General features: G+C 37.0%; 2 protein-coding genes across 2 annotated transcripts; both read right to left on the bottom strand.

Annotated features, from left to right (window-relative positions):
* Window positions 1-3,221: 3,221 nt before the first annotated feature.
* LOC132121983 (kinesin-like protein KIF22) lies at window positions 3,222-20,440 on the bottom strand. The gene is made up of 13 exons (XM_059531762.1): window positions 20,288-20,440; window positions 19,872-20,067; window positions 18,365-18,492; window positions 17,651-17,805; window positions 17,155-17,364; window positions 15,794-16,187; window positions 15,553-15,673; window positions 13,843-13,963; window positions 9,248-9,431; window positions 4,174-4,262; window positions 3,595-3,816; window positions 3,441-3,500; window positions 3,222-3,321 (listed from the first exon to the last, which is right to left on the bottom strand). Exons 2-13 carry the CDS (start codon window positions 20,063-20,065, stop codon window positions 3,292-3,294), a joined length of 1,908 nt encoding a protein of 635 aa, XP_059387745.1. The 5' UTR covers window positions 20,066-20,067; window positions 20,288-20,440; the 3' UTR covers window positions 3,222-3,291.
* Window positions 20,441-20,895: 455 nt separating this feature from the next.
* On the bottom strand, window positions 20,896-52,209 carry LOC132121982 (rho GTPase-activating protein 27-like; the record flags this gene model as incomplete). The annotated part of the gene is made up of 16 exons (XM_059531761.1): window positions 20,896-21,929; window positions 22,011-22,116; window positions 22,919-23,047; window positions 23,325-23,402; window positions 23,890-23,988; window positions 24,087-24,212; window positions 25,699-25,816; window positions 25,911-26,009; window positions 26,095-26,196; window positions 26,278-26,362; window positions 26,779-26,846; window positions 28,099-28,206; window positions 29,013-29,093; window positions 29,248-29,457; window positions 30,778-31,242; window positions 51,373-52,209. Coding segments are annotated over 16 exons (2,886 nt in total), but the record flags the coding sequence as incomplete, so codon positions are not given.
* Window positions 52,210-52,489: the final 280 nt, after the last annotated feature.

Genomic DNA, 52,489 nt, shown 5'->3' with positions numbered 1-52,489 from the left:
GTTTATATATACAGTCGTGGCCAAAAGTTGAGAATTACATAAGTATTGGAAATTGGAAAAGTTGCTGCTTAAGTTTTTATTATAGCAATCTGCATATAATCCACAATGTTATGAAGAGTGATCAGATGAAATGCATAGTCCTTCTTTGTCATGAAAATTAACTTAATCCCAAAAAAACCCTTTCCACTGTATTTCATTGCTGTCATTAAAGGACCTGCTGAGATCATTTCAGTAATCGTCTTGTTAACTCAGGTGAGAATGTTGACGAGCACAAGGCTGGAGATCATTATGTCAGGCTGATTGGGTTAGAATGGCAGACTTGACATGTTAAAAGGAGGGTGATGCTTGAAATCATTGTTCTTCCATTGTTAACCATGGTGACCTGCAAAGAAACACGTGCAGCCATCATTGCGTTGTATAAAAATGGCTTCACAGGCAAGGATATTGTGGCTACTAAGATTGCACCTAAATCAACAATTTATAGGATCATCAAGAACTTCAAGGAAAGAGGTTCAATTCTTGTAAAGAAGGCTTCAGGGCGTCCAAGAAAGTCCAGCAAGCGCCAGGATCGTCTCCTAAAGAGGATTCAGCTGCGGGATCGGAGTGCCACCAGTGCAGAGCTTGCTCAGGAATGGCAGCAGGCAGGTGTGAGCACATCTGCACGCACAGTGAGGCCAAGACTTTTGGAAGATGGCCTGGTGTCAAGAAGGGCAGCAAAGAAGCCACTTCTCTCCAAAAAAAACATCAGGGACAGATTGATCTTCTGCAGAAAGCATAGTGAATGGACTGCTGAGGACTGGTGCAAAGTCATATTCTCAGATGAAGCCCCTTTCCGATTGTTTGGGGCATCTGGAAAAAGGCTTGTCCAGAGAAGAAAAGGTGAGCGCTACCATCAGTCCTGTGTCATGCCAACAGTAAAGCATCCTGACACCATTCATGTGTGGGGTTGCTTCTCATCCAAGGGAGTGGGCTCACTTACAATTCTGCCCAAAAACACAGCCATGAATAAAGAATGGTACCAAAACACCCTCCAACAGCAACTTCTTCCAACAATCCAACAACAGTTTGGTGAAGAAAAATGCATTTTCCAGCACGATGGAGCACCGTGCCATAAGGTAAAAGTGTTTTCTAAGTGGCTCGGGGACCAGAATGTTGAAATTTTGGGTCCATGGCCTGGAAACTCCCCAGATCTTAATCCCATTGAGAACTTGTGGTCAATCCTCAAGAGGCGGGTGGACAAACAAAAACCCACTAATTCTGACAAACTCCAAGAAGTGATTATGAAAGAATGGGTTGCTATCAGTCAGGATTTGGCCCAGAAGTTGATTGAGAGCATGCCCAGTCGAATTGCAGAGGTCCTGAAAAAGAAGGGCCAACACTGCAAATACTGACTCTTTGCATAAATGTCATGTAATTGTCGATAAAAGCCTTTGAAACATATGAAGTGCTTGTAATTATATTTCAGTACATCACAGAAACAACTGAAACAAAGATCTAAAAGCAGTTTAGCAGCAAACTTTTTGAAAACTAATATTTATGTAATTCTCAAAACCACGACTGTATATATATTTTCCCCTAAAATAATAAATTGTAACCCTATACTGTAAAAAATAAACTTTTATTTAACCAGATCTATACTCATAAAAATTGCACCTTTGGAACTAAAAAGCAAATAACTAAAGTTTTTTTTAATGGCATGCGATTTTACTAATTTGCAGTAATATCTCAGATATCACTTTTTTTCTGAACATTTTATTTCAGTTTACAGTGATCAGCATAAGGGAGGAAAAATCAATTCTTTCCATTAATTATTAAAGCAGTCATTATCGCCAAGTGTCACATTTATTTTGCCTGCTGAAAATGGTTCCCAACACTACTAAACAACAATGAAAATTCAAGTGAATGTAGTTCAGGTCTTGTTCATGCCCTGTGGTTCAGTGTGCCTGGCCGCTCTGGTCTGCTGCAGGGATGTCAGGCGTGTGAGTAATGAAGCGGTGATGACTGCAGGCCTTCAGCCGCTGCTGCTGCAGACACATCCACTCACCAACAACACATTTACATTCTCGTTCAGTTCAAAATGCAAATACTGAATGACAAGTCAAGGATATACAGAACCCTATATTGGCATTTAAGCCTTTGATAAAACACGTGACTAAACACCAAACCAAGGGGCTTCATTTGACAGACCCTTTTTGCAGAAATCGTTTAAAGGTTTTACGTTTTAAAAACAATTTAGTGGTAGATAAGATTATTTTTCACTGAAGAAACCAATAATATTGATAGAGGGCTCGCAGTTTAGCCAAAGCAACGGTTTGAAGTTAAACATCTTAATGGATTTATTTCTTCTAAATATGCAGGGTTTGCTTCACAAGACATTAACTGATGGACTGGTGTGGTTTGGATTGTGATGTTTTTATCAGCTGTTTGGACTCTCATTCTGATGGCACCCATTCACTGCAGAGGATGCATTGGTGAGCAACTGATGCAATGCTACATTTCTCCAAATCTGTTGCCATAAAGAAATAAACTTGTCTAGATCTTGAATGGCCTGAGGGTGAGAACATTTTCAGCAAATCAAAACTTTACGTTTAGTGATTGAGAGGTTTCTCTCTGTGGTCCTACAGAGAAACAGGATGCACCTGTGACCCAGATTCCCAGCGTGCTCAGGGTTCAGCCAATAGACAAGCCATTATCACAAAAAGCTGACATTTAAAAGGATATAATGATAGTACAGGCTAAAATGTTTTGTGCTTACAGTAATCTTTGAGCATAATTCTGAAATGTAATATTTTTGTTTTGTCTTTTGGAAGTTTAATTTCAAAATAGTCGAATGGATGCCTCTGAATGGTAAAATGGTAAATCTGGCTAGCAGCATGCACTGGCACAAACCATAATTTGGCATTAAGAAACTGTCAGGGTTTACTAAAGACACGCAATGAGTAACTCACAGCATCAGGCAGATCTCTGTAAAAGGATGTTAACAAATGATTTAGTTTGATTTATTAATCAACTATAAAATACAAAATAATCCTCAGAGAGCTTCTTTATGTGATGGTGGCATTTATTTAGTGCCGCGATAAATGATCAGTTCATTATAATAAAATAATAATTTAAAAAAAAGTTAAATACTAAAAAAGGCAAAAATAGTATGCCGAAATGATAGAAAACATGAAGCAGTCAAGTAAACAGAAGCTTGTACACAAAAAAAACCTGTACAAAATGTTACACTCAAAGTGTGTGTAAAAACATCTTAAAAACAAATGCTCCTCTTCAGACAGCGGCTCATGCGCTTCATTTTCCCATACTGCTGAGAATATTGGCCTGCGAGGGGAAGAAGAAAGAGTGTGACTCAAAGGAAATCTTCTAAATCACATTCTAGTCTGATTCTCTCCTGACACATTATTAAAGCTCCATATCAAGCGGACATTACTGACACAAACCTTTATGAAAGAGGAGAAACGTTTAGCTGTAATGCCTTCTATTTTCTTCAGGTCTTCCAACTACAAACAAAGAAAATAAAGAGAAAACTAAATATGAATTGAGGCTCTCTTGGTCAGAGTTTCACACTTCACAGGTGAAGAGCCAGACTTCTACCTGTGTGAAGTCCCCATGAATCTCTCTCCAGCCCATGATCAGTTTGGCTTTCTTGTCTCCGATCAGCTGCAGGCTCTTGAGATCCTTCAGAGAGCCGGAGTTGAGCGTCTGCAGGATCTTCTTCCTGGACTGCTCTAGTAATGCTGAATCCAGATGGGACTCCCAGTTGACCTCATCAGAAGGGGGACAATCCACACCTCCGTTCTCCTTCCCCTCACACACCTTACCAGCAGAAAAACCCATTTAATCTTCATGTCAAACAGCAAACTAACATCTCAGTTACTGTCAATAATTGGAAAATATACCATTGCTTGACAGCTTTTAATGAAACCTGAGAAATTTCCGTCAATCTTTTAAGTTCATTCACCCAAAACATGGTGCAAAACTTGCCAAACCATGCTTCAAAGTTCAAAGATAATAAATAAATGAATAAAAAAATTATGGTACTTTTGTTGGCTGTTACAGTCACAGCATGATTTTAAACGGACATGAATGGCAATTTCCCAAATCTCCTGGGCGGCACAATGTTAATTGTTGTACATTGTAAAACATGTAAAGAACAACCAGCAGCCCACTGACCTCGGTTTGGACACGTTTCTTCTTTTTATCCAAGAATTGTGAGGGTTTACACACCACAGCACACTGCTGCAAGGGCTGCACCTGAGAGACTGTTTGGACAGGAAAAAAGGGCCTTATTTACCAAATACTACAGTCTGAAATCTAGTGCTTAAAGAAATTCAACCAAAAAAATTAATAAAAATTGCTGAACATGTACTCAAACTTCAGCCCATCCAAAATGTGTTTATTTTTTTTAATCAGAACAGTTTTGGTGAAATTCCTTCACTTGCTCACCAGTGGATCCTCTTAAGTGAATGGGTGCCGTCAGAATGAGAGTAAAATGCATCACAATCCACAAGTTATCTACACAACTCCAGTCCATCGATTAACATCTTGAAGTGCAAAGATACAGTTTTGCAAGAAACAAATCCATCATTAGGGTGTTTTAACTATATACTGTTTCTTATGGACAAAATATGGTGTCCATAATACTGCCTTTTTTCAGTGAAAAAGTCCATCCCCTGTTGTCGTCGCACAACAAAATCTACGAACATATTGGTTTGAAACAGTTTTTGCTTGTAGACTGTGCTTTATCAACGTATACGGTTTATCACTCTCACTGTTTTTCCACTGTATTTTATTAAACTAAGCAACAACTTGATGTTAAAAACATTGTGATGGATCAGTTTCTTATAAACATGCAGCTTTTCACTTCACAAGATGTTAACTGATGTACTGAGTGGTGTGGATTACTTGTGATGTTTTTATCAGCTGTTTGGACTCATTCTGACGGCACCCATTCACTGCAGAGCATCCATTAGTGAGCAAGTGATGCCATGCTAATTTTCTCCAAATCTGTTCTAATGAACAAACAAACTGATCTATATCTTGAATGGCCTCAGGGTGGATACATTTTCAGGAATTCCAGACTAAGTTTAGATTTTCAGAAAATGCACTCTTTAAGGATTAGTTCACCCAAAAATGAAAATTACCATTTGTTTTACTCTCCCTTACACTAGTAAAAGTAACAGAGATGATCAGTTCACATGCACTGCTGCTTCACTTTATCTGAAGTGTCAACAGCGATCTATCACGCCACACACAAGAGTATGCGATTACTAGAAAAAAAATTGACAATTTTAAATCAGAGACTTTATTTCATATGAAAAGTAGCAAAGCTTAGCCTATGATTTTGATTTATTGGATGGGAGGCGCACTATATATATGGTTCATTCATCAACTGAAAACAGCATCAATTGGGATTTAAGAATCGATATTGGTTCATAAAAATGAGAATCTATTCAAATCGATTACTTTATTTTTTCCCCCTAGCCCTCGCATGTTTAGTTGTTTTTAGCGGACTTTGCCGTCACTGCGGGGTCCGTGTTGAGCACATTTCAGCCTTTAAACATTTTTAAGATGGATGAGTCAAAAGTATGAAGTATATTAATTTTAAACACTTATCAATATTATATTAAATAACATCAAAACATTTTACAGTTTAGATACATTTATAAAATTATTAATGAATTATCTTATCGATCCACTAGTTCATATTTACAGCTCTGTGTGTTTGCAGGGAAAAATCGTGGGTCGATTGAAAATGGTCCAGGTATCCATTTGAGTTTAAGTATTTGTTCAGCTGATTAAAAACTACCTTTTCTATAATTTTGCCTATAAAAGGAAGATTAGATATTGGTCTAAAATTGCTCAAAATGGTGTTATCAAGATTGCTCTTTTTCAGGAGGGGCTTAACAACTGCAGTTTTTAAGGAGTTTGGAAATGTCCCAGAAAGAAGTGAGGTGTTCACCACTTCTAAAAGAAAGAAGAGACCCGATTCAAACAACAAACAAACATATGCAAAGACTAGATAGTATGAGCTGCTAATACAAAAAATAATAATAAACTAAAAAAAAAAAACTATAGGGTCCTAGAAATGCAGTCCTGAAACTGTATAGTTTGCTGTATTGCAGACAGGAATACCCTACTCACAACAACAACCCCTAATGTCACATGGATTACTTCACTGATGTCCTTGCTACGTTTCTGGACATTGATCGTGTAAGGACACTTGCTGTCTATGGGAGGGTCTTATGAGGCATTCACACCAGATGTGACTTGGGCGAATATATCACACTATCCGCACGTAGTTGGACGCTTGAACATTGAGTTTACTTGCTTCATTCACACGTGAAATTAGCTTAATAACAGACGCGACTCCGCGTCATGGGAGGGGCTTCTGCCAGGTGAGTTCACGCAGCATTGTGATTTCAACCACCATGTATTCTGATAATTTTCTAATTATTACTGTTATCGCGTCATGAAATGTAGTTTTAAAATTTCAGACAAGAATCGAGATTCGCACGAATCGCAAGTCAAAATGCCCGAAACGCTCAATTCGCGCCGCAAGTTGTCTATTCGTGTCTTTGCATCAACTTAACATGTAAATCACTCGCGCTTAAAAGGACAGTTCACACAAAAATCTAAATTGTAATTAATAACTCACCCTCATGTCGTTCCAAACCAGTGAGAACCTCCGTTTATCTTCGGAAAACACAGTTTAAGATATTTTAGATTTAGTCCGAGAGCTCTCAGTCCCTCCATTGAAGCTGTGTGTACGGTATACGGTCCATGTCCAGAAAGGTAAGAAAAACATCAAAGTAGTCCATGTGACGTCAGTTAGAATTTTTTGAAGCATCGAAAATACTTTTTGGTCAAAAAATAGCAAAAACTAAGACTGTATTCATCATGGACTTCTCTTCCGTGTCTGTTGTGAGAGAGTTCAAAACAAAGCAGTTTGTCATATCCGGTTCGCAAACGAATCATTCGATGCAACCGGATCTTTTTATACCAGTTCACCAAATCGAACTGAATCGTTTTAAACGGTTCGCTACACCAATACAAATTAATCCACAAATGACTTAAGCTATTAACTTTTTTAATGTGGCTGACACTCCCTCTGAGTTAAAACAAACCAATATCCTGGAGTAATTCATGTACTCAAACAGTACACACAGTTTCAACGGAGGGACTGAGAGCTCTCAGACTAAATCTAAAATATCTTAAACTGTGTTCTGAAGATAAACAGAGGTCTCACTGGTTTGGAACGACATGAGGGTGAGTTATTAATGACAATTTAGATTTTTCGATGAACTAACCCTTTAACACTTAATTTGCGTCTGGTGTGAACTACAGATCGACCGATATGGGTTTTTCTATAGCCGACGTTTAGAGGTCAGGGTCAGCCGATGGCCGATATGTGCTGCCGATTTTTAGGGCAGATATCTTGATTTTTCCCCTTCATTTGCATGCTAAAATGTCACACTAATAATATATATACACATGTCAATCATTTACATAAGTTTTAGAGCTTTTATTATGCAGAATTTTTCAAGTTTGTTATGTTTGTTAATGTAAACTTAAATATACATTTAAATAAAAAATAAAATTGGATAAATAAAAATCAATTAAACTGAAAAGTATAATCTATAAAAAATAATTAATAGTAGTGCTGCAAACACACTAGAAACCAGCAACATTTGTGTTTGGTATAAATGACACAGAACATCTAAAGTGCATTCTAATTTCAAACTTACATAACAGTCTGTTCATTCATTATTAAAATAAATAAAGTACAGTCAACCAGACATATAAAAGGTTACACTGGTCAGTTTAAATAGACCGTAGTATACCAGTCCACTCTGCTGTTATGCCAAGGAGGTTTTTGCTCATGAGAAGAGGATGATCTTTTCCGTCTAGTTTACATTAAAAAAATAAAAAACATTATAGTTTAACATTCAGATACATTGTGAATATGGAAACCTTTGGATATGTGCAGAACGAGACGTGAGCAATAACCTCCAAATACATGTAGACAAACCCGCGCTCGCTCGTCCTCGTATGCAAGAACAAATAGGCTTAGCGGAACACAAATTCTAAATCGAACATTTTGCAGACCGGGATCAAACAAAAAAGTACTGGTCATAATACTTGCATAAAATGTTTGATGTGAAAAAAGCAGTTCACTGACTGCACAGCACAGCCACAAGCGCCACAGTTACATTTGCAGTTGTGTTTTAAAATACAACAACAAGCATAACAAAACCATTTAAAAAGGCGCATTCAGCGGTCTCCTTGATGGGAAACAATCAACAATTATCTCAAACATATTGCTCTCTCTTCATTTTATCAAATGATCATAATCACATCTATTCATTTTATAGTCCTGCTACTAGCATTTTATTCAGACTAAAACCCCTTTAATTCGGGTGAGAAAGCTTTTTTTCCCAAAGTGGCTTATGCACATTATAATAACACTGAAGACGCATTTTGCAGCATTAAGGTTATTAATTGATCGTTCATTTAAAAGAAGATCGATCATGGAAATTATCGAATATTGACATCGCTAAATGCAAATGAGTTGGATGGAAACCTGGCTATTGTCTGCATCAAATCATGCTTCCGAACAAATGTCATTCACCATTCTGGGCAGCTCCAGCACAGCTGTCTCTCCGAGCACGGTGCTGTCTGTGAGCGGCGGAGTAACGGAGCCCTCAATCACGCTGCAGTGTTTGTAAGAGCTGCCAACTTCTCCACCCCATTTACAGAGTGAGATTCTCGGACTACCTTTATCTCCCAGGACTGTTGTTGAATCTTCCAAATGTTTTGGCTTGGGGTGCTTCAAATGCGTCAGCAGCACTTTCCACCGCACCAATAACACGTTGGCTGCCCGCCAACGTGCCTGACTTTAAATTGGCGCTACCAAACATGGATATCTGCCGATATATTAAAAAAATGACAAATATCAGCCCGATATATCGGTCGACCCTTTAGTGTGAACGCACCATTACATGTTTGAAATGACATTAAGAGTGAGTAGTTAATGACTGAATTTTCATTTTTGGATTAACTTACCCTTGAAGAGCACAGCAACTGCATCACCACAGAAACAAAGCATACTAACAGCACAACTCAAGAGGCAGAGAAGAAATCTTCAAAGGATCATGAAACACTAAACCACTTCAATCAATACTGGGTTCTTCTGCATAAAGAGTGTCCCAGGAGGGCTGTAAGGATAAAATTAACCACATCCTACCCTGTAACGGTGTGACCACTGCCTGCTGTTTGCGTGGTTTGGCGGCTGTAGACTGTTTTCTGTGCAGTGGAGGCAGATCTGTTTTAAAGAGAAGCGCATCTTTGGACTCTCTCTCTGTGGTTTCATTCTGCTTGTTAAACAGGTTTGCTTTGTCCTCCAGCTCTTTCTGTTTCTCCTTCAACATCTATGAGAAGACAGCATAAGATATTTGAAATCACCCATTAATTGATGTTGAAGTGGTTTTCCAAACAGAGCACTCATGCCCAACTGAAAACTAGGTTTACATGGACTCTGCAACTGGTTTTAGCAATCCGGCCTAATTTGCTATCTGGCCTAAAATGATGAATTTACCACAAGTAAGAGGGACGTTTGTTTCACTGCTGCTTCTTTCCAGAGAAACTTGTTTTTTTTCACCCTATCGCAATGCATTGAAATTAGGCCTGTCGAATCGATCACGATTATTTATTCATTTACTTTTTAACGCCATGCCAGCATCAAGACTATTTTCCTGCCAATCTCTGCACAAGTTATACAAGGTATACAATTAACTATAGATTATAAAAGTCATTTCAGATGTACTCTACACAAATTCTAAAATACTTTTAGGTATTAATCATGATTAAAAGCATCCAAAATAAAAGCTTGTTTACATAATGTGCGTTTACTGTGTATGTATATATAAATGCACATATTTAAGAAATGTAATGTATATATTTACATATAAATATGGAAACACATACATACACTATTTCATATGTTTTATATACCGTATTTTTCGGACTATAAGTCGCACCTGATTACAAGTCGCATCAGTCCAAAAATACGTCATGAGGGAAAAAAACATAAGTCGCACTGGACTATAAGTCGCATTTATTTAGAACCAAGAGAAAACATTACAGTCTACAGCTGCGAGAGGGCGCTCCGTGTCTTCAGTGTAGACTACAGGAGAACTGAGCAGCATAGAGCGCCCTCTCGCGGCTGGAGACTGTAATGTTTTCTATTGGTTCATTTCTATTGGTTCATTTCTCTCGGTTCATGTCAAATTAATTGATAAATAAGTCGCACCTAACTATAGTCCGAAAAATACAGTACACACACACGTGTGTATTTATGCATGCATACTGTATTAACATGATAAATATACACAGTACACACTTAAGCCCTATTCTGGTGGTAAATGTTTATCAGGGGGACGAAAGTGACTTTCACCATTTACAGGGAGTAGTTTGATTTAATATTTCTCACCACTAGGGCTGGGATAAACGATTATTTTATAAACGATTAATCTAGCGATTAGTTTTTCGATGCATCGATTAATCTAACGATTAATTTTTCCGGACCGATTCGATTTCGATTATCTCCCCATTAATTGACTACTAACAATTTATACATGTTGATTTACATATCAGAATGAAAAAAAAACATGAATTCCTTAATATTGCAATATGTTTATTGCTCTTAAAATTACAAAATAAAAGACTGACTAAGAATGCATTACTTTGCACTTGTATAGAGATAGCATTCAATAAAACCTTGAAGCCTTGAAAACACATAGCTTACTGAAACAAGCTTACTGAACACATAGGGCCTAGCTTACTGAAAAAAGTTCTTCTTTCAGATGAAAATAACAACAACTAGCATTCAATAAAAAAGGTCACCCAAAATACTTGTTTAGAGCAATTAAAAGAATACAGTAACCAATGTAAACTTGAGGGCTTTAAGTTAATACAGATAGTGCTTTTCCAAAAAAAAAAAAAAAAAAAAAAAAAAAAAAAAAAAAAAAAATTAACAGTGGGAGCCAGCAGCCTGTCATGGAGAAAAAAAAAATCTCAGAATGCTCCACCTGAAACTTTGGCGTTCCGCCCTTTTTCTATTGTGTCTAATGATTTTGATTAATATGCACGAGAGAGAGAGAGAGAGAGAGAGAGAGAGAGAGAGAGAGAGAGAGAGAGAGAGAGAGAGAGAGAGAGAGAGAGCTCGTGTAGTTTGAAGACTGAGTGCGCGAGAAACTTTGGTGTTTGGCCCTTTTTCTATCGTGTTTAATGATTTTGATTAATATACACAAGGGAGAGAGAGAGCAAGAAGTGCTCGTGTTGTTTGAAGACTGAGTTTGCGCGCGCAGCCGGGGCTCTCTCTCGTACGCGCCCTGTCACTGTCACTCACCGATCAAATAAGGCTTTGACAGCCGCCAAAAAAAAAGATCAATGCAGAAAAACCCCTGGATTGGTTATATAACGTTGGACAGAATGTTGATCCGGCCATCGCGTATATTCAGCGCACATAAGGTAAACGTTTTGCAAACGTTTTTTAGAGAAATAAAAACAGGTCGACGAATCGATGCGCATATTTTGCGTCGACGTATTTTTTGCGTCGACGTCATCGATGACCTCGACGCGTTGTCCCAGCCCTACTCACCACCTTCATTAAAATCCCCAGCCTAATAACCTACTGTCTATTTGACACACACCAAGGTCGTGTGGTAATTTAATCGCCGTCAGAATCAGAGTTTACAAGAAATTGATTCAAAATTCAGTGCTTAAAACCTTTTTGAGCACTCCCAAACACTGAAAGATACGTTAACGGTTGTATTTCGGTGTAGTTTGCATAAATATTTATTTCTGAAACGCTGTAAAGTATTTTAAAGGACAATACTTCATAACTGCTCACAGCGACAGAGTAGAAAGAGAAGAATACAATACGGTTTTAAAACGTGTATTATAAACGGACATATACGCTACAGGGCTCGACATTAACACTTATCCGCTTGTCCGGGACAAGTGGATTTTGTGAAGGGCCAAGTGAAAATTTTACTTGCCCAACCGGACAAGTAACCTGATCAAAATTTTAATAACAAACAATAACTAGGGCAGCACTGAAAATTTGGTGAAAATTATCCTGATTTTATTACTTTCAGTGTAAACGACGACTATTAAAAGATAATGTATTGACAATATCAAGGTCTCGTCAGCTGAGGCACATGCAGCCAGTCTGACTCGGAGAAATCAACACTAGAAGCGCAGCAGCACACAAAAACAAAAATGAACGAACATGCATATAAATATTCTATATAATATATGCAATATCACATGACCAGGAGTGATGTTTTTCTGACTTTCAGCTCGATTGCAAATGTGATCTTGTTTTTTTTTTCAACTTTATTCAAATAAACAAGAAATATTAACGGACTTACATTTTAGACATATTATGGATCATTTTGCTCCAAAAGAATCATTGCATTTTTCCAACATTTCATATTTGTAGGTCAAAAAAGTAAAACATTAATCTAAAAACATTTTTTTTTGCATTTGGACAGATGGAGTTTGTTGATACTGATTTTATTTGAATAGTAACAACCATAATGTCTTATTATTCTAACTTAATATATTGATCACATGTAAGAATTCAACGTAAATGGAGACGTACATTTAATCAGTTTAGGAAAATATTGTTCTTCATAAAGTTAAAAAGAGTAACAGCAATCAATTTAAGGCAAATATAAAAAATATGCTGATTAAAGTAATACCCGATAAACCACTGATGAGACTGTTTCAGAATAAATTACATTTGTGCCAAAAAATAAAAAAATAAATAAAATAAAAATTCCCCCAAGGCAAGTAACTTTTTTTACTCTGACAAGTGAATGATTGATTTACTTGTCGAAAGGACAAGCTCATGTCAAAGCTTAATGTCGAGCCCTGGGCTTCATAACTATAACGCATATAATTATAATAGAACAATAGTGCATCTTTTTAAACAGATTTAAATAAAACAATAAATTGGATTTTATATACATAAAATATGCTTGGAATAATACATTTTACATAAGTATTTTTAAATGGAATTTACACAATAAGAATTAGGGATGGGCGTTTTCCACAAATATCACATTCGAATATTTGAGCTTACAAAAAACAAATATTCGAATATTTGTTTACTTATATTAAGTTTAATGAGACAGACGTTATTTTTCAACAACATTTATTGTTTCCATCATTTTGAACTTTTGATTACACATCGTGTTTTGTAGCTGAAAACCTTTAACAATGCGTGCAAACAAACAAAAGTACAGATTAAAAGCAAAAAAGAAAAAAAAAAGCCAACAAAGAAAAAAAAAGTGAACAAAAGAAAAAACAAAGGAAAAACGCTCATAATGGAAGCGACGCGGTCATGATGCAACGGCAGATGCCTCAGGAGCGCTTTGGAAAGGAGAAAGCTGCGTGCCTAGCGTTTTCCACGCGTTTTTAGGGGCAATATGTGAACGGCGACTTATTCATTCATTAATTTTTGCTTGCATACATCTTCAAATATGCCGTGGAGAATCACAGAAAGTGACCAAATTAGGTTTTGTGAACTTTTTTTTTTTTGCGAAATTCGAATATCATTTTTATCTATCGAATAATTAGAGCAGAACGAATATTCGAATTTTCGACTATCCGTGCACACCCCTAATAAGAATACATTTTGTAAATAAAAGAATTTATTTTTAAAGCAGACAATTTTGTGACTGTTACAATAAATCCATTTGACAGCCCTAATATAAATAGACATAGAAATGTTGTTCTGACCAAGCAATAGAATCAAATGCTCAACGATACCTGTATTTCCTTACGGGACTGTGCTACAGTTTTGAGCAAGTTGAGTCTCTCCCTTTCAGCCGAGCCCATCATCATCTTCTCCAGGGCCAGAAGTCTTTCCAGAACTGTAGAATCTGGTGAACTGAAAGACATTTTAACTTTTAGCACGTGTGTGTGTACGTATGTATGCATTTATGGTTGACCGACCGGTTGACCGGCCATAAATCGGAACCGGCCGGTTTTTGCTTAAAATACGCTATCGGCTGGTTTTTGGTCTTTTTTTCGGCCGATTTTTCCAGAAGTGTGCCTGCGTGCACAGACTACATTGCAATCATTCGCCATGTCATTTGCGTGGAAGTATTTCAAAATCTGTGCGCAGGACACTGGCAGTGCAGAGCTACATGTCTAAGGCACAGATAGCAGGACGCGAACAGCCGTTGTTGTACTTGCGCACAAAATATGAGTCCCTTTCCTGCACTCAATGAAGCTGCGCGAGCGTACTGTACCTGTCCGCGCCCTGCATAAGCGGAGACAGTGAAGGGATGTTCAGCTCAACTTTTTATGTGTTGGATGAGAAACTAAACAGACGAAACTGACAAAACTGAAAGTTTTTTTGTTTTGTTTTTTAAAGTAGAACTTGCATACATGTTTGAAAAGCCAGAAGTAAACATCAGTTCTGTATAGGAAGATTATTTTTATGTCACCTTAAAATTACATCGACTTAATTTGATTTAAAAATCACCTGCGGTAGCACAATGAAAAAAAGTGTTTCATTCATGCAATTTAAATTTTTTAGAGTAATGATTCACATCTATATTTTTTTTTTAACTTGAGACAACAGTTATTTATTTTTCATTGACAAGTAAAAAAATATGTGAATCATTACCCAATTTTCTTTTTTTTTAATTGGATGAATGAAACACTTTGCATCTTTGTTTTATTCGCACCAACATTATTTGATTTTAACATTTTGGAATAATGTATTTATATATCATACTTTTATTTAGTCTCACTGGTAAAGACCTTTTTTTTTTTTTTTTTACCAAAAAACAAAACAAAATACTGAAAAAACAAAAAAACTGAATGCTGATTAAGAAACCTCTTATTGAATGCGTGTTGATTGTGGTGTTTGGACTGTAGAACTATGCAGTTGTTGCCTTTAATTTCACACGGTTACAGTTAATCTTTTAATTTAAGGCCAGTTCTCTGTAGTTTCAGCCTAATTCAAAAACAAAAGCTAAATGCTGATGTCTGCACCATCTATGTTTGTATTGAATGTAGGCTACTAACTGTGCAGATACTGCCGTTAATTTCAGATGGTTATGGTTTTCAATAGCCAAAAGCTAGTATACATTGTGTATACATTCATTTCATTTTTGGGTGAACTTTGGTGAATTTAAGGTTGTTTAGCTTTACTTTGAGGGTTAATTCACAAACCCCAATGCAAAATTAAATTAATTTGAAAGCTATTCACAGTAAACAAACAGAGATTTACACTTAAATATATTCAAAAGGCTGAGAATTCACAATTTTAGCTCGATCACCTAGCACTACAGCACACATGTCCTCCCTATTCATGTCCAGTGAGGCACATTCAGCTTGTGGTTTTTACAATAGGGAGCGTTCCTTTGAGCACCAGCTACCAAATCATGGCCTACTGCACAAAGCCAAGACCTGTTAAAGTGCTCATACAACGAATTTATTCATCTGTTGTAACACATGCAGTCTTACCTCTGTGGATGTATGGGTGGAGACGAGGACCGTTCAGCTTTCTTCCCCTCTTTAGAATATATGTTATGGGGCTCACCAGAACCTCCAGCCTCCTGTTCCTCTCTGGCTCTCTTTCCAGGAGCTAAGAGTGAAGGGATAAAAATATTATTATTATATACCCTATTATAAACACACATTTTATATATATATATATATATATATATATATATATATATAAAACACATATAACTGCACTGCTTACCAATCATAGGAGCCAGAACGGTTTCCCTGACAAAGGGCCGATTGACAATCTGCTTAGACTTGGCGGCGAAGTTGAGGGCTGAGAAGGTGTCAAAGTAGTATATGTACTCTGGTGCTATGTTTGTGATCATGACTGAATGGGCCGAACCACCCAGAGAGTCCTGCAGCAGACGGGTCAGTTTACTGTCTCTGTAGGGCACGCGGCCCCCGGCCCCTGTGTTCAGAGCGTCCACCACTTTACTGAGGGTGAAGAGGGACAGGTTGATGGCCCCGCTCTCTTTCAGACGGATGCCCTGGTTTCCCGTGCGCCGGTTGTCTTCTGAACCTGCCAGGTCAACTAAATACAGCTTTCCTGTTTGCTGTCTGTGTGGCGGCCCACGCTGAGACTTCACCACCTGAGAGGAGCAAACATATGCATTCAAGTGATTATTAGTCTTTTGTAGAGAGCCGGTAACTTTATAGGGCTCATTGAAATCACAGTACTGTGCAAAAGTCTTGGTTTTAAAAAATGGTTTTAAGTCAGTTATTTCTATGTTTTGCTGTAGTGTGTCAATAAGAAATATCGGTTTACATTTCCAAACATTATTTTTGCCATTGAATGTAATAATCCAGTGAGATTTTTGCTTGCACAAGGAGTCTGACAGCAGCTAGTGCTCCACACAGAGATCTGATCATCATCAGTCTGTCTGGAGTAGCATGAAGAAACAGAACAAACTGAGACAGACTCAGTCCAGAAGAATGCTGCCAATGTCTCCAAAACCCTTAAAAGAAATACTGCAAAGCTACAGTACTGTACAAAGTTTTAGGCACTTGTTTAAAAATGCTGTAAAGTTGAGGATGCCATAAACAGATTTTAATTATTAAATTCTATTAACTTAACTAAATTAAATCAACATTTGTTGTGACCACACTATGTGTTAAAAATAGCTTTTGTCCTTTGTGCACTTGCATTGTTTTTCAGGTAGCTTTGCAGGTTTCTTGAATTGTCTTGGAGACACTGCCACAGTTCTTCTGGATTGAGTCTGTCCCAGTTTGGTCTGTTTTTTCATGTTACACAATCAGATTAAGTGCACTGCCCTACTTCAGATTTATTCGCCCCAAACTGAAAAAATTCTGCAACATGATGCATTATATAGTAAAATCCACATTGCAAAAATCATAAAACCCTACATATACAATGTTACCATAAAATGTTCTCTCTCCCAAAGACAACCAGCAGACACTGAAAGCGGCAGTGGTATATTCTGATAGAGAGATTTCATTTCAGCACCAGCTACCAAATCATGGTCTACCACACAGAGACCAGGACCTGTTAAAGTGCTATGGAGGAACTAGAAAGAAGAGAAGTGTGCATGTTCAAACCTTTATGAGGAGGATAGCGTGACTGCGGCTGGAGCGCTGGTTGAGTTTAGTCGAGGCTGTGGTGCGGTTTAGACTCGCGGGGATAAAATGAGTGTCGAAATCGGTAAAGGATGAAAGGGGTGTGTGCGTTAGTCCGGGAATGAGGATGTTTCTGTCCTTGTCTTCACGGATGGGCAGGTCCTGGGAACCCGGGGACAACAGGTCCAGCACCTACAGACATAAAGACTTCAATATTCCAGAAGAGCTGCCCACAAACATTTATACTTACAAAATTATTTATTTAAAAAAAATTTAAACTGCTGTTCTTTTGAGCTTACCCATCTAAAAAAAGTAATAATAATAAATAACCGGTAAAAACATTTAAATGCTGATAAGGTGTTTCTAAAGCAGCAAATCAGCCTGTTAGAATGATTTCTGAAGGATCGTGTGACACTGAAGACTGGAGTAATGATGCTGAATACCCACAGAAATATTGTTTTTTCTCAAGACGTATTACCTTTTCATTGTAGATCTCAAGGTAAGACATCCCAACAGAGTATTCCCAACCATCCTGCTCCTTCTCCTGAGCGTCAACCAGCTTGAAGACCTCCTTAACAGCTCTGGGAATAACACCCGGCTGCTCTTGACTGCCGAGCATGGTGTGGGTCTTACCTAAAGGAAGGAATACCAAAAATGTTAAGACTGTGAAAGGACTATATTATGGCACTTCATAATAATCTAAAAAAAAAAAACAGTTACTCGAGAAGGCTGGTTTTTAAGGACTAAAATCAGAGATCACAATATAGTTTTTTTTTTAATGCAATGACTGTGGCAACTTTAACATTTGTGGGGATACTATGGCAAAATTATCAATTTCCTTAAATTATATTCGTAAAAAATATTAACTTTGAATAACCTGAAGACTAAAAGCTTCATCATACACTTAGAAAATGATGAGCTATATCACCTTCATGGACACTAGAGGTGAGACAATTCACTTAGCTCACGAGATGAGACAAAATAGATACTTGGTTCACTAGAATGAGACGTTCAATGACAAATAACTTTTCTTTTAATCAAAAAAAGCAAAACGCTGTGCTCAACAAAATAATGCAGTTGTATTTTGAAATATTTTAATCTAGAGCCAGGTAAAACTACAAAAGGAGCCAACAACGGAACAGGATGTGGTGGCATTCTTTCAATCTCCACGAGACACAGAAACTAGTCATACCTGCTCCGGTGGGTCCATAGGCAAAGACACTGGCGTTCTGACCATTAAGGATGTGTGGGAGGATGGGCTTGACCGAGGTCAGAAACACCTCCTGCTGTGTGGTCTGTTCACCGTGAAACACGTCGAACCTGCAATCAAATACACTAATTTAAATGCAAAGTTTAAAATCAATCAAATGCACAAAAAATAAATACATTAAATAACTGTCACTCTGTGGGAAGCCTAAATTCACATCACTATATTACAATTAAATCCTAATCTAATCATGATGAAATACATAGCGTAGGAAAGGTCTAAGGCTCCTAAATAGATTTTTACACCAACAATGTTTTTTGTTAAAAATTATGCAGGAAAAGTAAAAGATTAATTTATGACAAGAGTGCACCTAAAAAAAAAAAGAAAGAAAAAAACTACATAAGAGTTCTGACCTGTCAAAAAAAAAAAAAAAAAGTATATATATATATATATATATATATATATATATATATATATATATATATATATGAATGAGTTCCAACACTATAATAATAAAAAAACAAATAATTTTTAAGTCATTATAAATTCATAACATTTTGTTCCTAAAAAAAAAAAACCTTGCAGAAAAATATAGCGTTTCAATAAATAAAGCTCAATGTGGATGACAAATAGAAGGGTCAAGTTAGTTTCAGTCATAATTTCAGATTTGTGATAGCTTTTCATAAAATTAGAAATAAATAAATAAATATATATACCCTTGAAAATCCATTCCACAGGGTAATGAAGACAGACACTGATAAATATTGTCCAATTACATTATTTACAAAATGATGACCTGGAGACTACATGTGTTTTTTGTAATTCAAAAAAGGAATCCACTGAATATCTAATATTCAAATTCACAAAACTAAAGATTCGACTATCTGGTAAAGATATGTTTTTGTAATATAAAAACACGATTTTGGAGCAAAATTTGGTGATTAACCTAATAATTATACATACGGAAAATACCATACACACAAACAGAAATGTAATAATAATGAACCTAACATATATATCATTTAAAATTGAGCTCAAGCATTATATTGAGGCCCTAAAAGATGCAAGAAAAAAAAAGCAAAACGGGATGTATAGACTTTTTGAATCCTTATCTTTTTGGAACTTTTTGTTTTTTACAAAACAAAATCTTTGTTTATTTTTTTTAACCCTGTAGTTTTACTTTCTTAGTTTTCCTTCTTTCTTTCTGTTGTTTCTTTTGATGTTTTATGAATGTAATAGATAATAGTTTAACACACTGTGATCCTCTGTATGTTGTTAATGTTCTTGTTATGCACAATATAAGCATAAATGAGAGTTTCTCTCTCTAATAATCCAAACATTAGTCAGAGAAGTTTGACATCAGCACTAGCTCCCAAACCATGAACAGCTAAAGCACTTAATACTGCAGGAGAGAGAAAATGAGAGGATTGAGGAAGAAGAAATGGAAGTACTAGAAACACTTAAAGTGAAAATTTGAAGAATGATGACTGACTGGTATTGCAGGGTCTCAGTGGCGTTCCTCCAGTTGATGATCTCCAGCTTCTGAGGCCCCAGACCCCTGACACAGGGCCCTTCTTTCTTCTCATCCTGCGGCTCCATGTAGGGCCTGAGCCGAACCGCCACTCGAACCCGAGAGGCCCGTCTGGATCCAGCAGCTCCATCGCTCACAGCGACACGGAGGGCCATCTCTGACATCAAATATACAACACACACAAACATACATCCTGACATCAAAAAGCATTATCTTTTATTAATAAAAGCAGAAGTGCATATACTGTGGATGGGAAGTATTTCACCTTTCTGAATGTGTTTATTAAAGCTCCACGGCCGCTGAATCAAAGCGCTGACGTGTTTCGCTTTTTAAAAGCAAAACGTGTACATTCTAGATAAACATTATATGAAATTTACCTTTTGTGTTGTAGAACTATTAACCCAAGTCTCTGTTTGTGTAGTCTGCTCTCTGGCACGATATAAAGTGTTATATTGATAAACTTTCTTCAATACATCATCACAGCTCAGTAAACTCCTCAACAATGGCGCCCGTCGCTCTAAGCACCGTTATTTTCAAAAAGATGAAGACCCCGCCCCCTTCAATAGATTTAACCAATCCGCACACCCGAGTCCAGGAGCCCGCCTTCTTCTTTGAAATTTTAACGGAAGAAAGAGACGCGTTGTATTCCCATCATTCGGCAGCATAGAGGAATAACTTTTATAATCTATTTTTCAAAATCAGAAATACAATTTTTTTTCCAAACGTCATGCAAGAAACAATGATATCGAAAATGACTTGAGAACAATCTGATTTTTAATATAGAAAAATAAATAAATATTAGTTTCACATAGTGAATCTACAAAGGGTTTCTATTTGCTAAAGTATAATAATATTTTTTCATTGGTTTAGTTTAAATTTGCAGAATCTGGCATATGATTTGAGTATGCCAACTAATTTACCACATCATTTTGTCAATATTACAGACACATTGCAAATCAAGAAAAAAGTGAATAACAATGAAACATTACTTTATAAAAGAGTTACTTTATTAAAAGCTTGCGTACTTCAGGTAATGTACAGCATAAATATGCCCTTTCTATACACACACACACACACACACACACACACACACACACACACCTTCAAACATCTTACAGTGGGTACTATATGAGTGTGCCAATTTTCATAAAATATTAATGCTTCATCTATGTGCAAATTCAGATTCTATATTTTGGTACCAAAACAAAAAAATATTCTAAAATATTGTGCCTTTAATGACAATGTACAAGTCTTACAACTTAGCATTTCCAATTTACAGTAACAGGCCTGCAGTATTTTCTTATGTTACAGATGCAAGTATTAAATAATAAAATAAAAAACTAAAATTGACACCTAAACATAAAATGTTGAAATTTTTTATATTATTTTCCTATTATCACATTGCAAATCCAAACAAATACGGTAAAAACTTACAGTGTTTGCACGACTCTACAGAAAGACAAGGAAAAAGCAGGAAAGCAAGTGAAACTAAATTATTATTACGCTCTTTCCGTAGCAGGAAAAAACAGGAGAAGCTAAAAAAAAAAGTTTAAAAAGAAAGCTCACTGATATTCTTACATAACTTCTTGTGACGCAGCTCTCTTTAAATCTATAAGGAAACACAACACATTATTTTAAACTACATTTTAGCTGTACCTTATCGGCCAACATTTAAACTGCTCATGTAAAACGCTTCAGTGATATTAATATATTAATTAGATGCTACTGTTCTAGATTTCAGTAGCATCTCTATTCTGCCAATCAGAGGCTTTCCTTCACAGATCTGTATACTGTCCCTCTCCAGCATTTAAATGGGTTTTGTATTCAGTGCACTTTCCTGTCAATCACATGTGGAAGATGGACTCAAATTCATTGAGTAAGAACTCTACAATTTGGTTCTGGAAGACCATGTAGGTGGTGATGTTTGCTGTCTCCTCCTCAGGTTTGAGTAACGTTGGGCCGAAAACGATAGCCACGTTCTGCACAGTCATTCTGTTCTCATCACCATGTTGAATAACCCTGAAAGAAAGAGACCGAGAGGCATGTACTGTAATGTTAATAAAAATATGTAAATGCATATATGCAAAATAAAACTCATACCTGCGTAAATGGCTGAAGAGGGCCTCCATTGTGTCACGGTTGGGTGGTGGCAAAGACCGTACCAGATTTCTCATGTGTGCTATTTTACTGTAATAATCAGGGATTTCTGAATCAAAACACAATAAAAATAATAAATTAGGTCAAATTATTTATCTCTCTCTACAGATAGATGAATGAAAATTTCTGAAATGTTTTGTAGTTTAGTGCATTTCTGTAGTTTTATATAACAATTTCCACCACAAATTACTTTATCAGCATAATAATCACATACATTTTTTTTGAAAAATATGAAAATTGTTCTACTTTACATTTTTATAGTTACAAATGATATAATCACCATAATAATTATATTAATATTGAACAGTCAAAAAGAAAAGAAAAAAATTGTGCATTTTTGTAGTATATTATTAGTTTAATGACATTAAAAAGAAAATAAATTAAATAAAAGTATCACTATTGTTAAATAATAAAAATAGTTCTATTTTGCATTTTTTTTGTATTTTCACTACAAATTATATTATCAGCTTAATAATTATATTAAATAAAAATCTATAATATTGTAGAGTCGTAGTTTAATACAACAATAAAATATTACACTGTTACACTATTTACACACAATTTTCACTACAAATCTATATAATCAGCATAATAATTTGAGTGAAGAACCGCAAAATTAAAAAGAAAATGTAAATAAATGTTTAGTGTCCTCCTTTTGCTTTTTGTAAGCAGCACTTGAGCTGCATAAACTCCACAAGTCTGTGTAAAACCTGATGATCATGTTATCTAGAGTTCAATGGACATCTGACAAAAGCGTTCACAGGTATCCGTGTCGGAAATGTGCTTTTATTTAGCCGTTGAAAAACCCAGTCTCATGTTTCTATGTACAATCCATTCAATCAGGATCTTACTGATTCCACTGATGAAATCATTGAAGAGATTGTAAGGGAAGAGAGGCTCCTGCAGCTCTCTGAAGAAGAGCTTCAGCGCTCCTGTGATCACATGGATGTCCCAGTTCCCCTCCTCCAGGTCCAGATCCTCTGAACAAACACACAGAGAAACACTCAAGTCAGTCAGAGCTGTGAGGAACTGCTGCTAAACATCTCCCACATGAGTGGAGGTATCACTTATACATAGTTTAAACTGTCTAGGACAAATAAGAGTAATACTTAAAGTCGCAGCTCTTATTATGAACAAATGTACTAGTGAAGAAACTAACAAGCTGTAATAGAGAGTATGACATCCTGGAGCAGACATGAAGTAAAGACCAAGTAAACTGAGCTGATGAAGCGCAAAATGCATACTGATGAGTTTTACCATGATCTGCTTTGAAACGCAATTTCTGGATGACCGCCAAATTCCCACTAACTCTGTAGAGTCCATCGATCTCCAGACCTGATGGATAACGACAATAAAAATCAGTTCAAGAAGATTGATTTAAAAGTTGCATTTTTAGGTTACTTTGCCTCAGCAGTCTAACAGTGCTCATCAATGCCAAAATGACTGAGATGGCCAATCAAATCAAAGTAGGCGGGGCTTAGACAGAAAACAAACATGACACTTCAGTTTTTAATGATTAGAAGCCTGTGAGGTAAGATAGAAGTAACTAAATATTTAATACTTGACAACTACCATAGTAATGTTAAACAATGCACAGCAATACCCAGTGATGAAAACTTAAAATTAAACCTTTTAATTATTCACTTGCTTTAAATAAAAAGACCATCAAAAGTCCTCCAAAAAATCTAATCAAATCAAACAAATGGTTCCCAACCAATGCTTATGACATGGTTGTGGTCTTGATATTTAATTATATGAAGTTATCGATCAAGAGTCAGTTTCAATAATCAACATGTTTGGCAGTGGTGTAAAAGTAACACACCTTTTTTCTCCACTGTCCGGATGCATTTCTCCACAAAACTGGGCACTCTGGTCTTTTCTTGGCTGCAAAGATTGTGCAAGTGACTTCCGAATACATTTTCTGAGGGAGAAAGATCATAGGGTCACATTACAATCATTTTTCATCCAAAATCTTCTGTGCAAGTAGCAGGAATTGGATGAGGGACAGCGTTGGGAGACCTCTGATGTATCCTCTGTCTTTGACCGACTGCAGGGTGGGCCGCTTGAGGAGGAACTTCATCAGTTTGGTACGGGCCTTCTTCTGATCTGCTTCAGATGCCGAGTTGGATGAAGGATTACGAGATGCTATTGAACAAAAAGAGGCACTTTTATGCACATTTTCTCTATCCTTTACAGTGCTTTCAGCATTTTCTGTTCAAAACATGTTTAGTATCTGTAGTTTTTTATTCATGGATCCAATTTATTGTAATCATCTTTTCACATTTATTTTGTTAGGGGAAACATTTTTCAGAATATCTTCTTTTGTGTTAAACACAATATTTGAAATAAAATGATGATAAGTGAATGATTTTAATTTTTTCGGTGAGCTATTCCTTATAACCCTCTGGTGGTCTTTGATCATTTTTAAATGAAAAAGTTGACTTTTCAAATTTTTTAAATGTTTTGATAATTCCAATAGTACAAAACTTGGTGCCTTTATTGCCACTTGCTACATACACACACACACACACACACACACACACACACACACACACACAAATAGAAAAGTTAAAATATTTTAAAAAACATTATATAACATATAAAATGGGAATTATATGAAACTATAAAACATGTATACATCATCTAATAGTTACACAATGGTATTACATTTCCTTTATTTCTCCCAACAGATAGCCTTCCTTCTATGGATTTTAAATATCTTTGCTCTGATTTTTAAGTTAAACACTGTATTAATGTAAATAAATGCTGTATAATTTAAGTTGAATATTTTATAGCACCGTTAAATCCCCACAAAATAAATAAATAATACATTACTTACTAAAAAAATGACACTTATTACACTCATACTAGAGGGTTAAAGTCCTATTCGGACGGGACTAACATATCCGTGTTTATTACAGAGGTGGGAGGGTCTGATTTGTGCATCTGGGCGTCAGAGATCACGCGCTCTGTATGCGTGCATTGCATTCATTCAGAATGATTGCCATTAGTATTATTACACAAATTATAAATGGCTAGTATAGCAAAACCATGTTAATGTGTGGTTCCTTTAGTTTAACTTGTTTTCCTTTTTTGTGTGTGTGTGTGTAGTAGTAGGCTAAACCTACCGTATGTTTAATTTTCATAAAGGTACATATGTAATTAAAACATTAAGTGCATAAATGAACGTGAGTAATCTTACCTGATGCTGATATTACAATAGCCGGTATTAACAGTTTACTTGATCTTGCTTTTGATTTTATTATTTTTTTATTATTATTTCTTTGCTGGTAAGCAAATATATCAAACATGCGCGCGGTAAGAGCATCTACGGTAATTCACGTTGGCCAATACACACAAGGAAATACGTTGTAAAATAAAATATCACCGGCAATCACAGACATTCGCATTCGGACGGGATTAGTTTTCTCAGAGGATCACTGAGTTTGCTGAAAAACAGTAGGTAATTTGCTCTGGAATTATCACAGAGGTTGTGTGAGAAAAACACAAATGTGGCAGATTCGGACGGACTAAAATCACCAAGTACATCTGTGAAACACATATTTCTCTAACGACCCCCTGTAAAACTAGTCCCGTCCGAATAGGGCTTAAGACTCATTTGAAGCACTACCATTGCTCATAGTTCTTTTGTGGAAGGGTCTGTCCTCTCTGTCTAAGCTCGAGGACTTCTCAACGACGTCCTCCTCGTCCTCAGAGTGGTGCTGATGTTCTAGATCCTGACGCGGATCCTGGCCCAGAGCAACGCAGAAACACACAGTTGTAGATTAAAGATTGCAGAGAAAAACCTGAGCAGGTTTTGACGATGTTCATTTCTGGACTCACCAGCTGGCGTATGGTGTCTGAGATGATTTTATACCAGTCTGTGATGATGCTCTCAGTGTCGTACTGGATCAGGTACTCCACACCCGTCCGACTCTTAAGCTGAATTAACAAACACACATGGAACGATAAGAAGACACACCAGTGAAGCACACAGAATGATCATCCAGTGGTGTAATGGCCATACTTCCAAAACATTTTTCTTGCTTGATTTGTCCTTGGTTGCCCAGTTAATTGTTGCCCCTTTCAGCTCCACTGTGAATTCTGGGACTTTCTGATTGGTTTTGCCCTAAGTGATATAAAATACATTTAGTATTGTGAAATAAAAATGAAATCATGCAAATTCCACATTTGGGGGTTTGTGTCTCACCGATGCTCCAGCTGGTGACTTTGGATCCTTATGGAATGTCAGTATTCCTCCATGGAGAACCGTCCAGGAATTACTCCAGTTCTTCCTGTGGGATGATTGGTCAAACGTTATACTCTTACATACAGTACGTAACACTTAACAATAGGGTCCCATTGTTGAATGTTAGTTAATGAGTTAACTAACATAAAAAAACAACAATGAGCAACACATTTTGCGTTGTTATTAATGTTAGTTAATAAAAATATAACTGTTCATTGTTACAATTGGTCCATTAAATAATATTAAGAGATATATTTTTTTATTTTAATGCATTAGTACATGTTAAAAATTTTACAAACTGAGATGAATTAATGCTTTGGAAGTATTTTTCATGTTAATTTTATACAGCATAAAGTAGTATCTAAGGTTAGCTAATTGAACCTTATTGCAAAGTGTTACAATTTTCACCAATATAGTTATAGCTATCAAAGCACTATCACCACTGGTTTGAGTTAACTTTACCTAATTTTCTTCCCGTTTTCAGACACCTTGGTTTTGTTCAGGATTCCAGCTTTTTCCAAGTTTGAAACCTAAAAAAAAAAAAATTATAATAATTAATGAGTTAATACAGCCTCTCTGTACGACAAAATGTAAAGGATAATGTCAAACATCATGAAAGTAAAGGAAATGATAGCCTTTAATGTTCACCTTAAAATGTCAAGCAGAAAATGCAGATTACTGTTTTACACTTTTGAGTGTAGTGATGCTTTTACATTTAGGATCAAATCATTAAACAATCCATTTTACTCTTAAAAATGCACATATAATAATCACGCGTTATAGTCATATTTAGCCGTTTAGAGCTGGCTTCTTTTATCTGAGTATATGCAGATAAAATTGGACACAAACACAAAAAGCACTGCAATGATATCATGTCCAAAACTCATTGTATCAAGTATCATGATACATTTGGTACTTGCATATTTGAGTAGAAGGCAGCAATCAAGCTGTAAGTCTCACTAGTAACCACCAGGGGACAGTGTGGTAAAATAATACTGCATGCACGTGACTATCTGCAGATTTTGACATCACGTTTTGTAATCTTAGATCTTTCTTCATGTGTTTACAGTGAGTACTGGGGATCTGTTTGCTCTGTACAGACTGTTTTAAATGAATTAAATCGGTCATTCTTCTAGTCATAATCAGAAATTTTCGAATAAATACTTTTATTCAGCATGTATTGTGTAACTGTATAGTTATATTCTACCGTGCAAGTTATGGATCACCTCTATACTGGCATTACCAAACCCAACACTTCCCACAGAAGATAGAGAAAAACTTTTCCGTTATGATTTTGCATGTCTACTCATCATCAGCTCACATGATTTTAGCAGTCATCATGTCAGTAAGTGTTTGATGTGGAGTCTTACATTATGTGTATAACATACAATAAATGCCCTAGAAAACACCATTTAATTTTGGTCAAAATGTAGGATTTTCAGCTACATTTGTCCATTGCACACCGGGGTAAACGCCATTAGTATTAGAGTATGCACGTGTGTTCATCACTGAATGAATCTCCATGGATCAGGTCAGTTTGTGTTTGCATATTGAAATGATGGGCTCTCCAAGGGGATGTAAATAGAGCAGCTTTATAACCTCAGGTCTCAGGTGCATCCTAGAGTCTATTTAGGAAACATGGTCACTAAGGACACACGAGAAGGATCAGGTGTGCATCACATGCGTCAGGGCATCACTCGTCGTTTATAAGTGTGGGTGAGCTGATGGATCAAATAAACACATGCAGTGGTAGAAACTCAAAGAAAAGATGTGAGGACATACATCTTCCTGGTATACTGCACTGTGCCTCCAGTTCTGCTTGGATCCCATTGTGTCCTGCTCTACTGAAGCCCCATTTCCAACTGCATATGGTCCTGGACTATCAGAGTACTGCAAGTGTGAGAGAGCATTTCTTTCAATTTGACCATCCAATTTTACAAAAGTAAAACTGCAACATAGACATTCTTCCAAATACAGAATTTAGTGTTTTCACTTCATTTAGAAAATCATTTGGGGATGCCAAAAGTATGATTTCTAGACTTGGATAAGGAAAATGAAAGCCTTGCCCATTTTTATACATTTTATGAACATGCATGACGGGAATAAAATGTGAGCAAAATATGCTTAGAAAAAGTTCTTATCCCTCGTGTCATTCCAAACCTGTATGACTTCCTTTCTTTTACTGAACACAAAAGAAGATATTTAGAAGATTTTTGGCAACCAAACTGTTTCACTTCCCTTTGATATACGTAGTATGGCCAAGAATTACTATGATTTTTTTTTCAAATATTGAATTTTGTGTTTTAGAGAAGAGAGAAAGTCATACAGGTTTGAAACGACACGAGGGTTAGTAAATGACAAAATAAGTTTTGTATGAACTATCCATTTAGTCCCTAACCAGCATATCACAAAAAGTCATGGGGCTTTTAAATAGTACTGTTATGGATGATTGCGGGGAACCACTGCTTTAAGAGATGTTCACGCCACCATAACAATAACTATAAAGTTTAAATGATCATTATAATCAAACGATATCACTGAAAACAGACCTATTACTTCCAGCTGATGAATGATAAAAACATTAACAGCAAATCAGAATCCACCCAACTTTAACGACCTCAAGCTTTTAAAGAAGCAGACAGCGTAAGTGCATAAACGTATAATAAACACAACATATAACCTGTGTAGTTGTGTACCTCAGGTAAGTTCCACTGGGACTTGCTGCCATCTTCAAGGTAGTAGTACGTCCGTCCTCGATCGTCTATCGACTTGATCCACTGTCAACAAGATGCTTCATCAGTTCACCAAATTACAAATCTAGCCTACAGCCGTACTATCATACACCTCACTAATAATAGCAAGTTAATCAGCCCAAATAATGAGTAATCCAGTCCAGAACAAGGACTGAGGTCAGTGTGGAGTGTCCTCTACCTGTTCTTGCGTGTAGTCGCTCGTGAAGACCCAAGTCCCTTCAGGGTCGATGCTGAGGGTCCAGCCTGGTGGGACGCTGGGGTCCAGACTGGCCCTGGGGATTGAGACCTTCTTCAGATGAATCAAAGAATACTCTGATGGCATCGAGAGAGGAGATGCTTCTTCCTCCAGATCTGGAGATGCTGGGTAGTCTTCCTCAGGAAGTGGTGGCTACATTTTGGGGAGAAAAGAAGACAATACAAATATTATTAAAACTATTAAAAAAATTTTTTTTACAGTTTCAGTTTGGATATGAAATATGTTATATTTTTATTTCTTTTTTCCAGAATGGAAATAAAACGTATTATTAAACTTTTTTGGGGGCAGAAAAGGGCAGTGTTTGAGAAGACGTTTTGAAAATATTATTGCAATTTATTGCATTATTTTTGCATTTTCATTTGTCACATAGTCAATATAACACTTTAGTCTACTATTAACAATTGATCAAATCTAAAGAGAAAAATAAGGATGAAACAAGCTATAAAATATGCCGAATGTTGAAATGTTGAATTAATAGAAAAAGTATTTCAATTACAAAAATAATGCAATGAATAATTTGCTTAATAACTGTCTTGAAATACCTGTATATATAATGCAATCTGATTTTACATTTTTAAAATTAAAAAAATATATATTTTAAAAATGTTATTTAAAAAAGATTTTTTTTTATTATTTTATTTTTATTTAATTTTTTTATTATTATGGGGTATTCAGCATTGGGGGATCATGTCATGGAGACAAAAAGTCTGAAAACCACTGGTGGACACCAAGAATGAAACTATAAACATAATTATAAAATAATTTAGGCCTACGTGATATTTATAATGAAACATATTTTTCAGGTTGACAGTGTGAGATCTGATCCAAAGATATTTTAAAATTATTAAAAATAAGCAATGAAATAAAATCCCAAAACCAACTAATATACCCTCAAAAAGAAAAAAAAAATATATATACATACATACTGTATTTAAGAAGGATCATTTTTTTCTAGACTTTGAAAAGTTATGTATATTAATAAAAAAAAACATCTATTCTATTCTAAAATATAAATTGTAAAAAAATATTTCCAACTGCAAAAGTCACAGGGCCTTCGAATATTGTTTTTGGCAATGGGAGCCGTGGAGTCAAAATTATTGAGAACCACTGTAATTATAAAAAAGCTAAAGATTTTTGTCAGGGTAGCACCATATTTAATTTCTTGACAGCCATGGAAGCAAGTCTGTGAGGGATAGAATACAGTGTTCAATAAATTGTAATGTTGTTTAACAACATAGTGATCGTTAAGCTAAAGAAACTTCTTTCCAAAAAAAAAAACCCCTCCATAAAACAGTTCTGAAAATTGTGAGTTGTGAAAATAACCTAGGACCTTTATACAGTGGGTGTTTGAAGGACTTTCAAACTGGCACAGTTTCGTTTTCATCCAAGTAAAATCAAACATGACGTCAAATCTGAGTAAGGTAATTAAATATTAACATAAAACCTCCATACCGGGCAATCTTCCAGAAACTCCCCTGGTGAGGTGGTGTCCTCTGGGGGATCCCATGAACTCTGACCCGACACAGGGTTGAAGAAGTAATGCCTGCCACTATTCTCATCCAGCACCTTCTCCCAGTCCGAGCTCCACCTCTGAGGAGAAGGGACTAGAGGCGGGCTGATGGGAGACTGGGGGAACAAGGGAGGAGAACGAGGCTCCTCTGTCCCCTCTGAAGACTCCATGGAGTAGCTGAGAGGATACTCCCAGGTGCTGCGGCCCGTAGAGGGGTGGTAGTAGTACTCTTGCCCGCTCTGGTCGTCAGTATGGATCTGCCATCCCGCAGAGTCTAACAGAAGGGTATCAGGAGGGTCCGGGAACTCCTGTGATGGAGAGGCGATGGTACTGGAGGGGTCAAGGCTATTCTGTCGCACCCGGGGGAGGTTTACATACACCGCTGTGAGATCGCTGTCATCCTCTACCTGATGGACAAAAATCACACCAATCAATGCATATACTTCAACAAGCCAGACTTGATGCAAAAGACACTCAAATTTGATGCTCTCTTTGCAAGGAACCCATTTTTAAAATACTAAGGAAGCTATATTTTCATGTATGAAGAGTCATTTAGTTTGTTAGTGTAAGACATTTTTTTTGTGCAATCTTACAAAGACAGCTTTGTTTAAATGATTAAATAATGTTAATAAAATTAAATAATGAAATAAAATAAAATAAAATAAAAAATGCTAGTTACCAAAGCAAAAATTCCCACTTTAATTTAGATAAGTGCTTATAAAAATAAAATAAAAAAATCTTTATAAAAGCTATATAGATAAATTAAGTAAATGCTAATAAAAATGAAACTACAATAAAACAACAACAGAAAATATTCAAATAAAATCTAATTCAAAATATTAACAAAAACTATAATACTAAATGAATGATCCAAAATAATTATTTTATAGATGAATCTTATAAAAAAATGTATATCATAGATGAATCACTAAATCAAATAAAATTGAATTGAAATACAAATTAAAAACACATATAAACTGATGTATCTTTATACATATTAACCCAAAGTTTTAAAAATACATGCTATAAAAGATATATTTAGACACCCATGTTTAGATGCAATAACTGTTTTTCAAGACAATTTCTAGATTTGATTTAAAATATGAAAAAAATCATAAATTTCTGTGATAAAATATGTGATATTTTTTAAATACATGCACACACACACACACACACACACACACATACATACATATCAGCTTCTTTGTTAAGGATAGTACAATTAAATGTCAACTGGTCAGAAGCTAAGGATAAAGATAAATCAAATGATATAATATTATATGATCATGAATGATATAAATGGTGTGCTTTTGACTGGAGACATGTGTAACTTGATTCAGATGACCTTTCACAATGATACTGACCTTATGTAAACAGATGAATTTGTCATTTATACAACGAGCAAAACAAACAGTGGATGGAGCGTCTGCTTTCACACCCTCCTCCCACAATGCTCTCCTATGCAAACTGAAGCATGCTCGGAGGGACTCTCCACATCACAGCAAGAGAAACAAAACCAAACGCTCCCTAACACAAGGAACATTGGGCCTAACCCAACACACACACCACTGTCGTTCAATCTAACAAGGTGAATTTGACTAGGCCTGAAGTCTCATGTGCTTGTTACAGAAAGAGAGCACTTCCTGTGTGTGCTGATCTCAGGAAACAGAGCAAGAGTCGACAGTAAAGAAGAAAACCACAAAGAGATAGTGCAACTTTTTCATCTTTTTTGTTTGTCCGGTTTACAGATGGCCAAAACGCCAGCAGATAAAGCTTGCATGGTCCTACAGATGGACAGTGATTCACTGTCAGTGTTTGTGATGCTGTATGTAGTTCTACTGCTGTGATGGACATCGAGGAGCTACTAGACCAGTGGTTAAGGGACTGATGCCGACATTTTTATATGTGTTTTAAAAACAAATTCTGTCTTTGCAATGTGGTTTGAGTGTACTGCTGAATGTTCTAATTCTATCTATCTATCTATCTATCTATCTATCTATCTATCTATCTATCTATCTATCTATCTATAATAGAGGACATTATATATAGATCAGTGGCTAAAAACCATTCTGAACACCTTCACACCCACATAGCAACACCTTGGCATGGTCAATGACCACTGCACATCCTCGTGAAAAAAGCGGTCTTAATCAATTTGAATATGTGTAGTGTACTTAGTGTACAACCATATTTTTAAGAAAATGTTCTTGCATATAACCAAAGTCAATTTTAGGGGGGGAAAATACTCATTAAGACAAGTCATGTTACTTGGCGGCCATCTTTGTAACGCCTCTCAGGCATGCAAGTGCAGCTTCTATCTCTTTGAATGGGGAAACATCAAATTGTCCAAAACTTGACACTAAGCATAAGATTAAATTTCATATTTGAAATCACCAATGCAATCTGACAACAACTGTATCATAAATGTTGTTTATTTTGCTCAAACAGCATTAAAAAACTTATTTTTCCCTAAGGGTTAGATCACCCTTACCAAAAAGTAAGTTTATTTTACTAAGTATACTTAAGTAAAGTTCAAGTATATTTTTGAGTATACTATATGTAGCAAGTATACAACTATCAGAGTTCTAGTAGTATACTTGTAAGTGTCCTGTTTCAACACTCCTTGGCAATAAATTGGCCCACTTTCTAGTATATAAAAGTATACTTTAAGTATAACAGTAGCAAACTTTGAGTACACAACTAGTTTACCTCCATGTTTGTAGTTTGTACTGCAATTATACTAAAAGTGAACTTCTATGTATACCCATAGTTTACTAATGAAATAGTTTGTACACTTTGAAGTATAGTCTAAGTAAACTACTAGTTTAGTAGTTTTATACTGCATACTCATAGTTTTCTTTAAGTGAACTTTACATCATATTTTAAGTATACTACTATGTCCCTATTTAGGTTTGAATTTGAATATATTTTCTTGTATGAGTATTTGAACATACAAAACATCCAAAGAAAGAACAGGGCATCTGCATGTAAACAAAAACATTTTATTCTAGCTTCATGCGTTATTTTTTTAACACTTTAATGTGGGTAAGTTTCATAAAAAAATAAAGAAATAACATTTTGAACAAAAAGCTGAAAAAAGACTATGAATTGGATTCAGAATCACAATCAGAACATAGATGGAGTCGATCAACACCCCAAAACTTGACTGTAATTATTACCTCTTCATTGGTCGACATTTTATTCCTTAATGTTACAGTTTTGATGCTGTTTCATGTCAGATGATCGTGTTAGATTACATGTGTTAGTATCTGTTGCTTCTTTTTTCTTCTTCACTTGTGTTTTTCTGGAAATTCTGTGCAGAAGATGTGTACTAGCGCCCTCTACCGTATAATATAATAATGAAAACACAGATTCTAGGAGTATAGAATTTTTGTAAGTATAAGTCAAGCATACTTAAATGTCTGAGGAGTACATAAAGAGTAAACTAAAAGCACACTTTCCTATTTTTAGTTTAAAAGAAGTATACTAATAGCACACTTGAATAAACGTATTTTTCGTAAGGGTAGAGAGTGCTCATGCTCAGTCGTAAGATCATGTCTCAGAGAGCTGACTGTTTCTATAGCAACTGGGACTTTTTAGAAGCCTCTGTAGTAATGCGCTGACTTTATCGATTAACGATTGGCTCTTTTACTCAGAAGGCGTATATTCTGGTCTCTTAAGGCTGGAATACATTACATGATTATTGCCCAGATTTTTCCCTGATTTACAGTGTGGAGAAGTCGATGCTAGTTGCCAAAAGTCATGGCCTGTCTGCAGATTTGGACTGACAGATTTCATAGAAAATAACGTATAGTGTATGATGGTCACAGACTACAGACTTTGATTCTATCCAGGCATCCATATCAAACATGGTTTGATATTTTGAGCTGATTTTAGAACATTTATTGTTTTCATTTGACATGTAATAAGGCGCATGTTTTTCAGTGAGTTTGTTGTGATCAGAACAACTTTTAAGTCTGGTGTGATTCTCTTTTCAGCAAATAACACAATTTCTGGTGTCATTCATATGCTTATGCATGTTGCAACAGCAATGCATTTAAAGACATTTACTACTTAGGGTTAGAGGTTTGTTCAAATACTTAACCGTTAATTGAAAATGAGTAATAGGCCTTAGTTTACTCTTAAGTTCCTTTATCACCCAGTGCTCAACAAGGATTACAAAATAGTTTTTCACCAGCCAGTACATGATACGGAAGAACCCATGAAGCTCCCTGCACATGCATGTAGAGTAAAGATGGCAGTGGAATGGATGCTTATATGCTTACTGCAGTACTAAGCTCACCTTGAGCCTCGAGAGAGGCCTGTACGAGGACACACCTCTCCTGAAAAACGTCTGTGAGAAAGAGAGAGACAGAAAAAGGTACAGAAGTGCAAGAGTGACACTAGAAAGAACAAAAATGGAAGTAAAAGGTAGCGTGCCACCACGTCACATCCTGGGTCTATATTTACCAGTCTTTAGTGGAGACCAAGCCTGTCTCTCAGCCACAAATGCCAAAATGCATCAACTGACAGGAAACTGCTTTATTATTATACTCATCACAAACAATAGCTGCACAAATACACCCACCATATAAAGCACTGAAGAAGAACGGAGTGATCACAATGCCATTTACTCACCAAACTCATAACTCATACCTGTGCAAAACCATATGACTTTCTTTTTATGTGGAATACGAAAGGAGAAGTGTTTAAATACTGGCCACTATTTTCCATGTTATGAAAGTGAATGGGGATCTGGGCAGTTTAAGTAAAAAATGAACTACCAATATGACCTATATTCTAAGTTTTAACAGCTTTGTGTGAGAGACAGAAAATTAAGTCTTCATTATTAGTTAAGTTAAAAGTTGCAGTTATCTTTCCTTCTCTGTTGTGACACACTACTGGTAAATAGTTTATAGTTTTTTAAATAAATATCCTGCATTTATTTGATTAAAAATACAGTAAGAACTGTAATATTATGAATATTATTCAAGTTGAAAATAACTGTTTTCTATTTAAATCTAGTTTCAGACATAATTTATTCCTGTGGTGCAAAGCTGAATTTTCAGCATCATCACTCAAGTCACTCTTGAGTGTCACATGATCCTTCAGAAATCATTCTAATAAGCTGATTTAATGAACTCAACTTAACATTATCAATGATGAATACAGCTAGCTACCATCCAAAGTCTGGGTAAGTAAGAAATAACTTAGTAAGAAAAGACTACAGACATTTATAATGTTACAACATATTCAAATAAATGATGTTCTAACACAAAAGTAACTGAAAAAACTCCATAAAAAATAATAATCATTTTCCCACACTGATAAGAACCATTATTAACTATTTAGCTTTCATCCTATGAAAAAGTGCGTCCGGTGCATTCTTAAAAATGTCACCTTTCGTGTCCACAGAAGTCATTTTCAAGATTTCTAACAACATGAGGGTATGTAAATGATGACAGAACTTTCATTTTTTGGCTGAACTATCCCTTTAAATCAGTTTAAAGCAAAGGGAGTGATGAAATCCCCAGTCTTAAATCTATGCCATCCTTTTGTGGGATAAATTTAGATGATCTGGATGCGCTGGCCAACAGAGACAGCCACAAAACCTGTATAAGTCATTGTACAAGTAGGCTAACTGAGAGGAAAAAGACAAGGAGGCAGTGTATGTATAGGGAGAAGCCTATAAAGCAGGTACTACACAGTATCCTCTTCATCACATAATGGAAGCTTGGAACAATTCTGACCAAACAATTCAACAAAACGTCCTTTTTCTGGTCAGAACTGCAGAGATGCTAACGGTCTTGCAGCTGCTGTTTGAAAGAGTTTTACAAAACTTTACTGTGACAAACACTGGAATTTGATGATGTTTAACAAGTGCATTTGAGATATCTACGCCGGGGAGTGTCTCAACCGGAAGAAACCACATCCTTACTGAGAACAACACAACAGAAGCACGCTTACATTCAAAATCCAACTAATGTGTCACACTGAATGTGCTCATATGTGTTACATATTGAACTGTCAAGCCAATTTATTACTTTTAACACATCAAAGTGACAACAAAGAGCATTTCCGTGCTCAGAAACCCAGTTTTAATGGGTTGTGGACGTACCTGTGTGTTCAGAGAGAGAGGCATTGCGCTTCTAGGTCGGTGGTTGGTCCGAATCTTAGCGTAGAAATCCACCATGTTTTTGTTTAGCTCAGTCAGTACAGCCGATCAGAAACATTCAAACTCTAAGTTATCCAACAGCGAGCATCATGGTGAACAAGCTGACCCTGAGTCACACACACACACACACACACTCATACAAACATATACACCATCGGTGTCCGTAGCCGATGTTGCCACTAATGAATATCTGTCTTGAAGCGCTACTCTGCTAGAGTGAAAGGGGGAGGGGCAAATGAAGAGAGCAGATGGATGGAGAGAGACGGAGGTATGTATGACCATATGAATATGTGAAGATATGTAAAGAGACAATGGGTGAAAAAAGAAGTGGTGTGTAATTGCTTGATTTCAGGTAACTTTGCAAATATAAAAATCATGCCAAGTATTTTCAAGTCTAAATTGTTTAACTTCCTCTTTTTCCTCATCGAAACAGAACCTACACGAGTCACTGAATTGAGTAAAATTCCTCAGCTTCCTCAAAATTACACAGTTTGACCGTAACACCTCTGACAGCCAATAAAATAAAAAAGTAAATAAACAATACAGGATTGCTCAAAAGTTGGTCTTTTATAACTCTTTTTAAAAAAAATCTATGACTTTAGTTATTTTTTTTAACATGTTCCTGGTCTTATTGATCACGAATCATTGGTGAATGTTATTCTAAAGAAATCTTTCTCTTTCTTCAAAATTTATTAACTTGAAACAACTGTCCTTTCCCTATGATTTTGTAATAATAAACGTAGCCTGCGTGGGCAATTATGTGTCCAAATAGCCATTAAGTGGTTATTTTAGCAAACTGGCTCCATTCTGGTATGCAACGCCCACTTTTCATATTACAATCAATTCCCAATGGATTCAAGTCTCACTCTTTCACTTGTAAACGTGATACTGTGTTCATGTGAATCTATGTCATATTATGGAAGTAGAATTGGAAAATAAAATACATTTCTGACAAACTAATCAGCTTTCTCTGGGATATTTAAATAAACATGATTCTTGATAAGCAGCCAGGGTTTATTGCTATAAAATAAATAGCGTATATGATAAACACCAAGGTTATATTAGGATCTCTAACTTTTTATAGACTTGAGAGTAGACTTGTAGGTATCTTAAGATACTAATACACTATAGTTTTAATAAATATTTTGTATTAGCTTTGATTTTTAGATTTTTGGCTTTAATTTTAATTCAGTTTTAGTAATTTTGTTGTGCATCTTTATATTATTTAAATTTTGATTTTTTTTAATTGTATATATAGTTTTTATTTATTTAGGTTTAGTTTTTTCAGCACATAAAGTTAAACGAAAAGGAAAAATCTTGCCTTGGCAACTAGCTAAATTAGTTTTACGTTATTTATTTTTATTTCAATTGATGTTTAGATTCAAGTTTAAATCAACACAGGTATACAAGCCTTAAAAAGCTGATGGACAGGTAAAACAAAGTGTATTTTAAATGGCATGAAAAAGAGCAGAGAACAAGGGTCACTGTGTTGAGCTGAGCAACATTTCAGCTGTGGATGTTTAGTGATGTTTAAAGCAGGAAATATGTTTAGGATATGCAGGGGGAATTACTCAACTATTGTACATCCAACCAGTAAGAAAACAGGACAACAGCTTCCTCATCTGAAATCCAATCTTTGCAAATTTTAAATAACACTGTTGTCCCTGACTGTGGCTGAGAAGACACAGAGATCCTACAGTTTGGATATCACACCTATGATCAAACTTTTTTTCCTCCTTCTAATGATGGATGTGGGTGACAAAGGCCAGGCATAAACAGTTCCTGGAACAAGCCTAAAGTAAAAATGCTCCAGCCTGTTTTAGGGATTACTATTCACAAGAAGTTTTGTTATTCAAATCTTTAGCATAGCATCCTACAGCTATATGACCTGGATATTACCAAGTCGAGCTAAATAAAAACACAGAAAACTTAGATGATCAAGCTCATCTAGAACTTTCATTTAGAACTCTTCTAGAAACATTAGCAAGGTCCCCAGATCAGAAACCAAAAATAAGCAGGAATGACATAAGTTAATGTGTAACGCAATGTCCCGGACTATTTATAACACTCTGCAATTTCATTTTCTACCCTGAGGGAATCCTTGCTTTTGATTGACAGCAGCTAAGAGTTTCACTCCTTAAGCATCAATACTATGAAAACCACTGTGCAGACAAAGCAATGTGAGAAACAGTCTGGTCCTTTGTAAACACACACACTTTCTCAGGCACTGAACCGCCCATGAGATTACCACAGATACTACACGCTGTTAGAATCAGGGTGTAGACAAAACTCTGAGCAATAGGTAACATTTTCCGGGTTTAAGTCACAGCTTGCATGATTTATCCAAAAAAAGGGAAAAGAATAATTCAGAAGGCTTGTATAACTATCCTTTGTGCACTGTAAGCGGTTCATTATTTACTGCAAACAGATTATGCCATGATCATATTTTTTTAATTCTGTGTTGCTGTGACTCTTTTTGCTTGGGAATTCCAGCCAGTAGATACAGCCAATCATTTAAACAATTTGAAGGAAGGGCTATCTGTTTGGGGGAGTGGTAAGGAAAACCAGTTTGGACACAGTCATTAGTTTACCACTTACCACTTTCGCACCTTGAGAATGTTTGACTAAATATCTTCAATACATTTAGGCTTTCCCCAAGAATTAGGCAAGAATTAACTTCTTTGTGATTCCTTTTTTATCTGACAACAAACCACTTGGATACAACAAACTCATTACAAACTTCAGACGACTTCAGAAGTAGAAAATTTCCAAGAGCATGTGAAGGCAGCAAAGTTCCAAATAATGTGACTGTAGCCTTCATGTAGAAAATAATATACTATCTACTGTACATATTTGGAAGTATATATTTGGAAATGCGAAAGTCCTTTAGACATGTTTCATCAGACTGTTGTACATCAAACATCATCTGCTTTTAAATGACACTGAAAGGATGGCTAAAGTGCAACAGCATGTTACACAGAAACATCACTTCTGTCTAAAATGTCGATAGCCAAGGAATTTACAGCTATAATGAATTACGAAAGAAGCGATTGTAGGGTGCACAGAGGGGATGGCATGCTGCTGATTACTTAACCAAATTACTTATCAACCAATGAAATAGGGGCTGCAGAATCAGCGGCTTGAACTCCTATTTCTCTTTTCTCTCACACACACACACACATTTTTACAGAGGGGCTATTCAGGGGACCCAGCAGCTTCCCCTCCATGTTACATCACCAATCATGGCCTGGAATCCTGGATTACTTCATTGAAAACTAAAAGTCTAAGAGCTTATAGCACACTGCAGTCATTATCTGCCCATCATCACTCAGGTACCTTTTCTTCCCATCTCTCATAAATATGTGCACATTTACATTCTGTAACAAATGCAAAAACCTTAAGCATTTAAACTTAACAAGAATAATGAATGTTTTTGTTCATTAAAAACTCATCACCACAATTCTAGATTTTTAGTGATTAACTATGCTGCAGTGCTCTGGGTGGTCTCTATTGGGGTAAATGGTAGGTCTTTATGATATTTTGGTCCTTCCTGCAAAGCAGTTTTTTTTAGGCTGCTCTTTTTTGTTGACCAGACGAAAATCTTAAGTGCAAACGGCAGCATGGCCGCACTAAAAATGTGTTAACATGATCTTGCTAAAGTTTCACATCCTGTTCTAAGAAGAGTGGAAAACACTCTTACACTACCAGTGAGGTGACTGGAAGTTCAACATTTATCACAGTGGGTCCCATCCTTTATTATCAGGATTAAAAAAACATTCTATATAATTCACAAGTAACATTTTCTAGCCTTCACAAAAATTTACCCTCCTTAGTTACTGTTGCTATGCCCAACAAGCCATGCCGCTCTCACACTACACATCCACACAGTGGAAAATACACTGCAGAGCCAACAGTCTCAGCTTTCAAATGTTCTAATTTTGTAATAAATTCAGACAACAAATACCATTTTGTGGCTCTTTAATTGCTGTACTTCTCAGTTCAAGTGGCACACGTGAACCAATCATCTTTTTATATTACTTAAAGCAAAAAATAAACATGAATGAACATCAATAGATATTTTATTTCAACTGAAAGACATCAATACACACAATTTTTCAAGTTTAAGTCTGCTGTAGGTAATGTAATCTCCTGTCTGATTGGTTTGTCAGACAAGATGGCAGATTTATCGGTGGCATCACGATTGCTCAGATCGCTTGTCAATCAAGCTCTTCGCGAAGTGTCAATTAAACATCGCTGAGCTAGACTTATTAAATTACCTGATATTCCTAGACAATCAAGGTTTTCAAAACCTCACTGGTGCTTGTGTGATGACATAATGACATTAGGGCTGGGCGATATATCGTATATTAGCGATAATAACATATAATTTTGACTACGATGTAAAATGTGACAATATCGTGAATTTTGAATATTTCAAATTCAAGCATACTTTCTCAAAAGAACGTGCCGATTGTTAAAAAAGGGTACATGTTATTGCGGACTACTCTACACTCCTCTACTATGCGAACTCTCATGAAATTTAAATTCCCCAAATTTGAGCTTCACTGTAACATAGTTCTCTTTCTAACATTCGTTCAGTATCTCACTATGGGACCTCCTCAGGGCGTGGCCGACCGAGGAAGCACCTATAACACCACGTCTGCCAACCATGGCAGACCAATTGCTGCAGCGATCAGGGAGTCCTGCCTGCCTGTATATAAACCGCAGCTACCTGCCATTTCGTCATTCTCGCTATCTTCCCCATGAAGATTTCGGAAGCTGTCCTCAGCAGACTTTGGGAGTTATTGCTAAACAGTTTATCAACAGAGCCACAAGGTAACGTCCCAAACGCAACAGATTCTTAACGTTTGTCAAGTGACTTGCCACTTAGAGTAAGATAACTAACGCGTTAAGGTGAGTTTTCTACTTTACGTTTTTCTATTTAGCTCACCACGCACCAAAAAGTAGGGAAAAAAGTTCATTGTCGCAGCAAAGCTCCGTACTAGTTGTCACGTTGTTTGGCATTTTTCAAAAGATTGATAAATCTTCCACACTGGCCGTACGTGCTTTGAATGCGACGTCCCTCCTTACAGCCTATCAAGCGGAGTTATTAGAGGAGATGGGGCATCAGCTGGACTCCGGTTCTCCCAACCCAGCGCTTTGGGAGGAGATATGCGTCATTGCAGATTTTTGCGGGAGAAGCATTCGAGGTCTGTCTCCCCAGAAAGCCGGCAGCTCGTCCTTCTCACCCTAGCCATCCGAATTTCAGGCCTTCAGGTAGAGGAGGTCATTCGGATTATCAACCTTCCTGTCCTGCTCCGCCACAACAGCCGGGAAGCGTGGGCCCTCAGTCAAAGCCTGGTTTCGTGAAGCCTAAACAATTGTTCGCAGCCGCAGCAGCGAAACACCGGTCGGACCCCTCCTCAGGGGAACAAAAAGAGGCGGTCAACCTGAGACATCAGTTTGGCAACAAGAAGGGTTTGGAGACAGCACTCAGGGTTTCTCTGTCCCATCCCTTCAAAACGATTCTTTTCTCCCTCCTCTGGGGAAACGGAGAAGGAATTTAAGTGTGCAAAGTGCAGTTCAAAGTCCAGTGTTCTTGCGAAAATGGCCCGTGTTCCCCTGGCGCCCCCAAGATATGTCTCTCCCTCCACTTACGAGGTTTGTTCTGAGGGAGGAAAGACAAAAGTTCATAAGCATCCTATCACAAAAAAAGTTTTCTATGTCGCATCCAAGCCAAGGGCTGAGGGCACAGAGCGGGATAAATATAAAAAGATATCACAAAAAAGTAAAACAATCAAAAAAAATAACCAATATAACTCCTTCAATGGAGTGTTAGTCCCCCCCCCCCCCCCCCCCCCCCTTCGCCAATAGAGGGTGCCACAGCACCGCTAGTGAGCGAAGCCGAGAAGGGCTCACTCGCTGCTCAAGCAGAGAACAGAGTTCATGCCTGGGTTTTAACCATGTTAGACAAAGGATACAGACTTCAATTTGCTGTAAAACCTCCTGTGTTCAATGGAGTGGTAATTTCAGTGGCCCAAGGGGAAGCAGCTCAGGTTTTAGTGGAAGAAATATCCTCTTTAATGAGAAAAGGAGTGATAAGAATGATTCCAATGGAGGAAAGCCAGACAGGCTTCTACTTCCGTTATTTTGTGATTCCCAAACGAGGGGGAGGTCTCTGTCCCATTTTAGATTTACGGGTCCTCAACAAACACCGCTGAAAATACAAATTCAAAATGCTTTCGCTCAGAACTTTGTGTCAAAGTATTCGTCAAGGGGGTTGGTTCACCTAAGTGGACCTCCAGCACGCATATTTTTCCTGCTCACAGGAAATATCTGAGGTTCGCTTGTCAGGGCACAGCATACGAGTATATGAGGATCCCCTTTGGCATGGCTTTGGCACCCAGGGTATTTACCAAATGTGTGGAAGAGGCTCTGACACCATTAAGGAACGGAGGAGTCAGAGTTTCATCATATCTGAGCCGTCTCAGCCACAGAGTGCGTGTCTCACCAGAATGCATGAGCGCTCTCTGTCATCGGGGAGCCCCGTCTTTTCTCAGGACAGTATATCCTCTGGGTCCTGTACTATTGAGAAAACTGGTGACAACAGATGCACGGGCTGGGGGGCAGTGTTCGAGGGCAGAACAGTGAGGGGAGTTTGGTCTCCGGCACTGAGAGAGAAGCACACACATTTTCTAGAACTAATGAAAGTGTTACTATCTCTGAGACTTTTTGTGCATTTTCTCAAGAATCATCATGTATTGGTCAGGACAGACAATACAACAGTGATAGCCTACATAAACAGACAGGGAGGAGTGTGTTCTCACAAGCTTCACTTGTTAGCGAAAGAACACGACACATGTTCCAGGAATAATAAACAGGGGACTGGATTTACTGTACAGAGGGAATCCTCTGTACAGGAAGTGGAGACGATACCCCCAAGTTATGCTCATGGTGTGGCAGAGATTTGCCTAGGCCGCCGTAGATCTCTTCGCATTGCGCGAAGACGCGTAATGTCCCCTGTTCTTCTCTCTGGTGGGCAACGATGCACCGTTGGGTATGGATGCTCTACCCCACGAGTGGCCAGACATGTTACTTTATGCTTTCCCTCCATTGAGCCTGATCGAGCAGACACTACGAAGGGATTGGAAACGAAACCATGTAATAATTCTGATAGCACCATACTGGCCAGGGAGACTTTTAGGTTGTGGAGATTGCGCAACTGCTCTATGACCAGCCATGGCCGTTACCAGCGCAGGGATCTCCTTTCACAAGCACAGGGGGAAATATTTCACCCCTCCCCTCAGAAACTAGCTCTCTGGGCCTGGCCCGTGAGAGGCTAAATCTGAATGCAGCTGGGTTACCTCCGAAAGTGATTGAGACAATTCAGAACATGAGGGCTGCCTCAACGTGCTCTTTAAATAATCTCAAATGGAGGGTGTTTGAGGGTTTGGAGCACAGATAGGAACATAGTTCCTTTCCTGTGTTCAGTTTCGGATGTGCTGTTTTTTTTTTTACAGAACCTTCTAGATAAGGGCAGAGCCTTTTCTACGGTTAAGATTTATCTGTCCGCTATGTCGGCATGTCATGTGGGTATTAACTCAGGTACTATTGGCCAGCCCCCTCTCGTCTGTCGATTATGATAGGTGCACGTTGGTTACACCCAGTGTCGAAGCAGCTGGTCCCGCCCTAGGACCTTTCCGTGGTTATGAACGCGCTCTCAATTGCCCCTTTTAAGCCCATTGATAAAATTGCCTTGAAGCTACTAGGTCTAAAGAGGGCTCTGTTACTCGCTCTCACTACAGCAAAAAGGATGAGTGAACATCAAGCTTTATCAGTTCACTCCTCATGTATGATGTTCGGTCTGGGTGTTCAAAAAGTCACTTTTAGAACTAACCCAGCGTTCGTACCCAAAAAGTGTTTGATCACACTGGTGCAGTTCAATCAGTGGACCTGCTAGCTTTTCATCCACCACCCTTTGCATCCCCAGAGGAGGAAAGGTTACACAGTTTATATCCTGTTCGTACTCTGCATATGTATGTTCAGAGAACACATACACTTCGTAATCGCAAACAGCAGTTTGTCTCTTGGGCTGACTCTTACAGAGGAAGACCTATCTCCCATCAATGCCTTTCTCATTGGGTGGTGGAGGCTATCGTATTATGTTACAATAATTCGAATTTGGAGCCCCCAATAGGACTATGAGCACACTCTACTAGAGGCATGGCTACTTCCTGGGCTCTGTTTAGAGGCATCTCTATTCAGGAAATTTGCACGGCAGCCAGCTGGTCGTCTCCGCACACATTTGCTCGTTTCTATAGACTGGATATGACAGAGCCCTCTCTGGCCCATTCAGTTCTGGGAGTGAGTAGTCAGGTTGTATAATGCAATTTTACTAAAGGACAAGTTCCTCATAATATTCTGTTTTCACCTCTGTCGGGAGCTATGATTCAGATAATTACACAGCCTTTCTTAGTCTGCTTCGTCAGCATATCGCAATACGGAAGTTGTCTATATTCCATAGTGAGATACTGAACGAATGTTAGAAAGAGAATGTTAGGTTACTGACGTAACCCCGATTCTCTGATAACATGAGTGAGGTATCTCACAAACATTGCCCTCCTTGCCTATCCTGCACGGAGAAGAGATATGTGGAGAATGATGAAATGTTAGGTAGCTGCGGTTTACATACAGGGAGGCAGGACTCCCTGATCGCTGCAGCAATTGGTCTGCCATGGTTGGCAGACGTGGTGTTTTATTGGTGCTTCCGCGATTGGCCATGCCCTGAGGCGGTCTCATAGTGAGATACACTCATGTTATCAGAAAACCGGGGTTTCGTTAGTAACCTAACAATACATTTTCTTCCTGGTGTTTTGCTTATTTTAAGCAATCTGGCAACCATGCGCACACAAATGCTCGCTCCTCTGGAGCTGGAATGTGTGTGTGTGTGTGTGTGTGTGTGTGTGTGCTACAGCAAATAGCTCCCCATCTGAGTGGGTTTTTAGTGGCAGTGGGAAGATAGTTTCATGCCACAGAGCTTCTCTTAAACCAGAGAAAAAAAAACGCAAACCAAAACAAAACAAAAAATATTTATCCCAGTTTATTTACGTCCCCCATTTTTTTGTATTATTTAAATGCAAAAGCAAACGTATTGAGATATATATCGAATATCATAAAAAAAATTAAAATATAGAGATAAAAAATATTTTTTCTCCATATATCGCCCAGCCCTACATAACATTTAGTCGTGTGACACACAAAAGCCAATAAAGTTTCAAATTACTGATTTGGGAACTAACTATGGATTACTTTTACACTTCCTTCCTGAAACTTTTATGCTCCCTAAAATCCCACTGACTATTACTGTATAGAACAAAAAATAAACATATGAAAGATTCTTCACTTTTGGATTGGATTTAATTCTCCAACAGCAAAAACGGAAACTTCCTCTATTCACACCTGGAATCCCACAGAATACACGAACATGTCCAGTGCAAAAGAGAACTGAGAACCTTAAGTGCTGTTGAGGAAGTTTATGTGTGTTTTTTTTTGGCCTTCTGAAAGTACTTTCCATAAGCAGAGATGCTGATATAATATAATATAATATAATTAGTGCTGTCAATCGATTAAAAACTTTAACTAGATTAATCACACATTTTTTCTGTGATTAATCGCAATTAATCGCAATAAAAAAAGAAATGTTTTTGTACGTTTTTAATATAATTTTTAATGTAATAATTTCACAGTTAATTTTAAATACTTGTTTAAATGGCATCTTTTTATGAATGAAGGCCAGTATTACTGATATTAATACAGCTACTGATTTTTTTTTTTTTTTTTTTACATTTATTATTAGGCTTCAAAAATATAACAGTTTTTAATTTAAGTAAACTTAAAACAATGCTAACATAAACCCATAATAAATGTCATGTTTACTCCTGCCCTTCCTGTCTTAACAGTTAGGAAATAAACAGATATTTAATAAAGTTATCAAAGTTATATGCAGTCTGCACTGCATAAACTATAAATTAAATAGTTAATCCTTATTAAAGCTACAAAAGTTATTTAGTCAAGAGCAGCGAGTCATTTTCTCTGTTCCCTTTGTTCTTTAACTTTACTGACAGGAAGCTTTATTGGCTGCTGTCCCTTTAAGAGCAGACAGACACGCGGATCTCACCGTTTATATACTGTCTATGGATCTCGCCTCATTCTCTCACAACTCTTTTTGTTCATTTTAGACTTTATATAAATCATTTAAGATTGCTCTTATGAGGATAATCGACAAAACTGGCACTTTGGGATGTTTATTGTTAGTTCAAGCGCTTAAGAGAACTGGATTCTGGCGCCCTGTCTATGCATTGTGTGTGTGTGTGTGTGTGTGTGTACGTGTATGTGTCACATAAGGGCATTCACAGACAGCGCATTCTCTTTTGTCTTGCCGCGCTTGAAATGATTAAAAGCATTTAAATGAATAAGAGTGTGATCATATAATGTAAAGCTAGCCAACGGATGGCAGAAAATACGGATGCTGCGTTAATTGCGTTAAATATTTTGACACGTTAAACCAGACAAAAATTAATCGCATGCGTTAACGCGTTAACGTTGACAGCACTAAACATACAGCAGGGAGTTACTGGAGGTTTCAAACAAATGTTCACAGTAGTATATGTTGTGGATATTTGCATCAGTGTACTACTGTGCTAAAATTAATCTCCCCACCTATAAAGTGCCGTCCTAATTACTAAACGAAGCGCAAAGACATTAATGAGCACATCAGCTCAGAGCAACAGCCACAGAGAAATAAACACTACAGGAAGACACAACTCAGAAACAACACCATAATTAATCAGTGACCTTTTGCACTGAAGAATTTGTATTTGCATATTTAAAGGTTATTTTATAACACATAAAAATTTTTGTAATTGAACAAGAATTACAGATGCAAAGCACTGACAAAAAATGTAGTATGCACAGTTTTAAGATTGTGATTGTTTTGCTGAGTGGAGCTTTTGCAAAGTTTTAATGATTAAGTAGAGACAATCCAACGGGGATGCCAAATAATTCATTTACATAATCAGCATCACTTTAAATTTTCAGGACTCGATTGGGCACAGACTTGCATCTCTCATAATCCTAAACTACTCCACCTATGCTGCTGCTCACACTCACTCCCGTGCTACGCTCCAGTCGTGCACATGCACTAGGATCTGAGGTCTTCCATTGCACAGCGCTGTGTGAGATGCTTTAGCATAAGCTGACCTACATATCCGGGACTGCACACCAGCGCTACACATTGTGCCCGCCGAACTGAATGGCCCCTCAGCCATGCCAACGCTGAAGCCACCATCGCTATGGAAACCAGAACTTCACTGGTGGGACTCCAGAGTTTTTTGTGCTATCCCACCAAACTAAAACCCATAGAGAAGACAGAACAGACTTACAGACATGCTGAAATGGACACTTCTAGGAAAGATGTGAAGAAAATTACATTTTATGCACAATTATCTGAGTAGTAGTATGGCACAATGATGACATCTGTGTGTGTAAATCACACACTGACTGGCCACTAATTTCAGAGAGTGATGTTAATTAATACCTAGCAAAAAGTACTATGGAGGTATAACGTCACAGTGATGTTTTAGATGGTAATACCATGGAATTTTGTTATACGGGTCAATAATTAATAAGTGTGTCTAGATAAAGAAAGAGAAAACTCTCAAAAACATACTTCAAAATGCCCAAATTCTTAGAAATTATAATCTATGTTTTTAAATAGTTTTAGAATTAGTTAAGTGGTGTAACCAATACATAAATACTAGAACAAATACACTTTCTAATAATTTATCTAATAATTTTTTATAATCAAATTAATACATTTTCAAACACATACACAAATATAAATAATTAGTTATTCAAAAATACCAAGTACAAAACTCAACTTGACTGTCCATACATTGATGTGGGAAAATTTTCAATGATATTTTGAATCAAATTATACATTATTATTAATAACTTATTAGTAACTCATTTCAGTTTTTTATATGATTCTGCTAGTTATTACTGTTTTTAAAAAAAAAATGTATTTTGCCCTTTATTTATTTATTTTACTTACTTTTTGTTCCTACAATCTCAGGAAAGTAGCACCACCTAGAATCTTCTGTCTTTAAGCCCAAAAATATACAAATGACTTGTAATCTGGAAATTAACATAATACAACATAACAGAAGACATAGGCCAATAGAAGAGTTGCATTCAAGTTGGATGCATTTCAATTTTAAGTAGGGTCTTGCTAATGTAATCTCGATATTCTCTTTCGCGTTAACATGATATCCCTTATTTTATGCAAGTAGAAATCCACCCAAAGTGCTCCCCGCATCCCTCCCAGCAGGAAGCGCAGGATATTTCTGTCATACCTCACAGCAGGTGTTTGCACAGGTGAAAGCGTCCCGTCTCCAAACTCTTAGATTACAAAAAGCTGCAAACGATATTCCAACCGATAGCAAGCGTCTGTTTATAATCCATCTTTGTAATGCTGCCGTGCTTTAATCTACCCTCCGCAGGGAAACAGGTGTGTTTGTGTGCGTGGCTTCAAATGCCAGGTACTGTACCTCCCTACAGTGCCACTCACACTCACTAGGGCACTCGGCAGAGACTCGCCTAACCTGTTGTGCTCTTCATTTGACTCTGGTAGTATGCTTGAAAACCCCTTCCCCCATACACAGTCAAATTAGCAGGCTTATATTTAGATACGTGCACCATGTTTTGGTTTAAAAGAAATTACAATAATGAGGTAAACTATGTACTAATTCTAGTAGACTAGTTTTCCATACGCACCGTATAGAGCGTCTTGAGCCCGGTTTGGTCGATTAATAAACGGAGGAAGAAGCCGGTTCTGTGCCGGTACACACAAACAGACAAGCAAACCATTAACATGCAGATCACTTGGCAGGGAGCTCCAGAGAGATGGGAGTCTGACAGGGCGTTTGATTAAAGAGTCATAACATCGCTAATAACTATACGTTACATTCTCTTCAAACGTAGAAATATATCAGCTAACTCTATATACGTTTTTGTCCTCATTAGAAAGCGATTGGGGCTTGACCCGTCTGAGTCTTCATACCTGGCCAGTAAGAACAGCTTGATTTTGCTTATCAAATGAGGAACATTTCAAACGTCTTTTTTTCAGTTAACGTACCACACAAAACAAGTGAGTCTGTAACCATAGCAACAGTAGTTCGCTCGAGCGTGCGGTTAGGACCGGAACAGAAAGAGTAAGTTACTATTTTTTATTAATAATTTACATAGGTTTACATATCACAAGTATGCCACAAAGCGTGCGCTTAGTTGCTTTAGAGTCTTTAAAATCGTAGGGGCGCCAAAACAGTGGTCTGCACCAGACGAATTCCTTTCAATTAAAAGTTATGAACAAAATTTCTTCCCGTAACGTTTTTTTCTGTTCTTGTGTGGTCTGGACCAGATGTAGGAAAGATTTAGATTAGTCTTACAAGTTTCTTTATGACTGATCATAAATAATAATAATAAAAAGTTACATAAAACTAAGTTGAATACAAAATATAAGACTGATAAGCTAACACTTGGCTAACTGCTGTCAGACTAGTTTTTAAGACACTTGGCTAAGTTTATGCAACTGGCTCTCAAAACATTCGCCCTAAAATATAATTTGTTAATGGATTGTCTCTTAATTCATAATGCTAAAAATAACAGATGATTAAATTAAATTTTACCTAATGTTCATAATTTGTGAATTAAAATATTTAAATTGATTGAAATTAGGCCTATGGGTTAAAATGTCCCTGTCCTCCTAGCATTTATATATAGTAGGCCTGCAAGAAAAATGTTTTTATATAATGCAGAGGCATTAAAACAACCGTATTTTTACAGGTAATTAATTAAGTGAATAATTATTTAAAAGCAAAATTTTACTTAATACACTGAAATGTGGAAAGGACAATACTATATTTAGCTCCATCAATCAACCGTTGATATAATGCAGGTATTTCTACACCAACTTTTAGGGACAGACACATTTTTTCTTTTTTTGGACACCTGAGACATCATCACTTCCCCATGGTTTTGGTTTTGGTTTTGTAGGCTCAGAGCTTATTTGCAGACAGTGCCCCCGTGTGTTCAAGAAAAGCAACTAAATCATTCAGACTGAGCATATACTTACTAAAGTATGCAGTATTTCATAATGGAGTAATAGGCTTCTTCTAAGGCTTCATTGATTGTCAAGAGAGAACACGTCATTGCAAGGAGGATAGAATAGTACAGAATATATATTTTTTGCAACATAATCAGAATTTGCTGTTTAACTTTACTTAGTACATTAAATATTACTTACCATATTCTTATCTGGTGTGACAGGCTTTACAGTCATATTATCTTTGGCTATTGAGGATTCTGGTTCTCTTGCTGTATCCAAACTTTCGTACACATTCTCATCTTTATTAATGTCATTCCAGACGTCACCACAGCCAGCTCTATTGAGCATCTGAATATCTTGATCTAGGGCCTTCGAGTCCACCTGAGGCCTTTCTGTTGCATTTACGGTTGACTTTATCTCCATTTTGGGGGACTGAGGTGTGTTAACTGTGTGGAGAGGTGGCAGTAACATAGAGGGTGGTGTTTCCCCATTAGTTGGAGGAGTGTGGATGGAAGGCATGTCCTTAATGTTGTCATAGAGGTGGAGTTCAGGCACAGGACAGGGCTTTGCTTCAGTCTTTATTGGATCTGGATCCAAACCTTTCAGTTCAAAGAATTCCTTTGGAATAATAAATGTTGATATTCTATGGCCATCCTTCTCCGTGTCTCGTTTTATAGAGGCAGGGACTCGGAGTGTGACTTCAGCGGGCTCAATGATGGTAGGAAGTCTATCAGGAGCTGTCTCTGAGTTGGACTTGAGGTATTCACTTCCGCTAAACTCTTCTGGAGGGTCCGGTGGGGTTTGGTCGGTCTCAGGTGGGAGTTCGGTGACATAGGTTGCTGGGATGAAAAAAGGCTTATCGGTTTCACCCTTCCGAACATGCCACCAGGTTTCATTGGTCTTGGCTACTAGGATGTAGTGCTCGTTGGGTTTGATGGACACCTCTCTGCCATCACGAGCAGTGTACTTGTATTCATAATTCACCAGAACCTGATGTGAAAGTGACATAGTGGCCCACTTCTGATAATCCCAAACACGTTATGTGGCTGGTGTTAAGTGCAAACAGGAAATTAGGGTCCGTATACAGTCATCATGAGATCTGAAGATAAAGGAGAAAAAAAAAAAAACAATAGGTAATTTGTATGAATAAAATCTGAAGTTTAGACAAAACAAAAACACTAAATATATAACACAAAACAAAACAACAGCCAACTTGCTAGAACATTGAATATTAAAATGGTCATGTGATGTTAAAAAATAACATTATTTTGTGTATTTGGTGTAATGAAATGTGCAGTTTAAGGTTAAAAAAAAC

This window comes from Carassius carassius, chromosome 40 (assembly GCF_963082965.1).
Source record: "Carassius carassius chromosome 40, fCarCar2.1, whole genome shotgun sequence".
Taxonomy (NCBI): domain Eukaryota; kingdom Metazoa; phylum Chordata; class Actinopteri; order Cypriniformes; family Cyprinidae; genus Carassius; species Carassius carassius.
This window is presented reverse-complemented; position numbering and strand designations above follow the sequence as displayed.

Bases quoted from the DNA above. Each gene is read 5' to 3' on its own strand.
- LOC132121983 (XM_059531762.1), bottom strand. From the start codon at position 20,065: ATGGCCCTCCGTGTCGCTGTGAGCGATGGAGCTGCTGGATCCAGACGG. The intron at 17,806-18,364 runs GTATGACTAGTT...TCCTTCCTTTAG, and splicing joins CTATGGACCCACCGGAGCAG to GTAAGACCCACACCATGCTC. The intron at 13,964-15,552 runs GTAAGACTGCAT...AATGTCTTTCAG, and splicing joins CCACCCATACATCCACAGAG to TTCACCAGATTCTACAGTTC.